This window comes from Dufourea novaeangliae, unplaced genomic scaffold (assembly GCF_001272555.1).
Source record: "Dufourea novaeangliae isolate 0120121106 unplaced genomic scaffold, ASM127255v1 scaffold108, whole genome shotgun sequence".
Taxonomy (NCBI): Eukaryota; Metazoa; Arthropoda; class Insecta; order Hymenoptera; family Halictidae; genus Dufourea; species Dufourea novaeangliae.
Window position 1 is genome coordinate 579,919 of NW_015374014.1, and position 72,089 is coordinate 652,007.

A 72,089-nucleotide genomic window follows, 5' to 3' on the forward strand; every position below is an offset into this window, starting at 1 on the left:
CCTTGACACTTTTGTAATAGTTTTATAACACCAATCGAATTTGCCGCGTGCCTACTCATGTACATGCCGACGTGATCGCTACAGGTCGCGGATATGTGCGGAAGGAAACGATTCGACAGTTGGCAATAGATGGTAATTGAGAGAGAACGTGTAGATAGCCATTGTACATTATTAACATATTAATAGTTTATTAAATGCATATTATTACATTTACGTGTCGAATCTTCCATTTCAACCACCTAAGATTGTAACACTTTGATACAGCTTTCAATCTCATTGAAATAGTCTGGAGCCTTAGCGATACCATCAGTCGACTGTAATAGTAGAACGCCCGGTTCTTTTACCTGAACCGGGGCGCATTGCTGTCTTCAATAGGTTACTACTACGTTAATATGAACCGCATCACCTTACCGATAGGCTTATTTTACGGAAAAGAGTTTAACGAATACGGTTTTTATATTTCTAATAATTTCCGAGATATTTGCGGAATACTAAAAAAAATACGTATGAAATGTTTTCATGAGAACTACAATTTCACAGAGTTGTAATAAAATTGCCGATTGTCAATTTTGTTGTGAGTTCACGGTTGCTACGAGGCCGAAGATTTTGAGCCATAAATAACCGAAAATTCCGCTCCGGCCTCTACAAGGGTGGTCGGCCAAGGCCAAGCAGCGTCAACTTACACGTGTCGGTAAAATTTTTTCCCTGCTCCTCGAGGAAAACAATGTACATTGTACTTTCCAACTCGAATCAACGGGCACGTTGGTGGTCCTCTTTATTTCGGACATTCTCAAGCCGATGCACGTGATGTCTGTTTCCTATCTCGAAGCAGTAGATACCCTGGCAATAAATTAACTAGCTACGCGCCTTGGTGAGACTGTGCGACAGTACTTTCCTTGCACTTCTGCAAAGCACGTCTTATCCTAGAACAGTTGGTTTCTTTTTACCTAAATCTTGTCGTGGTGGGAGTGAACTCACAATCTAACGATGGGAAACTACTTGGGGGTAGAGGAAGCCCTTTCGGAAAAATTCTGTCAGCCAGTTAGCAATCGGGCGACAGAGATGTTCAGTTCACAGGTATATTACACAATGTTATGGTGGTACGTGCAGAATAACGGTAATGCGGATGTTGCTGTGCAAGTGTTTGGTTACGTAAAACATCTGAAAAATTGAAAACAATCGGTCCTTTCCGGAGCCACGAATTTTCCTAACGTAAGAACAACACGTTGGATTAAAAATACATTAAGTGATTGTGTCGGGTGATCAGTGTTAGTGGTCGTGCAGTGAAGTGAGTACGTATTCGGTGGAATAACCATCAACCGTTTCGGCCGTCGATGACCAGGATCGGTTCAGTGACCTAGTGACACAGGTTTGCAAATTGCAGGTGAATTTCCGAAAGGGTGAGTTCTAATCAATTTATTGCTGATTATTATTTTCTTAATTTAACGCAAGATATGGCTTATTTTCAGCGATAATTCTGCAAGTTTCTGTACCTAACTTTTTCTTCGGGCTTTTTGAAGAAACTTATTCATTATCAGTAACATTGTTGACCGTTATTAAACTACGAACTTTTGTACCAATTCCGAATTACAATCACTTCTCGTTCATTCTCTGTTACATTACCTTTTCGTTCACACGTTATTTGAAAAGGAAATTTACAAATTCGTAAAAAGGAATTTACAAAAAAGTAAATGCGCATTCGTCGTTTTACGTTACACATAATTTGCCTACATTTACGTTTCATTCATTAATCTCTTTAAATAACAAACAGCAGATGATAAAAAGTATGATTTTATTTGTTACGTCTTTTTTATTTGCTATTATACGCAGTTTCCTGCGATGCATGCTGACCTACTTGCTTGGAGCTTCGTAGTACAAGCGTAGCGCGTAGCCACCGCTAGCGCGGGAACTCGGCTGGCAAACTCGCGCTCTGACTGGTCGCGGTTTTTCGTTTGGTATCGCAGTAACGAAGCCTCTGATTACATTATTGCTAAGGAAAAAGTTGTTCCATTTAACCCTCCGAGTGCTCCATTTCTGGGTCGGAGGATATTTTTGTTACACCCTGTATATGCGCAATTTACGGTTTCATTAATTATCCCGGTTATTTTTAGAGATATCAGAAAAGTTTATTCACTGAAGTTGTTCAGTATGAGGAGGGCTATTACTTAGCAGTTACAAGTTTTTCGTAGGTTGAGTATCTTCTAAGTTTTCGAAGTTTTCGAAGTTAATTATGTTATTTTTATTAATGATATTGAAATATTATGGAATAAAATACTTTTATTACATAAATCAGTTCTTCCAAACATTCTGCGTAATAAAGTATTAAGGTATTATGTGAAAAAGGTAATAATTCGTGACATATTTTAGTGGTACATGTCTAGCTTGGTTAGCATCTGTTACCCATTACGTGTGATCCGCGAGACAAGAAACAATCAAATTGCCACCAATATTCATTGCACCAATAAAAACATTATTAAAACAGTATTGTATACACTGTGCTTTCCGTGATGAGATATGCGAGTTAAACGGGACACCGTATGTGTTCCGGCCTACGTGTGTTGGGCCACAGAGTAGGGTACGCGCGCGTGCGTGAGAAATACGTATGAGCAAGAGGCGTGGCTTTCGTGCAGATAACGGTGGCGCGAGAAACGAATGTCTACTGTAAAGCTAAACTTCTACAGTTGTTTTTTACCCGAAGCCGGAAACAGAAGCTTTCTCTTTTTGTTTTCCACTCGCTTGTCCTTTTCTACGTTCGGAATACTACAAAGGTAAGCAGCCGCGGCTCGAGCTTCGAGCAAAAAACAAATTAATAAGCTGCTGACAACTTTTCGCCTACAGCGTGCATGTGACGCCGCGGAACCGAGGCTTTCAAACTCAACCAGGATTCTCTGTATATACCTATGTGATTTCTTGCATTAAATAAAGTATTCACTTCCACATATACTTATAATTAACCAAGATTTATTATCTTACATTTAAATTTTTAATTTTCTACGTTTTATGAAAGATAGAACATCTATCAAAAATGTTCGATCTGACATTGGTTCTTAGAATTAGAGAAATTATTTCTAAGTTCGCAGCCATTGGCTCGGTATTATTTTCGGTTTACAATACTTTACCAAGGATGATACCGATTGCCCGGGTCACGCCACGAGGAGATTGCTGCCAGTGAAGATCCAAAGAAAGCTAGATGATAACTGAAGTTACATCGATGAAATCGTTGGTTTCATCTACCTCTCTTTTTAGGATGATTATACTCAAAAAGTTGGTAAAAATCTTATATTCGCTTTATTAAAAAACCAGACAATAAAGGAGTTAAACCTATAGTAGTAATCTCATGTTTCTGCAAACTTTTTGAAGCTCTCATCAAAAATAGATTACAATGGTGGGTTGATCCCAACACACTTCTACTCAAGAGTCAATCGGGATTCAGAAAAGGCAGATCGTGCATAGACAATCTTTGTAATCTTACTCTACAAGCAAGCCAAGCATTATCAGTACGTAATATTTTACTTGTGGCCTTTCTTGGTGTTAGCGGCGCTTTTGACGTTATCTGCGATATTCTTCTGCATCAGCTCACGTCTATGGAATGCTCAGAAAATATCGTTAACGTTATCAAATTTCTCATACACCATAGAGAAATTCACACTGACTTAGTAGGAGATGAGTTTCGAACAGTAGGCAAGGAAGTCTCACAGGGCGAAGTTTTAAGCCCCCTCCTATACCTAATTTATGCAAGAGATATCGCGGCTGACCTTCCCAAAAACGTCATGGTGTCGCAGTACGCAGATGCTTGCTTTGCTGTATACGCGAAAATCTCCCCATTAAAAAGATACATAAACATCATTGCAAAAGCGACAAAAGTATTAAAAGATAATTTATCAACACTAGGTTTAAATTTAGCCCCACATAAGACGGTTTTCATACATGTCAATAAAGAAACCGTCAAACAGTATATAGAGAAATTATGGCAAATAATCCCAAGTCTCTTATAAAATTTATTTGAATTCCTGCTCACATTGGAATAATTGGTAATGAAGCTATAGACAATCTTGCCAATGGTGCGACTAAAGGATCAGAGCCAGAAACACGCTATTGTATACCGTTTACAGATTTGTTCTACCAGTACGAAATATTTTCTACAGCTAGAAATAACCGCATACTCACCGAACAAAGTCTAACTAAAGGCAAAAAATATTTTGAACTGTATTACGACGAATCTACCGTACCATGGTTCGACAAATGTAATTTGTCTTGAGAATTCATACCTACATAGTAACTTTTAATAAGTGTAGAGCCGATCACTACAATCTAGCAGCTTCTGTTGCTAGAATAGATGTAAAAGTTAACCCTATATGTGAATGCACTCAAGGTCAAGAGAGGCCTGAACCACTTAATATGGCAGTGCTCTCTCTACAACAGACAAAGAAAAGAGTTAATTAACAATCTCAGGAAACTTAAACTCCAACTACCCCTCCAAATAGAATACTTCATCAATAGCCCAAACACACAAGCTTGTAAGAACATATTCAAATTTTTTAAACAATGTAATAAAATTGTATAAAGTCACACACTAACGATACATAAATCGCAACGTACAAAATGTAATATAATATGTAGAAATAATCAATGTAATATAGTAATTCTTAATGCAGAGCAGATGTAAGCCTCCATTTAGGCTTGAAATGCTTAAAATAAACAAAAAAGAAGATGTAGGTATTCGTTTTTAAACATTTGTAATAGAATAAAATTTATTTAGAGTAAAATTTTATTATAAAATCCATATCTTACAAATTATTCTGTAACTTGATATTTATTAGTTATAATTAATAATAATTTTCATTAAAAAATACCTGAAGAAATCTTTAACAATATCTTCCGGAGACCTTACCGTTATTAACTATTAAATTGTTGGAAGTAATTTATTATTTTTATAAAGAGTTCAATTGAATTTCTTCATTTATCCAGTAACAGATATTTATAAAATCAATGCGACGAGTTTCGTCAAAATGAGTAAAGGATACTTAAACCGATTACAGTAATGCGATAACCTCAAGTTTAACTACGTTTCCGGAGTTAATTTCTACTTTAACTCCTTTTTCATTTCCCCTTCACTATCGTAAAACCTCCGGCAAAAATGAAGCAGAAGTGAAAGTAGAAAGAAGTAAAAGTTCGGAAATTTGTCGGACTGAAGTAATTTGAACTCGTGTGAAGTAAATTGAAGTAAAGTAGTAAAGTGAAGTGAAGTGTAGTAGAAAAAGTGATAAAAGAGTGGCGAAGAAATGAAGAGGACGAAATAGTTTTCAATATGATGCTTATGATTTATTTTCAAACCGATTTATAATTTAAGTACGAACTTTTACATTTCAATATTGAAGTATCAGTTTTTGTTTATGTTTGATAACATGGTTAGCAGAAGAATTAGAGAAGTCTAATAATTGTATATGTAACAGAACTACCTATGTATGTTATATCGATGATCGTAAATGATTTTATATCAATTAACCAAAATTTCTAAAAGTAGCTAATAGTATCAATTTGTGATACATATTTCTGATTTTAAAATAATGTTAGTAAGGTAAATTGAAGTTTGAAAGGTTGTAACGAATATGCTCCCAATCGTAATGAGAAATGTATACTGCGTAAATGTTATAGAAATATTAGTTTATGGAAGCGTAAATCATAACAAAATAGTATAAAGTAGCAGAAATGCATTTGAATCTCTTTTATCCAAACTATTATTTCGGAAGACTCTATTATCCGAGCACTTTGTTATCGAACGTCTCATCCTGGAGACGGACCACTTACCACTGCCTCTTAGCTATTATAATTCTTCAATGGTTACTCAGCAATTTTGTTTCAAACTAACATCGATTTCCACTAATAATTATAATCTTCCTATTTCATTTGGTAAACTCATCCAACATAACTTATGGAATGACTTACCACGTCGATACACCTTTGAAAATAGTTAGACTTACGAAGAGAATAAACAGTGAGTTTTTTAGGCCGACTGTCCACTAAGGCAGGCCTGTACAACTTGTGGCCCGCGGGCCAATATCGATAATCGCCCCTACCGGCTTGCTCTTTCAGACGAGGGGAATGACCCCCCTCCATATCCACAAGAAGCCCGACGATATAGAGGCAAGAAAGCGCGTGTACATGCTCCGACTGTCCCCACTTCGGACGCTCGAGAAATTCCTACTCGCACGTACCTCTTGCCACACGATCGCATCGCAGCGCAAGCGAATAGTGGGGAATGGACTGAGTGATGGTGGGGACGCGTCGTCTGGCGAAATGACTCGCGGGCCATATGTTGGACAGGCCTGACTAAGGCATTTCGTCATAGACACCTTAGAGTAGCGCACAACATAACGCTTACGCTACGTTTGAATTTCTGTCCACTTGAGCGTATTGGAAGCGTACAGAAAGCGTATAGAATGCTTGGGCGACGAAGACGACCTTATTGCCTTATGTTGCAATTATATTCGACGGCGTAAAAGTCGGAAAAGATCCTTACATAGAAAAGAACATAAATGATCATGTACAATCATTCTTTCTATAGAATGAATCAAAATACGTGAAAGAATTTAGTGCCTTTGGTAGCTCTGCTAATAAAAAAACAAGACACTAAAATGCGATGTTGTGTTAGCCATGTACAAACATCGGTATTTTTTCTATATTTTCTATTTTTTTTCTATTTTTACATTTTTATATTTTACACTCAAACACGAATGAAAATTTGCGTCCTTTTATGCGCCCAGCGGTAGACATCGTTGACGACGCGCTTCCTGCCGAACGCATGCACCGACGAAAACGCGACACTGAAGCATATGGGGACACACACCTATTGTTTTACATTGGTCGCTACATGGAAGCGTCCTGCAAGCGTCAACTGTCTATGAAGCGTCTATGACGAGACGCCTTAATGGACAGTAGGCTTTACTCATAACCAAAGAAGATATACCTAGTATTGCATTAATGGAAAAGTCTTCTTATAAAATACCGTTAAACAATTCAATATGCATCATAACTATTTGAATTTACGATACGATTCCATTTTGCCAAGTGGCAAAAACTGGACGAACTTCCGCAACAATCCAGTATTTATATATTTTATCATCAAAAAATAAACATCATTCTTCTTTCGCATCATCTTATAATTAGATACGGTGAACGCAAGCGAACAAAAATAACGAACAACAATAACTAATCGAGTATGTTTTTATTTCTCGTTAAATTTATGCAGAATACAGTACTAATTATACACGAGGGTGTATTTATACTTTGTATTTGTATTTATATTAATATATTCTCCCGTTTTGTTTTACGTCTTTGCTTAATTACATCACATTGAAACGGACACGGTGCTGAAAAGTTACTGATTATGTACACATAATTTCGCGGGTAAGTTGTGCCGACGAGAACAGAATTACTCAATGGAAAGTTCGGAGGAACGAATCGAATAGAACCAAAATCGTAACGTATCGGTCGCTGTCGATTTTTCATGTTTGGTCTTGTGGTACATATTTATTCGAACGGACACGTTGACAACTACCGTGAACCAGACCCAGTGTTTAATATCCATGTACGCAACGAATGAAAAGCGTGTACTTTTTTGGGAGAGGAGGGAGAGGGGGGGGGCGAGGTAAGAAGTGTTTTGTTGCCTTTTTGTTTTTTTGCGTGCGTGTATGTATAATATGTGTATGGTCTGTACGTGCCATTCTGAGTTACCTATCCTTATGAATTACGATTATTGGTCGAGTGTTCCTGTTCAAAGCCTCTTTGTCGTGTTACACTGTAATTCGATCGAGTCGTCGTGTAACCTTTTGTTCTATTTTGAATCCCTCATTCGGTACGCTTGAAACGGAAATGTTATCAGGATCGTATCTCAGGATTCTTTGATTCAGGTTCGGCCACGGACTCGATTCACATCCCCTTTGTTCTACAAGGAAAAGCCAGTATTTGTCCAAAGAGAGTTCTAGACGATTAAAGTGACAATGCGTGACCCGAGCGAAGACAACCAGACGTCCCTACGGTGAATTATTGACTGAAGACCGATGGAGTTCGATGCAGAAAGATTTACATAATTTTTGCTACCGAAGATTATTTAACACATTAACTGCCAAACCAATCTACATGGAAATTTTACGAAGTCAACGGAATTGTTTTATTAAAACTGTGACTTTAAACTTAGGTTAATCACAGTACAGAAATGTCTCGATAAGTGTGAAGTCGTCACCCCTACCACTGGGGAAGGGGGCCGTGGAACCAGTCAAGCGTATAATTTCGTGCCCGGCGCGTCGCGGCGGCTTCCCTTTCACGAGCCGCCAGCTGAACGAGGGGAGATCCTTGATCTAGATTACACGCCCGGGTATCGAGTGACACAATACTAATGCAACGATGAAACTTTTTTGTTTTTAGTTCTTTGTTGACGAAACTTTTACGAGCATATTCGTGAAATTTTTCTGATTAAAATGATACCAAACACGATATAATTTGGACCATATTTACTTATGATTTATCAGAAACGATAATGAACAAATATGAATTGTTAACACTTTCTACATGAGTAAATATGATCCAAATTATGTTATGTTTGGTATCATTTTAATCAGAAAAATCTCACCAACATACTAGTAAAAGTTTTATTAACAACGAATCAAAAACAAAAATGTTTCATCGTTGCATTAGCGTTATCTCGCCAATACCCGGGAATGTAATCTTTTTTGGCTCGTGAATGGGAAGCCGTCTCGGCGCGCCGTGCAACAATGTATGCGCTCGATAGACGATTAGTCGAAGCGTTCAGTCGTCAGCGACTGCCCAGAGAGCTGTCGACGAATAAAATGTAACTGGATCACCTCCATTCACACGTCTTATTATTATTGGCCGAAACGGTTCACACACAATCGGACTGTGTGGTCGGTTATAATGTAACCATTGGTCGACGAGAGCACGACGGGCCACGCAGTCGAATCGAGTGGAAAAAGATGCTTTCTCTTGTCTGTTTTCTACGTCGCTTGTACTTTTCTATGTCGGAAGACTTCAAAGGCAAGCGGCCGAGGCTCGAGCTTCGAGCGAAAAACTGACGAGGCGCTGACAACTGTCCCCACGTGTTTTCATGAGTGTGACTCCGCGGAACCGAGGCATTCACACTTATCAAGACATTTCTGTAATTAGACCTTTAGATTGTTGGACTTTAGTAAATCTTCACTAACTAAATGTTTCATTCGGTACTTCACTCTAACGGTGAACTTTTAGTTGTGCACCAGAATTTTGTCGCCACATGTGGGTGACGTGGCAGTCAAAGTGCTAGTAAGCATTTTTGGTATCAATGATTGATAAACTTATTAATAAAATTTTCATTCTTTACGGCAAAATACAATCATGAACCAATAAAGTCAATCGAGTGGCGTAATGGAACAACAATATCTTGTTTAATTTTTATCTATGGAAAGGTTAATGGACACTTTGTCAGTGAGGACTTACATCAAGCAGCTTGAATCTTGAATAGATCGGTTACTTGGCGATATATCTATTGAAAATTAATACAATTTTCGAATGATTTCTACAGCTTATTACTAGACTGCAGAAGTGTATGCAAATTCATAATTTTATATATTGATTCATGACAATTGAAGTTGGACGGGACTTTCAATTTGATGCTAGAGGCTTTACTATGTTTGTAATGATACATAGATAGACCGATGCTTTATAAAGAGATTTATCTTACTGCGTTTCGCAAGTAAAGAGATACTATAAATGCTTACGGTTATAATGCCATGCGTGGAGGTAAGAAATCAAAATTAAACGAAGATAGAGACTGAAAGCAATTGAATCAGGGAGATGAATTGGGAAGAAACAAAAAGAATGTAAGAGATTTAAGATGAATAATAACTAAGTGGAATGGAACAGGTGTAAAACAATGTAATGTATCGGTTTGATGTGGAAATAATTTGAATATAAAAGGTAGATGGAACATTGGAGAAATAGTTAACGAAATACACTTAGCCTACACACATGCGCGACACACCGTTTACAAATATTAGCACTAATAACTGAACACAATAACTATGAAAGCACGTCGGGAATGGAATTGTTTTTAATGGAAATTCGGATTGCATACTAGCAGAACATTTTCTATAGCCAAAAGGACACTACAAACCACGCATCCCTGTACAACAGGCGTGGGAATATATTATTATTTGAAATTTAAAATACAGAATTTCAAATACTTCGTTAGTTGTATCTTAAAAATAATTTCTGGACAAGTAACTATATTTCATATCGAAATAAAATAAGTTATTCGAAAATACATTTTTGTTTTCTATTTCATGAAGGTATAGTGCATATCTTCTTCATAGAAGAAGTTAGAGAAGTCTCATATATACAGTTTATATGAAACTATTTGGGAAATCGTCTTAAAACATAGTTATTCAAATAACGCGTCAAAAATGAAAAATTATTTAATAATGTTTTATAATGTTTTATTAATATAATATGCTATATTAAGACCAAAGTCAGAAAAAGATGATTTACTGAAATTTACTCTATCAAATTATCGGCGCATCACCGTCACGTTAACGACGCGTATTCGCGACCGAAAAGCCTCGGGCATCTTCGGCGTCACGTGACCGAATCGGGTACGATCGGGCTTCCTGCGCGCTCAATGCCTCACGCGCAACATGATCGTGATCGTCATTCTGCACTAATGTCCGCCACTGCGTTACCGTTTATAACCACGTTTCTATACAAAGTTTATGTTCAGTTACTTGAAAATTATTTTTCCTTGTAAAGTTCATTTATCACTTGAATAATCGTTTTAAGAGAATATTAGCTAAATATTGTCCAGGTCTGGTGAATGTACTACATAATTTTTCAGTCGAAACGTTCATAAGTATTTGCAAAAATACGTTATCCATAATCCGTGATTGGTGAATACTCAGTTTAAGATTATTCGTCGTTATTACGTTATATCTGTCCATGACATGGTGTATCAAGTGTACTGCGAGATACCGATGATAGAAGGAGGCAAATAAAAACAATGCATCTAATCCTTACATGAATATAAAGACTTATTCATTCATCCAATATATATGTATGTTGAAATGTTTAAATTATCGAAAGTCTGTTCTTACTCAAACCATGCGTTTTTCTACAAAATCATCTAAAAAGTGGTGTACTATATATAATAGAACTTGCTTCTCAATTAGTTAAGGTATGTAATTCAAAATAAATTCTGTTCCATAAAGGAATAATATTCTGATGAATTTTACAGTTCAAATATAATATTTGGAAATGATGCATTCTAATATTCGCTTTTCAAAAGCGAACTTTTCTCACATTCTTACAGATCATCTGATTTATCTGTAGGTAAGGAAGATTTAATGAGTAAGTTGAAAGAAACATTCTGTATATTACTATGTTTCATCCAAATTCGGTTTACCGTATTAAAATTTGCATCGAACATCCTTGAATTCGAAACATCAAACTTTATAATTATTCAACGATTTGAAGAGCCCATTGACAACAATTAGACATCCGTATGATCGCCAATGCGTCTTCGCTCGTGCATAGTCTATCGAAAAAATGTTCTCCTAGTACGACCATGGTTTAAATGTAAAATCTATCACGCGTTTGGCCCCTCGTCCGCTACAGAAAGGAAAACGAATTTCGTGCTCGAGCACGTGAACGAAAAATATAGCCGCAAAAAGCGTGGTCGCCGCCGAAGCGACCAGCTTTCTGGTGTAAATTCGTGGAGACGGTGTCGCGACCGATCTGAACCCCGCGCACGGTTTTATCGGAATATGATCCTAACGAAATAACGTGAACGTTTTTTCCGTCTGACGGTGAACTGATCCCGCTCACCGACATTTTTTTATCTACAATTAACTTACTCGTACAGAAGCAAGGACCGTTGATTTTCGAACGCTGGACAGGTGGCCCGGGTACCATAAGTGCTTCCATTTTTATTCGTTAACAGACAAGGATAAATATTTAGATAGGGTGATTTGAAAGCATGTTGAGTGTTGAAATATTTGAAGTGGTACATCAGCATTGGTTAAGATACATCATTTAAAAATATTACCCAGTGTCAGATTTGTTTGCTGTTTAATGAAATGTATTGATTTGTTACTGTAATTTTTAGAACGTGGTATAAATAACATCCAAACCTGTAAGATATTACTTTGAAGTTGCCTTGACTTTGAGGAAGTAAAAGAATCGAGTATAAACTTGATCGAAATATTTGATATCGAGGTATTCATTAAGGTAATTTTATTACATTAATAAATAAATGATCGCTGTATTAGTACAGATGTTGATATATATCCTATTTGTTCTACTTGAATTTCAAGTAATGGTCATTAATAAACTAATATTTATAGAACATTTTAACTTTCATCGTGTGAATAAATTTGAATACTATATTCTTCAAATTTTTATACCTTTCTTCTCTTTCTTTTGTGTTCTGTTGCACCTAGCAAGCGAAAGAAACAAACCAAGTGCTATAGGTTTGCCAAATTGATATCTTTTTCCTTGCAATATTATTCACGCCTATATAGTCATATTTGTATAAAAAATTGTTCAGGGAAATGTATATCGTATTGCCAAGCAGGGTGACTATAATACATGATCTTCTAATTATTTCGAGCAGTTGTAGATTTCATTAATCCTTTCAGTACCATGAAATGTTCTGTATCTTAGATGAATAATTTAATTAATATTCGCACATTAGGTGTTTGCTTGAAGTTATCTCAGCAGAGTTGACTGCACGCTTCCTGTCACAAATTTAGAAATCGACAATAAGCTACCATATCATAATCATCAACAATAGATTCCACATTCACTTCCTCACAGTAATGTAATCTATTTTAAAGCTATGCAAGTGATTGATATGTTTGCCTATTAATATTTTTCAATTAACAAAGATACCACGAGGCACCGGTCGAGCGTTTGCAAACCAACACGTACGAATAGAATCCGAAGAAGAGAAACGAAAAAAATATAGGACGGATATGTTTAACCTCAGAGCTAGAGACATTATATCCTATACATCCTCCATGACCATAAAATATCTTTCTCTTGATTACGCGCGTGCCAAATACTCCAGAGCGTCTAATCCTTTGCCGTGTGTACATGAATAGATTACTCGTAATGAAGACAGTTTGAGGATCCTTCGACTTCAAAGGATTTACAAGATCCCGTTCGAAGTCGGGAAAGAAAGTCGTACAGATTCCATGCTTCCTTTTACTTTCGATCGATGAATACGTCCATCTAAGAACGGCCGCGATTTTCGAATATGTGAATCTCGCATATATTAGATACACACGTGATTCCCAATTCGAATTTTCGTTAATGCACCGTCGCGACCGTTTTTCGTGGAAAGGCATCCACCTTAATATGATGATCCTCCTTTCGTTCACGTTTCGTATACGTGCATACAGGGTGTCTCAGGTTGGCTGGCGCAAGCGTACAGGAGGTGATTCTATAAGAAAATATGAGTGGAAAGAAAAGAATTAATTTTTTTCTCTCGGGGTTTTATTTTCGAAAATATTGGGTTTGGAGATTCATCCAAAAGGCGTGTATTCGCGATGTAAAAAAAGTAGAAACGCCCTGCAATGAACAGAAACGTTCGCTAAATCCTACATATTCTATTATCCGTGCATCCATTAGATTTCCAAGTTCGATTATTTCAACAATGAGGCATCAATCTAAAAAATGTTATTCTTTTTTCAGACTTATTTTTTCTTATAGAATCACTTCCTGCACGGTTGTACTATCTGACCTGAGACGCCCTATATACACGAAATGTGGTATACGCCGAGTAAACGTTAATGATATTCTCTATTACATTACATTTACATACATTAAAGCTGCACTTTTACGTGTATACGAATACACATCTAACATAAGTATGTACAGTGACGTTACGACCCCGGGCATTTAACCCGCTCGAAGCTACTTAGGCCCGATTTTTCCTGATTCGACGTTCATTTTATCTGGTCGTTGACTTCGATTCAATCGTTTATACACACCGTTCTTTTATTCTTCGAGCGACTTTTTCTCTGTTGAAAAATCATTTCATCCGGTTCGAAATAGTGTCAGGTTCGAATGTCTCGTTTTAAATAGATTTGTCTGTGTGGATCAATGCGATCTTCATTTATTTCATCGTCTCTAGTTTTTTTTAAGCAAACAAAAATTCTGTGGTTACACGTTGCGGAGTAAGTAACGGTATGTTAGAAGGTTTAAATTAATTATTTTTTCAGAAAATTATAAAAGTACATTGAAAATTGTGTAAATGCACTTCCTTATAAAGATTAACTACCACATTAGTTATTGTGTTCAAGATTATAAATACAATTCTTAGTATCTCAATTAAGCTTACATTTTTTCTTATAATGAAAATTGCAAATAATACTGAAAGAAAATGATTAATGTTTATTAAAAGGTAATTAAGAAATCTATATAATCAAATTTAACTCATGCTTCTAATGCTCCATGATGGTTTAATGCATCGTGTATTGTTTGCCACATATAATTATTTACAGCAACATATTTTGTCAATGATATAATTCATTAAGAGTTTTTGAAGTTGTTAAATTCAGAAAAATTGCACCGGAAAAACTTTCTTTCTGCTAGTATTTATAGAGTTATCAAAGTAATTATTACTTAGAAAAAGGCATTTTATCCAGGAATTAGACATATAATAAATTAAATTGAAAACACAAACCATACTTTTTTTTATAAAATTCTACAATTTAACGCCTTAAATATTTTGTTGCACTTAAGATCGTGATTGAGAATCGTAACTTACTGTCAGTTAAAGGTTACTGTCATTTAAGAGAGCTACAAACACAGAAATATTACAGTATATTCATTTCCTGATTATCACGCTATTCTTGTCGATTAAATTGAAGACTTTTGCAGGATCGTCAACATGAAATTGTTTTGCAAATTGAATCGAAGCAGCGATAAATTGCATTTTACGATTCCCTGCAGCATACGAGGGTGAAACTCACAATCAATAGATGAATCATTTCGTAGAAATCGGGCCTTAGAAAAGATGTAACTTTTGGTCGTTTACCTAAGTGTCTAGCTGGTCGGAGTATCAAGGAAGCGAGTGGAAGCTTTCTTCTGCGCGAAAAATCCGCTTCATTCGCGCGTGTGCTTTGAGAATAGGGGGCTTGGTATTACGCGAAGACTTTCAACTTCATCTCTACGAACTATATTTCGAGAAGATAATCGAAGTACGATCTAATTTAAGATTTTCATATAATTTTAATTCGGATGCTATAGTTAAGAGCATTTAATGAATTGTAAAGTACCCAGTCAGCCAAACCTGCAAAGCCATATTTTATCCGATGTCTTATAAAGTTGTGGTTACAAGTTTTATGCAAGATTTGCTATAAACACATTGTGCCCACATTGGCAGCAACATCGGCACCAAATTGGCAGCAACATATGCAGCAAATTAGTTCACGCAAACCTTGTTCTGGTTTTGCCCTCAATTTGACATAGGTCATGTTGCAAGCATTTCTGCCAATTTGCTTTCACATTTTGTCAGCTGACGTTGTCTGCAAAACCCAAGTCAAATGCGGAAACAGATGGCTATGGTTTTTTAGACAACTTCTGTCATTTATTGCTGGCAATTTGCTCGAAACTTGTACACAACTATGTAGTTATCAGGGTATATACATACAGTAAAAGATTAAGAAAATTATTGTATACAAATAATTACTTTGCGTAAGCATACAATGGCGATAAAGAGAAGTTGCAAAATATATCAACTGTTCTGGTATTAAGAACAATTATTCGGTATACTTTAATTGTAATATTACAGTAATTATACTTCAATTAAATAAACATTTTTGATCACTGAAATTATTTAATATTATACGTATTTTGAAACAAGACAAATATTTTTAACATTTTCAATACAAAGAATGTTTCACATCTTCTAGAAAACAAATTGATTTGCCTATGTAGAGCGTAAAATAAGCAACAGATTTGAGTAACTGAATTATTGAAATAAAATACATATTTTTTCATTATAATATGTATGTACTTTTATTAATTCACACGATGTTATTATATCTTTACAACGAATTATCTATCGTTACAAGACATACTACGCTGTCCGATTTAAAATTGAAAGTTTTCTTTTTGGCATTCATCGAGTTCAATGGACATTCCGTTATAAGATGAAAGTCTTCGTTGCTATAGAAAGATGTATGCTCGTAATTACAGACTAATTGTAAGAAAAGACAGGTACGGATAAAGACAGTGTTCCAGTGGTGGAACACTATGGAAATCCTTGTCGACATTAATATAGTGTCCTTTCACTCGCTAGCACTTCATCAAGAACGGACAATTGTGCACTAAGTACGTTTACATTTCCTCGTGCTGGTGCGTGCTCGATTTTTCTTCTGTTCTGCCTAGTGCAGATGGTAACTTTAGGCTACGTTTATGTTCGGGAGCTCGACAAACTATTCCTACATTTTAATAATATTTACGCGAATGGATGAACTAAAGCTACTCGAAGTGGCAAAACAAGCTGAGAAATTAACGCCTTAGCGACGAACATTCTTGTTTTGAACGCGTTTCAACTGATCCAGATATAGTATAGATTCATCTGTACATTCTGTAGTCAGTATTTTTTAGAATATACAGTCTCTATTATAATTTTACATAATAAGGTATTAAAACATTTAGTTTAATTATTAAAATTGAAGACGTGTGTGTAAATCAATCTCTAAGTTCAGTATGCTGCATGACGTACCCATACATGACATATTTCGATTAAGATTTTTGTAATCTTGTGCTCTTCTAGAATCGTTCTTTTAGACTATCTATTCTTTAACAAAATCGTACTGCTTCAGAAACTAACAAATTGTATAACCTTTAAGAAGCTGTTTTATTTAAATTCAGACAAATTAACTACACATATTGTTACTTATCATTGGACCAGATATGAACTTAAACTGTATTATTAAAAAAAAATACCATATATTGTAAACTCAGGTCTATTTTTAGACATGTAGTGCACGAATTGAAAGATGCTTTATTGATCTAGGTACGAGACGAAGGAAAGTGAATCACATTTATGTACTCTACATTCATTTGAAAAACGGTTGACTGTAAGCATGTTATCCCATTTGATTGCCCAATAAAAATCAATTATTTGTCTTCATATGAAAATATCGAAAAATCTGTACTATAATTATTTAAAACTCCTTAAGGATATGCTGGCGGTATAAACGTAAGTAAATCCGGATATCTACTGGTACATTGACGACTTCGCGACGTCGCGTCTTTGCCGTCAATTATGAATGAAATGTCCACGTCGTAGTCAAGGCGTTCATTTCGGAGCTGATTACGAATAATTGGAAAACGTTTCTTTACGCCTGTTAAGACATTACCATAGCGGTTTTAAAAACTTTTAAAACGTTCCCAAAAAGTACAGAGGATGTTACTTTTACATATCCGGAAAACGTTCTGAGAATGTTGACACAGGATGTCCTCAGGACGTTCCATTTTGTAAATAGGGCCTTCCTAGGACATTTAAAGGTCTTAAGGAGGGCGTAGGAGGGACATCTGGACCTTTTCGGGACATTCTCTGCATGTACCGAACGTCCGGAACGTACGTTCTCCGGGCGTACATATGACGTTTTTGTGCTATTTAGGTTTTGTACACGATGTCTGGGATTTTGTTCAAATTGTAATATGTTATACTTCATGTGAAAGGAGGGCGATTTGAGTCATTATTTTGCTGGTTTCGGACTTATTTAAAAAATACTGACCCTCAAAGTTGGCAATTTTCACCGATTTTTACGAAAAAGACTTTTAAACTCAAGTTTGACATAGATTTCCAAGGTCAAATTTCTTTGTGATACCTCTTCTTGATTTTTTCCCGATTCTGCAACATCTTAGCTTTAACCTCGAAAAACATTCATCCCTCTGTCTTATTTCTATCAGCAATTCTACGGTTTTAACACAAAAATGATCAAATCGTTCCATTGCGCGCCACGGCACCTGCGTCGACCTGATGCGACTTTAATTGTAGAGTGTCCGCGAATAAAAAAACTGGATTTTAAAGAAAAAGATCAGAGAATACGGGCATATTTTTGTTCAAATTTTTAAACTTGTGACCTCGAGGTCGAATTTATAAAATAAAAATGTTTTTAATATTCTTGCATTACAAAAATAACTTTCCGTACGAAACAAAAAATTCATTGCAGAGAACGTTCATTTACGATCAAAACGAAAGAAGAATCAGGTTCTTATTTTTAGTAGTTACTGAGATAAAAATTTTTTTGTGATGGTAGTTTTCGTAAAACAGTAAAAATTGCTAACTGCAAGAATTTGTATTTTATAAACAATTCCGAAACCTGCACAGTGTTGACTTACCTCCGTCCCCCTCCCTACTTTCATATGAAATATAACATATTTCAATTTGAACAAAGTCCCGAACATTGTATACAAAAGTGATCCGCTTGGCGTGGAATGATCCGTACACACATCGATTCAAATGGTCGAGCGATGAAAAGTCGGGCGAAATTGTAATAACGAGATCAATGGAACGTCACACGATGTAATAGGATAGTGGTAAACAAACGGTATAAATAAGTCGTGGTTGTAGTTTCTTAATCGTATGCCTGACCTTCGACGTTCGCCCGAGCGTCGAGAGGAAACGGTATATTATTATTTCGAGACGCGCGATACGTTTTTTTGTATCACTGTACTGACCACCAACGTGATCACGAGCCTCCTCGTAGCCTAAAATTACGTAATATGTTCCTGAAAAACAGTACGGCTCGCGAAATTTTTCATTCTTCGGGCACTGCTTCTTGCGTCGTGTCACCGTCATTGCGATTCTCGTTCTCTTTTTGTTCTTGTTCCTTTTGTGCTCTCGCTTCGGCGTCTGTGGGCAAACGAGGATGATGTTTTTATTAGTATTATAAAATAGCTATTTGTTCAGAATAATTCTGCTCAGTTTTAACCCGTTAACAGCTGTTGTTGCGTAAACGCAACATTAAATTTTAATTGTTGTTAATTGGGAAAAGGCAATATTTTACTTTGTAGCTGTCATGATTGTGTTCCTAATTTTGTCTGCCAATAAAGAATTAATTTCTTTATGTTTATAAATTGTTCAATTGATCGTAATTATTGTCATCTAACTCGGTTACTTTATTTTGCGTTCTTTTGTTTTTATTATTCCTTCACGAAAAAATAATTGAAATTGGTGTATATAGTTTTGAAAAAAAGAAAACTATTTTGGAAAGTTTTAAGACGTTGATATATTTAACGTAACGGTCAAGAAGAGTTTAAAGTCGATATAATTTTGGCAGTGAGTTCGTCTAAACTGTACCACATTAAGGTTTGTCAAACATCTAAAGAAGTATGGGACAAGTTAGAAGGTATTTACGAGTCTAAAGGTCCAGCTCGAAAAGCTATCTGGCTGATGTAATTAATATTTAACAAAATGAGTGAAAATGAAAGTATGGCTAAACTTATGTATGTAAATAGGATAAAATACAGTACATTAGATATCTTTAAATAACGAAAATTGGACTTCCACGGCTTTAAAAAACAATGACTTGTATCAAGATAAAAATATGACAAAAAGGTGTAGTTTCAGATGAACAGGAATAGAATCTTACAATGGATCAAATGTGATCCACCTCCGTTTTTCGCCCATCAGACATTTCGCTGTTAGACGGTCACAATTTTCTTTCAGTCTGACATTTATTTCGTTTTCGACAAATTATTTTGGAAAATGACGATATTTCATAAATACCCCGAACAGCTTGCTCCTTCCAGATCCTCTTGTTCTCCGCTAGGCAAGGGATCCAGGGCTTTCCAATCTTGAATCTTCTGGCCTCTGCGCCCGAACCTGCCACATTATTCGTCATTTGAATACAGCCCACGTTGTCCGCAATGAAACGTATTAAACCATTACGCAGATAAGCTCACCGTTGTTGGACTCATCCACGCTCTCCTTGACATTCAGCGGAGTGAGAACCGTCTCCAACATGTCGCTGCACACCTGCATGCTGGGTTCGACGATAAATTCTATGAACCCTATTTGCGATTCCGCCACCAAGGTATTGTTACGATCGCACAACGGGGAGAACGGCAATCCGAGTGTCCTTTCCTTGTCTCCTTGCCGGAAGAACTCTTCCAGGAGCTGCATGGTCCATCTGCATATCAGTCAACGAGATCATGTTTTTCAACGGTGTACCTTGAACCGTACTTTAGTAAATTACTAAATTGACGTTTAGTAAAATGTAGACGTGTCGAAGAAAAAAAAACAATGTTCTGAAAGAAAATAATTGCACAGAAGCCGGGAAACTTTCATTTTAATATGAATAAATTATTTAGACCTAAAATCGAAGAGATATATTGTGATGTACTGTATCGTTTCATGAATAAATTGTCGGAATCAGCCGTATTAGGTGTTTTACATCAAATATAGTATTATTGAAAGATTATTCTAGGTCTTTTGTAGCATTTTTAACTCTTAACCCTCCAAGCACGGTCCCTGGGTCACACGGTCTCGAGAGCGACACGCACGCAGTGACGGAGCTGTCGTGTAAATCGCATAGCGACCGATGTTTGTTTACATGCGAACGACCGGGCCAAGACGCCGCAGAAGTATTGAAAAATAAATATAATTTGTTTTATAACTCACGAGTTTTGTATTCTAGGTAGTGTAATAAGAATCACGAAAATACAAATGTAATGTGGAACCAGCTAATCATTACAATATATCATTATATTTACGGTGGCTCGAGCTCGAGCAACCGCCACTGTGTAGTAATTTCGGTGAGGGTTCGAGCTCGAGCCATACTGGAATTGTGTTAGTACAGTGTCGGTGAGGGCCTCGAGCTCGAGCCTCGCCGTCGCTGTGCAGTAGTAGAGTATCGGTGTGGGGTCAGAAATGACATAGGGACCGGTGACCATGTTCCGTGCTCGGAGGGTTAACTGGTAAGGTGGTATTCTTATTACTTATTCCACAAATCTCATTATCTAATTACTATACAACTAGTTGTTTTGCATTCTCATGTAAGAAAACATCGGATATAAACAAATATCTCTTTAAGTAGCTATTGAGTAAAAAAATATATCCTGAAAATATTTAAGAGGTTCCTCAGACCCCACCCTCATCAGTTAAAGCTTACCCAGACTCAGGTATTAAAACTATTAATTTATACATTGGATATTTTAAATTGGCAAGGAATTAGACATTTGGAAATGTTTTTATTTGTTTCTGGTTGTGGGTGAATGGTAACTTTATGATTAATGGAGATAAGTAGAAAATACATGTGCATGTTTTGGTATACATTTATACAATACGTCGGTACAGGAATGAATCAAGTGGACATTAGAATTAAGCATAATTGAAATGTAATAGTAAGTGTACTATAATAGTAAAAAGATTGAATAAATGTGCAATGGAGGTATTAAATTTTAGACCTTTAGACTGATCAGTGTAGCATATTCCACGTCATAAAAATTAAAAGGATCATTTGACGCAGAATTAAAACAATCAAAACTGAACAATGGAGCAAAACTGTTATGATACTATCAGTTTGATAAATTATAATTTAAATAATTTGTATAAACAGCATGCATATATTACAAGTAGCAGAATTAAATTTACGATATTAAACTGTTCGTAACCTGAAGAACGGGTCGGCCTGACATAAACGAATTTTTTCCTCTTACAATTAGTAATGACGACGATAAAATGTCAATTACAGAGTCGAATGAGGGAAACCAGAAAGAAGTAAAAATGTTTTTGTGAATAACAATGAAAAAGCACAGCGGAGAATTGCTGAAGGGTACTGAATGGACTTTAAGTAGCCTTTAAATGAAAGGAGTGGCTTAATTACGGATCTTTTAAACTCGCTGGAAGGTATTTAGGGAAAGCTTTCATGTAAACGTTAAGCGACGATCTTTTATGGTATTCAAGCTTCTACGTTAGGACTTGAATATTTAATTATGAAACCAATTAACGATAGGCTAATTATTCTAATAGCTTTTTAGTTAGTCATCATGTTGTATAAGTAAATAAAATATAATTTTAGTTTTTTCTCTACCTGACAAAATTATTAACTATAAGAACGTAGAAACGGAAAGCTCCAATAATATCCAACATATGAAATAAATGACGCTGAAGCTTTCGATATCAAAACTGTAAATACCTATACATATAGCTAGCCACAATGATACTACATAGACATAATATATTTTTTAATGGATCTCATTTTTGTTGTAATTTATCAAAATATTATACTTCCAGTGTTTATTATAAGAGCCATTAAAGTTATAACCATTTCTTCCAAAAAAGAAGGGCAGAAACTTTTATAGAAAGAAATTATTAAACATTTTGTAAATCGTTAGTAGTACAATGATGAGAAAAGAGGATCTGTGTAACCATAGCATCAGAAATCATGTTTTTGAATGCTGTCACAGATAATTTATTTACTTATTACATTTGTTATTATATAATTTTTGTTTAGTTTCAATGATTGCAATGAATATTTTACCTGTGATGGAGGTCCCATCTTTTCGCTGGATGTGAGATGTCGCAACAATGGAGGACGAGACTGACTGCTTTGCTTTTGTCGACGCTAGGCTCCGCCAGGCTCAGGATGTTCTTCATGTTTTTCAATTGTTGGAAATGGAAGCTCATGTCAGTCGCAAGAACCATATCGATGACCAGCGAACGAAATTCTCTGAACTCCTCTCTTGACAGGTTTTGCAATATGTTGCACTCGTCCTCTTTCAATATTCTGAAAAAGTCTCGAGTGAATGACGTGCCTTACCATCGATACTCTTTAGCTGCAGGATGTTACATTATTCTTCTCTAGATAAGAAAAATAGAGGTATGTATAAAAACTATTCATTAATAATTTAATCGTTTATCAATGTTTCAACTTTCACCCATACTATCTAATTGTTTAAAATATTTACATTTACGTTTCCTACAGCTAAAGGATCAGAGAACAAAATATAAAATATAGTTCCAATTTTAATTTCCCCTGAAAGCTCGGTTTATTTGTTTAAGAATAATACGTTAACCTGTGGACTGGCCTTGTGTTCGCTTGATATCGGAGCTGATATTTATAAAAGCTTTTATAAAATATTTGCTTGAAATAAATGAAATTGTCTGCTGCACAATACAGCAGAATGTTTGAATTCAAATGAACTTTTTATAGAGCAGTGTTTCAGTTATATGTAAAAGTGAATTCAAAAGCTTGTGTTGTGTAGTATTCAACATGACTATGAACCTTGGGATAATATATGTGAATGTGCAAATGTCGTTACAACAAAAACTTCAATCATAATTAAGGAAATACTTTAGTTATTTGTAACCTATATGTATATTATAGTGATAGGACTGATCCTATACATATTACATATACAGAAAAGCATCGAAATCTTGGATACTCGGTATTAACTATCAATACTGGTGCCTTTTGGAACGATACCAAACAATACCAATTCTGCAGCAACAATATTTTCATCATGTGTGGCATCAAAATTTTCGTGAATTGTGAAATGTGCATTGATACTTTCATGAACTATCAAACCGGCACCGATATTTTCGTAGAAGTACCAAACAGATATCGAGATTTTCGTAAAAGTAACGAAAGGGTATGGATTCTATTTGATACCTACATCTTTGATATTACTTTGTACCAGAATTGAGCGGAATTTTATTCGAATAATTTACAGTGAAAAGCAGTATCTGAGGGTTTCGTTCTGAGCTTTAAACATGTCGATTCATTCATAAAGAAGTTTTATTTTATTATAAAAATTGAAGTTTCCACGTTTAAACAATTAAAAATGACGAAATACTTTTTTTACCTTTTATTCGTTCTTCGAAACTTTTTATCTAGATAATGAGTTTGCTCATCCCCGCTTTGTACCTAATCAAAATTTCCGGCCAGGAATCGATAGCGTCAATGCGGTATCAGTCCCGACATTAATAAATATATAATTTTACCCAACATAATAATATACATAACAATATTGTCTAATATATAATCTAATATTACCTATATGTATATATATGTGTGAAGCGGGTACATTGGGACACACTTTGATTTATACGTTAAAATGTGTTGCTGATGCTCAGGAACCTCGGTCAAAAAGTCAATTTAAAAAAAAATTTAGTTCATAAATTATGTTAATAATTTATGTACATTAACTTATGTACATAAAGCATAGATTGGGGACACACATATATTAGGTATTATTTGAGACCATGTACTCGAAAATATTTTAAACATATACGAAGAAAATTTTTCAACTGACCCCAAAATATGCGGTTAATTTTTAGGTGTTTTATATATTATTTGTTTTTTTTTTGAGGTCATGCCATATATATGAAATGCATACTTCGAGATCTATATAGATATAGGTAAGTATGTACATACATATATGTATATTATAACATACAACATACAACACGACCTTTCGATTCGTTTTCGAACGTACCGGAAGCTCGCCGAGATGTGGTGATTTTCCAGTACAGCCCGGTCATTGTAGAGAAGCGCTGTATCGCTGCCGGACATTACGTGGAAATTGTTTGTGGTCCCAGTGTGCTCGTAGTCGTGAATAATGGCCGCCACCAGGGTGGCGAAAATCTCTAGGTCGGTCAGCCAATTCTGCAAGTTAACTCATTAGTCCCAAACAGTGAAATAAGGAGATTTTTACACATAATTATTTATTACTTATAAAAAGTGTATTTCGTTAGAGGAAGAATATAAATGCTTTAAAAAAAGTTTTTTGGATCGGTACTTTTTGTATAAGAACATGTTCCGTTTATGCAACTTTGTACCATTTATTATTGAAAAAGGTAAACATAACTTATACACGTTGAACCACGAAACGTGATCAGCTTAGATTATTCTACTGCTAGCTGTTCGATCGAACTTTGCTTGGCTAGTGTAACATGATTCAAGAAGGGCTTTAAGATGATTGTACATATGACATATGAACCGTTTATTTTGAAAATGGTGTAAATCCATTTTTTCTTCTTTCGAGATATTAAAAGGTTAACATTTTAGTCGATTAAAAAATATAAATAAATTGTACTAAGTTTAACAACGTTTCAACGAATTTAGAAATACGTAATTTGATTACATAAATAACTTTTATTTGAATTTAACTAAAATAATATATTCCTTCTGGGTTGTAAATGGACTTACACCACTTTCATAATTATTGAATTGTAAAACTCATTTAATTTTAATAATCAATAATTTAATTTTACTTGAAATACAATGTGTTTTAGTCTGATTTTGTTTATAAAAAAATAATAACAAAAAATAAAATATTGTTTTTTATTCTCAACGTTAAAAATATTTACTTATTGTTAAACTATTTAATGATAAGTTTATCATTATTGCCAGCTTAACCTTAGATACTATTTTTCATTTAGGCTCAATATGTGGAAGTTTTTTTAAATATTCATGATGCACAGGAGGTATATAAGGCAATAACTGCATCGACTGGTTGGTGATAAATCTAAAGTCTTAAATTCCGTGTCCTCCATCGCTGTTTTATATAAAATAGTATATTTTCAGCCAGTCTACTTTTTCTCCATCAGTCCATCATCCATTCCTTTTCCTTTTTTGAACTGCATTTTCTAGATATTTTGTTGAAATGAAATTTTCACGTTTCATTTCATACAAATTAAACTTATTAGTTATTTAATCAATTAATTAATTTAATTTAATTAATTAGTTATTCTAAGGAAAATGGACTTACACTACTTTCAAAACAAACAGTTCATATAAAAATGCACTGTTGTACTAGACACCATACTATAGAATCCCACTACATGGAGAATGATACACCAAATAATTTTCATGACTGAAAAAATTGGTGCATCATAGTGTTGTAAGCACTTAAATTTCTTCAAATTTCAAAACGTTGTAGGATTTAAGTGAAAGAAGAAATAGTGACGAGAAAAATATTAAAAACAGAATTCAATAATGTAAACACACTGAAAATATATTGCGAGTGAAATGTTAACGCAACATTGGGCCCTAATGGGTTAAACGAAGACCTCTGAGTATTTTTCAGCCGTCGTATAATTCACGTGGAACGAGCAATATTCAAGGTGACGACGAACACGTGCGAGAAATCCTGGGATCAACTAAAATTTACTTTCAGCCTTTTTGGTCCCGTCGGGGATTCGTTGGATCACGCGCGCGCGCTGGTTACTTGAACAGTTTGCGCGAGCAGAAGTATAACTGCGGTCGAAACTTTTAAACGAGAAAGTTAAAAGGCCAACGGTATTCTCGTTTTTCGAAACTGGCATCGGTGGAAAGGCTATCGGACTAAACTGTTTTCTCCCCTTAAGTGGGGATCGTCCGGGTTTGAACGGTGTTTGTGGTTGTCGGAATAGTGGGAACTGAGGTAAACTGTGATAATAACTTAATTCGTGAATCGAGGAGATGATTGACATTTCTCTCCTTAGAGAGGTAGACACAAATGTAGCGTGTGATAGTAATACATTGTTATCTGAAGCGATGTTTTTCATTGCGATTAGAAACTTTCATTAAAGATAGTCTTCACTTAATTCATTTGCATGGCAACGTTTTATTTCAAATTCTTATTTCATGATATACATGGTGTCGTATAATTGGTGCTACAAGCGAGTAAAGGGTGATTCTACGTGAAAAAATAAGTCGAAAATATGGAATAAAATTTCTTCAGCCGGGGCTTAGTTTTCGAGAAAATCGAATTTGAATCTGTAACACGTGTATTTGTGCTAGCAATAAATACAAACGGAATCTAATGAGCAGGCGCTTCAGGCAGGTCTTATTCAATTGCATGTGTATCCAGCAGATTTTCAAAGTCGTTCTGTTTGGAAAAGGAAGTTTCAAATGAAAAAATTTTATTGGATACTTTTGACTTATTTTTTTACGTAGAATTACCCCATATCCGACTGTATCACCAGTTACATTGTACACTGTCTATACATTTATTTTTAACGAAACTATGCATACAGATAAAATACTCGAACATATTCGAATCTTAATTTTTTAATAATAAAGATTTACTTTTAGAAGTTGAAGCTACAGAATTCGAAAGACAGAAAAACATTAATTGATATATCTTGACGATAAATAAACGACAAAAAATATGTAATTCGCAAAGTGTCAGATTTTTTTTTAAATTATACATGTAACTACAACCGGCAAAAGCGTGTTTTCTAAATATTTGTTTGAAACGTTATTTTTGTTATTAATTGGAATAACAGAATACGTATACATATACTAGATGGTGAAAAGATGAACGTCAAATATGAAGGGCATACGCTATTTATAAAAACAAAGCAAAACTTCAGATGATCACAGGTAAAAAATTATTTTTCCCGGATTTATGTAATATTTTATTTAGAGTCTGTACTTAGAAACCAATTAATTAGTTTTTCATACGCATAATTATCGCATATTCTAGGGTGTTGTCATTTGTTCAATACATTTCAATAAAATACCTATTAAAATAAAAATTTCATTGTACATATATGAACACATACCCACTTTAAACCGATTATGACTTAATACTTATTTACACAGTCTTTAATGGTTCCTTAATTTCCTTAAGGGAATATAACGGATTCCACAAAAACAGTAAATAAACATTTTTGCGTACAACAAATAATGTACGAATAATTTGAAATATTCAAGATAGATGTCTCACCCTGTCTACATGCATGTCCTTCAACGTTTAAATCAGCTTCGTTCACCAACCAGCATAAACATATACGCTTGCCGAATTTGCACGAAGAATTTCTAGACACCAGGATACACGCTGAGGAAAGCTGGATAACTTGAGGAGGGCGATAGGAGGAGGAACGGTTAAATTTGAGGAGGACTTGAAAGTGAAGGGGAGCCGTTTAGTGAGGCAATCTTGGTGGTTGGTGTTGGGAAGGAAAAGATGGTTAGACGAAATGGGTAAAGAAAAAGAAGATTTCGGGAAGAAAAGAGATACAGGCAAGTCCATGGATGCCTTCCATGTCCGAACCCGAATTTTATCATCTCCAAAACGCGACTTACGTGTATCCTAAACTACTTTCGCCTCACCGGTGTTCGTTACCTGTAGGTTGGACTTTTTTACTGATGGTGAACAGTGATGAAATACTGATAGCTTAAAGAACTACACAGAAGCTATAGAAATGATAAAATTGGAGTTTTGTTTGGAAAGTTGTTCTTTATTGCAGAACTAAAGTTGTTTCTTCTGTACTGGAAGAGAATCATGGTTCAAGAGGTGCAGAGAAATGGTAATGATCGTGTATCATCTATATCCATATCATCCAATCTTAGTAATTTGATGCACGGTGTATTACTGGTCCATAAAATTTTACTTTCGCTGCCATTTGCCGAATTGAATGTTTCTTTGGCAACAGTGTCACCTGTTTCTATCGATAATCCTTCTGCCTGCGATTACTGGCACTATCAAATTCAAACTAACGTCAATCAAATGCCAGTATAAGCTTGATGACATCTTTTTCCGTTTAAAGTTACTGACATTCGTATAAATGTATGGAAACGCTGAACTCCAATAAAAAATAAACGTGTTTGGTGCATTATAACGTAACATATGAGGTTTATGTTAAATAATGTTATTTTAAATTGAAATCTGTGGAAAGTCGCATAACTTATGAGATGACCAACTATAATTGGATTGAAGACCATAGTAGGGATAAATACGATTGCGTAAGTATAACCACAGGCGAGATATAAGAATAGACCTAACATTTTATGGAACTTCGTGTCCCACGAAAATTACGCTGATTCGAGCGCACCTCTCCATAAAAGTTTCCGATTTCAGGAACTATGTTCGATACTGTGATAGCGCACAGCACACAGTCACCCATGACTGCATATAACAATACATACATACACTAGTGCGTCGGTATTGCTAGCAAGGAATGTAATACTGATATGGTACGGGGGCTTTTGACGCCCCCGAAGCATGGGACAGAAAATTACATTGCATGTTACATAGGTCTATTCTTATATCTCGTTTGTGGTATAACGTCAGTAATGTCTAAATATTTAATACAAGTAGGTTATATGTAGTGATGGGTAACCGAACATTTCGAGCTACTCGAAGGAGTATATATTTAATAACATAGAATTCGTATCGCGACATAAAAAAGTAACTTATACGTTATTAAATATAGTCCGATTTATGTCGGGTTTGGACTTATTTTCATCAAGAGAATCTCCTACATTTATTCATAACATTTTTAAGAAAGTACACTGAAAGGAGTAAAAATTTTAATTTTTTTTCATGGGTGATTCGTTCCGTGTGTTACATTGTAACCCGAGGGTTGATTGCCGGTGGCCAGATAACATCCTTCGCCTTCGCGTGCCAGAGCCTCGGGTCTCCGCTGAGATCATAAACCTGTCACCCGAGCTCGTACGAGTAGCTCGAATTGCTCGGTTACCCATCACTACTTATATGTACTCGCGGAACGAATAGAAAATAAAATGTATAGAGTTGTTATTAAAAGAACTTACCATGAGACCTGTTTGACACAAGATGTAGTGCATTGTTTGAGCGACGTCCGCGGCATGGAGATTATTGTGATAGGGATTCCGGTGCCTGCAATAACCCTCCTCGATCCTTCCCAAAAAACACTCCAGCACAGCAGGGGGCACTTTGAATTTGTGGATCATCCCGTATCGGTTGAGTAGATCGTAACCGAGATACTTCACCGGAGTTCCCATTGCGGCCTCGCTTAACGAAAACACGTCGAAGGACCAGTCGTCCAGGGTCTTAAGTAAACATGTAAATTTCATCCTCGTGAGAGTTAAATAGATTTTGGTGCTTCCGTTGAATTCGTTGCGAGATTAATTGTCTTTTGCGAATTGGCTGTCAAGTAGAGTTTCATTTGAAATAATCTGATACCGAAGATTTAAAAGATATTACATCAAAAATTTACAATTTATCTCATACTATTTCGCGTAACTTTCATTAGATTCATCATCAACTGCTTAATGATATACAGGATGTTAATAAATACATATATGGAACACTTTCAGGGGTGAATTCTACGTGCAAAACTAAGACGAAAATCAAGAATGACAAAATTGCGTTCAAGGTTTCATTTTCGAGATATTAATTGTTAATAATACCGGGGAAGTATGTGTAAAATATGTCTGTCACGACGAGTTATTCCACTTTAGAGGTGCGTTATTCTTGATTAAATTGAACTGGATCATCGATCGATCCTGTGTATCAGCTAGGAATGTACTGTTCTAGTATAAGTTGGCTGGTCAGACGTATTTCAAGCATATTTTATCCGTATTTGCAAAATTAATAACTCGGAGACGAACCCTCGAAAGCACGTTCGTCACATTTTATTTTCGTCTTAGTTTGCACGTAGAATTCATCCTGTGAAAGTGTTCTTCATTTTTATTAACACTCTCTGTAATTTACCTAGAACACAGTATACAATGGAACGCAGATTATTCAAGCTACTAGGGAGACAAATCTTTCCTGGCAAGCAGGATTTCGAATAATTGCTTCGGGAGAATCAGAGTGGAAAATATATCATAAAGAGATTATGAACGATTAATTTTGGAAGATTGATGCTTGTGGTGTGAAGGAACATATGGTAAGACTATGTAACAATAATCATACTAATATTAGGTGCACTAATAAGAAATCCACCGTTCCTTTTTTTATAAAACTGATAATATAATACAAATTTTTACAAATATTTCTCTAATATTGTTTTCAAAACGATAGTGATTATTAAAGAACGAAGTCAAATGTCATTGTAATGACATGGGGTTTTGATTCCTTTGAAAATAAACCTTGATCTTGATAAAATATAGCGGATTACTTATTAGTACATCCAGTATTATCCAATGTATTCACAACTTTGCAATTTAATGAAATAGTAATACCTACGCATGAGCTTGACATTGCTTTACCCACGTCTATTATTTGCTCAAACAAGAATCGAAGACTAAACAACATCATCGTTGTGAATAATTTATTATTTACTTCTAACTATTACTGAACGTTGTCGTAATTGCATTATCAATTAAAATGTTGTCAAATTTACTTCAATCCTGCTCAGGAGTAGTATTGTAGATTGCATGTTTTCCTGTACTTCGCCTAATACATAGATGCTATCTTTCAAACTAATTCTTTAGAAAATATTCGTGACTCATTCTGTGTTTCCATAAATCGGTAGTTGGGACAATCTGAATTAGGATAATTGACGTTCCGCTATGCGTGACCACTCAAATTTCGAACTTAACCCGCAAGATCTAATCTACAGTATACATGAAATCTTAATTATTCAGAAAACATGTGTTATATATTCCCAACAAGTATCTAAGGTATCAGAAATTTAAAGGACTAGATAAAGTTACAGGGCCTTCGGTAGGTCATCAATGAATCATGAGGATTATAAACCTCAAGATCGTGTCGGATCTCTTGGGACTTCCATAACCCTCAGTATTGTTGGAATAATATCGCTGGTAATGTGAGATTTCTGAGACGCTGAAATTCTTTTACCATTCTGATACCAATGTAACCCTCTAATGATAAAGTTCATCTAGGCTTTTGTGGGTTCCGGTAATTCTCATTTTCAATGTATGTAATACTTATTACTATAATCTATAAGAAGTTTCATAAATGGGGACTTCAAAATTTGTTGGATTTATTGGTAAATTAACAGTACGACTTTCATTTAGTTTTTCGTGGACTATTTACTATGCAAATTCTATTAGGTTGTTGATGAATGAGAGCATGTTCATTGACGTCAGGTTATCAGTATTGGATTTATAGTACCGTCAATAAGTAAGATTTTGTCAATTGGATTACTTAGGCTAACTGTATTAAATTCTTTAAACTTTAGGCGATGATTATTGTATATCACAATTATTTAGTTGTTAGTTTTGAATTCATTGACGAAGAAATCTGACGTTGCCGATACAGTGTTATGAACGTAACATACTACATATGGGGAGATGTACGCAAATCCTAATAATGAAGGCCTAGCTGTTAACATTATCTGTATGTTATAGCTTCAGTTTCTCAAGTGAAAATACGTTCTTTTTCTGTGTTACCTTTTATTATGTCGTGTCTTGTACTCAGCATCTAATGGCGAATTTAATATGAATTGGCAAAGTATTCATAATTTGCACAGTTTCAAACATTTCATAATTTCAAAAGTTATTAATTTAATTGTCAAGTAACACTTTTTCATCTTTTTACGTTCACAACTCCAGTTCTGACTGACAGGTGAGCATAAAAATTCAATCTGATTTCACATTTATTAAGGTTATAGTCTAAATAGTGTTTCCATATATTACGTTAAATTATTTTTATATCAATGTGTCTTTATCAAATAAATTAAGGCATTGGAAATAAGAAATGTTTAGACACATTACAGTACCACATTTACCTGAAACACATGATGTCGCATTGAAACATTGTAACAAACTCATAGATACAAAACTTTCTCAATGAGATACAATATTGTCATAAAAATCGTCGGTAGATTCTGTTTTGAAACATACAACACGTACATAGGTATAAGACACCTTACCCATAATATTAGATGTATGTATAGTATGGTGCGGCATACTCATGATAAACTTGGGATTTGTCACTGCTTGTGAATAAATTAATATCGCGAACCTCGTTGGAAGATGGTGTAATTGTATATCGTAATATTATGGGACTTGAGTAATTTAACACTTGGTAACACACTTTCATAAATGTAACAAAATATGGAGTATGTGTGAAATATGTAGATGTGTTCAATCGTACTGGTAGATGTGTTCTGGAGTTCTGGTCAATAGTTGAATGTGTTTTATCTGGTGTTGTATGCCTAGTCGCTTGTTACTACAGATCGATTTGTGATTGGTGGAAAATGCAGAATTTTTATTGGTCTGTTTTGTTTCTGGGATTCTTGACAGTCAGCAACCAAATACAATAAAGAACGTTTCTTAGGATAGTGAATGTTTTATTCGTGATATGTTTAGGAATCCCTGTTTGTGACGTTTTATTGGCCGTATATTGACGGCCCAAAACGCGACGATCGCTCTGACTATCGCCTACGTATCTACATTGAAATTTTTTAAGAAATAATAAGGGATTTGATTGATCTCCAGTTTGCAATAACAATGTTTGAAAGATTTAAAACATTGTAACGTACATTTTCTAATACGTGTAGCCTTTCTTAATTTTAAGGAGAGTAAAGTTCGATAATAAATGTTTTAATACATTGTACTACGTCTTTTAGAGTTTTGAGCGTTATATATTAATTTAACCCTTTGCACTCCGAGCAATTTTTAATGTGACCTACCAGCAACTCCGAGTCATTTTTACTATGAGCAACCAGCTACTCCAGAACTATTTAATTTTAACACACAATTATACATGCAATGTAACAGTAGAGGCCCTCATGGAAAAGTGAAAAATATTTAAATTTTTAAATGTATAAAAATGCAAAGTTGCTTCTAGATTTCGTCGCTGTCGCCGTAACCCAAAGAAATATGTCGTAGTCAACTGTTTTCCATAATAATTGTAAATGGCTCAGAGACCGTGAGACTGAGAATTTTTATTCAACACTACCTACATTTTACAAACTAATTCGTAACGATAAGAGCAACTGTAAGAATTACTTTCTTCTCTTAACTATTTTATTAGGTTCAAAATAAAATAGAAAACTCGTTGTGCAAGATAAAAGTTTTGTCTTTTATTGTACTTCACAGAGCCCTATAGGTAATAAATGAATAAAATCCGCATTCTATTTATAACAAAACCCCCTTGAGCCCTGACCTAGTTATAAACCCTGTAAAAATGAAATAGCGTCGGCCTATCTGCTTTCGTAAAATCCATATTTCGCATTTTAGGACAAGCCACATATCATCAGTTTATCGTCTACTAAAATTTTTAAATTCGATTGTTTCGAGAACAAAGCATCGTCCGAAAAAATTGTATTCTTGTTTTTCGACTTACTTTCTCTCCTAGAATCATCACCTGTATGTTTGTAGTACCCGACTTGAGACATTCTGTGTACATGTGGTTTAAAAAAGGGTCTAAGCAGGGGTGGAAAAAGTAGCATTTGTGTGAAAGAGCTCCTATACTGGGATGAGAAGCGCTACTACTTTACGACCTACGCACAGTGGGGTATTTGATCCGAAAAGCTGGCCAAAACCCCAAATTTTATTTTTGTTCAAAATGAATGAAATTTGGTTTTTCGAAAACACCAGTATTTAGCAACAAATTGAGGCTTGAAAGTCAACAATTTTTGTATTCGAAGAAAATTCCAACAAACCCTTATTACGAAAGTGATTTATTACAAGTGTATTGTTAACGAAGTGCAATAACAACATATGTAGGACATAGAGGAAGGTATGTAGAGTAATTTGACACCTGTTTCCTTCACTTTTTTGTGTGATTTGATAAAATAACAATTTGAAAACAGTGTTTTTTTTTCGTAAAATCAAGTATAAAATATTGAATTACTTTTTTGCACCCCAAAAGCACCCCTTTACTTTTGATATATTTTTATCCTTGGAAATTGCTCTATATATTTCTTGAAAAATTAGGTGCTAAGAGGTGCTAAAACTACAGTTCTGTTCAAAAGTAGCACCTCACTTGTGCACTAGTGAAAAATGATTGAGATTCAATGTTCTATAACTTTGTTAATATTCGTCATCATTTGTTTAAATGAAAGGCAAGTTAAAGCTTGAACTTTCTACTTTTTGATCCTTCCATTCGATTTTATTTAACTCGGTGCGCAAGAGGTAAAATCTTCCCTTATAAAGAGGACCTTCAAATGGTAACATTTTGTTCATATTTAAGAACGGATGTTCCTCATAGACAACAGTGTTCGGAATTTCGCATGTATTTCAGAAATAATGATTCTTTGCCTTCAAAACAAGCCAAACTGCATCCAAAACAGATGATTTTTAACGAAGTTATGGCCATTTATAGAAACGCCTGCCTTTTTATGGTTTCATGTCTTTCGTGCATGGCACCGTTCAATGGTGTGCGTTTCTGTAAAGGACTATAACTTCGTTGAAAAACATCCATTTTGGATGCAGTTTAACTTGTTATGAAGGCAAAGGATCATACGATTGGCGTATATCGTATGGTTGATCTGATGATGGGGTAGTTGAGGTGTGGATGATAGATCCATGAAGAATAGATATATCATAAGCAAGAAATACTGTCTGATGAAGAATCTTGCAAAGCATTTTCTGACGAAAATTACTTCTATTATATATTGCAAATAAAAATATTCTTAAAATATATATTATTTTATATATTATATACCATAAATCAGAATGTTTATGATCGTAGATACAATCGACCCGCGTACATCCATCGCTGTCAGTTGATTGTTAGTTGTCAGTTAATCTATTGTAAAGTTCGTCTGTCAATTCCTGACGATTGAAGTTTTTAGTATGTTATTAACTTTATTAGCACTTTCCGGCGGTATATATCAAAATTGCAAAAAAACATTGCACTCCGTAGCACTTGACGAACATCAAGGAAAAGCACAGTTTGGCACACTCCTAGTTAAGGGTGAATTTTACCCTCCAGATAACCATTTTACTAAAATTGATTTAAGGGGCCATGCTCAGTCAGAAATTTTCAAAAAATCGATTTTCTTTAAGTACAACATATCCAGAATATTCTGTGCAAGTTTCAAGGTAATCCAATTAAAAATGACAGAGTTACAGGAGTTAACAAATGATCATTTTATATGAGTGTAAACTTGACTTGAAACTTTAACTGCGTTTTTCTCGAAACTACATTTTTCAAATCGGTGATCAATATTTCTCGAAAACTACTCTGTCGATTTACATGAAACCTTTTGCGCCTTATTACAAATCAGAAAAACTTGTCCTTGAACGAAGGATTTTTTTTCGTTCCATACTTTTTTTTTAATTGACCAAAAACGAGTGATTTTAAAAAATTTTAACTTTTACTCTTTATTATTATTTGATAAAGATAATATTTCAGACTCTGATTAATGTATTGATTTGTTTCATCATGTTTAATTATAATTAATTTGCAAATGCATTAACGTGTATATGTATGGAATACATGCAAAAATGTATTATTCATTTATAATGTGTAAATTTATTATAACATCTTTACATCTTTTTTGCAATACCATTCATTTAAAAAATTGAATATGTACACCAAATTAATAAGAAATAACAACTAATAAAGAAAAATATAATAGAGTTAAATACCAAATTAATGCTGCACCAAGCAATAGTGGTGTTGGTAGTGGAGTAAATACTACTGTAAGCGGTTGTAGTACCGCTTCACAGATTGGCATTTACAGGGGGTAGCGGGTATCAGAAAATAACCGATGGTAGGTACTTTGAGCGCTTCTGTTATTGAAGCGATTTCATGATTCGAACCCTAAACTGATTGTGAGTGGCGCTACCGTTTAAAGACCGCTTACATACCGCTTCTCAACGAGCGCTTCGTTCCTTTTTCCATCCCTGGGTCTAAGACGTTAAGGGCTTATAGTACTCGCCGAGTAGAGTAAAAAATGTCTAATCAACGTAGATCATAAAATAAATCTTTTCGATATAAAATCAAATATATTAGTTCAAAGTTGTACAATGATATCCAGCAATATGAAATAAGGAAGGAATATTTGAAAATGTACATTGATCTATGATCCACAGATGTGAGTTTTGTGTTGAAATGAAAAGAAGGCATACGGAATATCTGTAATAAATGTGAAAACAAACATTCATATTTTTCCATGAACATGTTGAATTTAGGACATTAGTTTGTTAGAAATTTCTTGAACACCCTGTATATCACACCCATTTACATTTTTAATTGTTTTCTATTATAAATGTGACTATTCGTAACATAAGTAATATACAGGGTATTTCACCTAACTTGACCACCTTAAATATATCGTTTATTTTGTATGATAGAAAAAATATCAGGGGAGAAAAATATTCTGTTCGAAGGCGCCAATACGGTGATGGGCCGAATTTTTTTCTCAAGGTCGTTTTTTTCGAGATTTCAAGGTCATCGAATTTTTTTTAAATGGGACTACATATTTTCACTACAATACTCTTATAGCATATAAAAAAACAAATCCAACGTGGTGCAATATGTTAACCTTCACGTGACCTTTAGCGAAAAAATCATGAAATGTTTGTCAGTAAGCTCAGTACGCGTTCGGGGACGGTAAATGAAGGAATTTCAATTTCATTGCAACAGTTTTTAGTTAAATCTTTATTTTAGAAGGTGTTCAAAATGTGCACCATGAACCTGGATACATTTTTGGAGGCGGTAAATAAATACTTGCTGTACATTTTTAAGTTGCTCTGCAGTAATTGATCTACATTCATGTAGAACCCTTTGTCGCATGTTTTCTGCTGTTGTGGGAACATCATTGTAAACTTTACTTTTTAGGTGTCCCCACAGAAAGAAATCAAGTGGCTTACCTTAACCCTAAGATTTACTTTGATAATAATGCTTGTAAACATACTTCAGCCGATGAAAGGAGAATACGAATGTCTGTTTACAAGCACAAGGGACAATTACACGGTACACTGTTCCAATGAAATCGAAATTCCTTCATTTACCGTCCCCGAACGCGTACTGAGCTTACTGACAAACATTTCATGATTTTTTCGCTAAAGGTCACGTGAAGGTCAACATATTGCACCACGTTGGATTTGTTTTTCTATATGCTATAAGAGTGTTGTAGTGAAAATATGTAGTCCCATTTAAAAAAAATTCAAAGCAACAACAAAAAGATACCTTTTCTCACCAGTAAACTGAAAAAACTTGTGCATTAATGGTTAATACGTTATTACTGCAAAATAAGAACACATCGAACACGGTGTCATAAGACACATTTTGTTCTACATGCGATCTACTAGACACCCCTAAAAATATTCTAATCTGTATCCAGAATAACCTACAGTTTTCTCAAAACGCTCATCAATCATTACACCTGTCTGGCGAACACCCTTGCGCCAGAAAACACCGAATCATCCTACCGAATAAACCAGCGGATCTCGCCTACCTTGAGTACTTTAACCACTTCCTGCGGGAACTGCATCATCGCGGTGCTGGTGACCCGCCTGTAAATCCGATCGACGAAAATCCCCGCCCTAATAGCATGAGCAACCGAACGGAACTTTGGCTTCTCATCCGCCTTCCGTCTGGTGGTCGCGAGCTGCCTGGTGAAGGTCGACGCGAGCCATTCCCGCACTTCCGGCGGCACTGCGTCCGGTTGCACCTCGGACAGTTCATCGTCTTCGTCGGCCAGCCGCCTAAGAAAAATTGGATCGTTATACGTTCGTGGTTCAGTTAGACACGTGCGTGAAACGTTGGATCACTGGATGATAATCCCTACCTTCGCTACGCATTACAGAGAACAGAGTACGGTTACATTCCGCTAATTGTTTCTCACCCTTTCTGTTTCTTTGCTTTTTTACTTCGTAACGAGCACAACAGAAAAACACACATCATGGATCGCTAGAGACTACGTACTAATTTGTTTTTTTTCTTTTTGGTTTCTTAGTATGAATCAAACGGGTCATGAATGAAGAAGCAAATGGTCTTTTGGTTTGCTCGTCGTTGATTATTGCCTATCGATTTCTTAGTTTTGGGTCATCTCCATCGAAGGTGCTTCGAATGAAAAGTATTTGGAAACTTATTTCGGGAGTTCTGTGTGAAAACTATCGGTGATAAAATAGAATTCATTTTTTTTCTTCATTTTTTAGTGCTTCGTAGTCGAATTGTGGAGAAACAGATTTTTTCTTAATACGAATATCCCGTTTGGTTTTTTTTTAAATCATGATTGTAGAGCTATGCTACAAATTATATATGTTTAAATCACGATTGCAGGGTTTCTACTTGTTATGTTGTTTTTTTTCTACTGCTGTTTTTTTTCTGTGCGTGTAATTTATCGGTGATTTTGTCTGATGTAATAAAATATAATACGTTCTCGAATGTATTGAGGAGGAAAATGAAATAAAGAATCCTATATGTATTTTAGTTTCAATCAGTGACATGTCATCGTAGTTTTGCTAAGTAGTTAATTAAGTTAGTTTAAGTTCGTATGTTAGTATATTAGTTTCGTCTTATAACATATCTGATCTTATGAACATACACTCAATTTTAACGCGGATCAATATATTCTAAATAATATTTTTGAAGTTCCGTGTAAGATTAGAAGTATAGGATCCTTCAGTGTAAAAGAGGATTCTTCAATGATATAGTAAGGAAAAGATAATGGCTTTGAAGCGATGCAAGCAGACACACTATTTCTGCAACTGTAACAATAAATACTATCTCGCATAAGATGTACGCTAGAAATACTTTTGGTAAAGTAGCAGTAAAAATGTAATGTAAACAAAAAGATAAATAGATATCGAAAGGAATGTTTGTACAAATGGACGATCATTAGTTCAAACATCGATTGCATTAGGAATCAAACCTTCATATTAATATTTGATTTCACGGTAGACTAGTTTTCTTCAATGTCAAAAGTGATGAGTATTGTTACAGGTTTTATGAAGTCGAAAAAGATATCTAGGATGTCTAACAATAAGTGCGAATAATGTAGAGTTCACGGGGTTAGTGAGGGAACTTGCCAAGGAAATAGAACGCTGAACACAGAAGAGATGAGTTTTATCTTCAAGTGCATTTGTATCCGTTAGAAGCTAATGAGAATAATAAAATAGAAATTATGGAAAATAATTCTTTATTGCGTTCAACAAATCTGAACGTCAAGTGTTACTTTTAGATTCTAATGAATAAGTATTTCGTTTGCTCTGGAGAAAATTATGTCGTGAGAGCCGATTCACATTTTTATTCAAACTCAATAGAGTCGAACCTCTATTATTTGAATTGCAAGGAAACATCATTTTTACAAGAACTTTTGGAAAATAACACTCCCACTCTCTTGGGGTCGATTATTGCATACTTTAAACCACATAGCAATCAATACATACTAACAAACATATAGTATCGAGAACTGATTTTGATAAAATTATGTCTTCGAAACATGGTTTCTATTAAACATATGTGTTGGTGTTGAAGTTATTTGTACTTGAGCCACTAGCAAGTTTTGGAACCTTATATTATAGGTCCAAGATTCTTAATAAAGACATCTTTTATATTGTATTTCAAATTATTACAACATATCTCATTTTCACAATCAGTATTCTGTATTCATAAGTTAACATTACTTTTACGCGCGAATACGTGTATTTTTAGCATGATATTACCGTATAGTACTATGTTGTTATATTAAGAATAAAATAAAATAAAATTAACAATACATCCTGTCTAAATCATATAGCGTTTCAACAATACAGAATTTAAATAAGTTTCTTTTACAATATTTGTAAATAATGTATTTTGATATGAAATTTATGGATTGTAATTTTTGTAAGGGACATTTTCTATTTAATCTATAAATTTACTGTAAGCTGCAACAGCGAACTGTAATTAATGTTTGGAGAAGATTAAGCGAGCAAAAAAGCATCTTCTCTGTCCAGACATTCAAATAATCGATTATTTTGAAAAATCAATACACGATATCGGTTAGCTTCTTTTCAGACTGGAAGCTCGGCGAAGAGAAATCCGAAGAAAATCTTCCGTGAATCGACATTTCAAAAGTATAGAATGCCAACGCATTGAATGTCAGATAATATGTTATCGACGAGTAAAAAAAAAGTAATCTCTCTGAATCAAGCGTTTCATTTTTTAGAGTGCCGATTCCTATTACATTTACATCCAATTGACGGAAAAGTTTAAACACTGAATAAATACGAGCGTTCTTGTTGGTAAATGGAGACAATGGAACAATCTTTTTTTTTATAACAATCGTTACAATAATTACAAAAAGATTAATTGTTTTAACACGAATATGCCGACACACAGTAGGTGAAATCAATCATTCGGTTAAATATCGAATTATTAATTATATTATTTTTATTATAGAGGGAATTGAACATTAGGGGAAGTATTACTAAAACAGAGGTTACTGAACATATTTATTTCAATATGCAATAATTGCTATCAGCTGGAACATATGTACATGCGTGAATTGCTTAATCAAAAAGAAATAACTGTTTAGAAATATGATTGATAACTAGACTGCGGATTTTTATGCAAAATGACATTCTATAAAGTAATTTATTAAGACAGAAGCAAATGTTGGAACTTCTTTTCTCTCTTAAGTATCTTATTGGGTTCATAATAAACCAAAAAACCTGTTGTATCTGATGTAAGTTTTGTCCTTTAGTGGATTTCGCAGAGCCCTATAGGCTATACATATATGCATAAAACCCGCAGTCTATTGATAACTTTAACATAAACACATGTATTCGTGATTAATGTGTATGTGTATTTACAAGAAGTTTGGAATAGTGTAGAAAATTTGTGTTTAGTAGTGATTAATGTTCCATGCGGAATATGTGATAGGGATTTTAGGATTATTTTACTAAGCAACGCGAGACTGTTACATTACACTATTAAATAATAACACATTACTCTTAACATTCGTCACATAACAGTACAAAGTGTTATATAGTGCCTATAATAACAAATTTACAGTGTGTTATTCGAAGCACAGGTTGATTTAATGTATGTAGATACACATCGTGATGGAAAATATTACTTTCTTTTCATAATGGAGTTACAATCTCCAATACTACTTGCTCTTTCGGTATTCATTTAATATAGAAATATATTATCGTTAAAAAGAACTTTTATTAAAAAATAATCATAATCGAGGTTATTTAACGATTACGTCATAACAAATACTATTTCCATGAAAGAAATAATTCTTTTTCCACATATTTAGTATGCTTATACTACATAGAGCAACTGTATTGCTTTGTATTACTTTATTTTTATTCCAGTGCATTTCCTGTAATAAAGTGTTTAAGGCTGGATAATGTCATACCGTAAATCAACTTTAAAATGTAGAATGTACTTGAAATTGTAGCATACATGTAGGATATAGGAGACATGACATACAGGACTATTTTCAGAAAAATAATTTTTAAGGCCTGTCGAATGCACACGAATATTTCGACAAGTCTAATAATATTCTGAAGCAGTATAGGGTATACTTGTGCGTAACAGGTACAAGACAATTTGATAGGTATCACTTCCTGACAATTCATCTAAACATTTTCCGCACTGTACCTAACAACTACGATATTTAAACACTAAATTCAGTGAAAATTAGGTTTCTAAAATGAGCAATTTTTATAGCACCATTCATTAAAAAACATGAAGTCTCTGAAAGAAGAATTTTTTGATTGCTAGTATCACTTTATTTAAAATATTCACCTGCCTCTTCTACTAATAGATATTCGTTATACATTTTAGAACCAAAAGTCCAGTATGTATTTGCTTTTTTATTTACAATTCACTGATTCTCTTATGCATAATATTTACAAAAAAAAACCAATAAATGAAGTGGCCAATTCAAGTTCAAATACATACTTCCAATGAATTTGTTCATTATGTCGAGGTATAATAATTTTCCTAATTCCGGTGTCAAAAGAAAATCATTTGAATAAATGTTCCAAATAAATCTCAAGGATAATATCACTAACATTGCTCATTGTCGTAATTATTTCATAGCAAATAACAATTTTAGACTTTATTAGTTGACCAAATATTCGTTAAAGAAAACGACTTGAATACTTGAGAGACATTTGTCACGTCATGTGCATCCTAAATTTTGAAACGCCCTATGCTCATCGACCCGTTGCAAAACGTGTCACTGCGGTGAAGATTTTCCCAATACCTATGAACACCGCCGAAAAATTCAATTTTCCTATCGTTAAAAAACAAAGAGAAATAGAACAGTCTCGCGTTGTTGTTCAACGCTACACATCTGTGTCGCGAATCCCAGAAACACGATCATTCCATGGAGAGAAGCAGAGGGGAACGATAAAGGGGAAACAGCGTTTTGGGCCGGCTGGGGGCGATTGTAGGAACGTGACGAGATTTGTGGTGGTGTTATTCAAACATTTGAACGAACCTACGGCGTACACCTTGACGGCAAGTAGCGGCTGACTCCAGACGCTCGGCGCCTCTATAATCCCAAACATCAAGAAAAGAGTGTGTCACATTAACGATAGATCACATCGACAGTGCTGTATCTAAAGCGAGAAATGGCCTGCCTGCGTGTACAAAATGTTCGGCCGACTCGAAAACGAGAGGAGTGACAAGAAACGTTTTCGGGATCTGGTATTTTCTCGTGTTTCTTTCATTTTTTTTTTGTTTGGTCGAGTCACCGTTTCTCACTAGCAGTCTCTTTTACAGTTTCGCGACTCGATGACGTCAGTGGCGTTCAAGCATTCCTTGTATGTAACGCCTTGTTCCGCGGCAACGTGACTTTTTGTTCAGCGCACATCCTATAAGCATGCACTTGGTTGATAGACGGATGCGAGGAAACACAGAGAAATAGGGGGAAGTCGATTTTTAAGAGATGCATACAGCTGGTAAACAGGCAGTCATCCAAGAAGTGAGCAGGTTACACCTAGAAAGATCTAAAAAGAGGCTAGAATAGGGGGGAAGAGATAGGCCAGGCAGGTCAAGATAATCATCATGCTGTGTCTGAATGTGTATGGCGTACGACAGACCCAGATCGTTTGTTTTTATCGTACGATATTTCTTATTCTTTTAGGGTCTGTCGAGTTTTCATAGACTCTCGAGGCATTGCTTTGTATCGTAAATATTTTCATTGAAATCGTTGACAGTCAAGCAACAAAGTGGATTTGTAGATTGATTTGTTATTGAATTTGTGAAATTGATCGTTTCTTTGTATTAGAATGTCAGAGTGCTTTATATGAGGGTAGGTAGTCCTGTTGGTATTCATTTATAAATGTATAAAAATGAATCTTCGTTTATGTTTGTTTTGGCTACGGAATTTGGTAATGATTTTGATCGCTACTGTCACTATGCACAGTTTCGTCCGTAATCGTGGAATCATTAGTAACAATCGTGCACTATAACCATGTGCAAATTGTTAGAACAGAACGAAAGTCTCGGGAGATACTATAGAGTATACTAACGATCGATATACACAGCGTGTTCTACAAGATGTATTAATTCCTGTGCATTTAAGTCTACGGCTACGTTTGGTTAAGGCTAAAGAGCTACAGTATTGACAAGAAGAAAACGTATTATAACTTTGCGACAAATTGTGACTTAAGCTGGTATTATAGTCGAGAGAGCGAAAATGTCAGTTGCAATTATCATTAGATTTTTCATATGTAAATAATACTAAATGCTGGATTATACACAATTATTTGTCACCTTATTCTGGATTAACTCTTCGCAATTATGTTTCTTAAATTAAACAATCAAAGTAATTATTCATGAATTGTTTAATATATCTTTCTTATTCAGTTACATTTGCAATGTATTCGGTAAAATTCAAAATATAAATACTTCTTACAATAAATCATTTAATCAGAATATATTTAAAACTTTTTGACGATCCGATGTAACATAAACGTGAACAAAATTTTTCCTGATGAAACTTCATTCTCACTTATGTAAAATTTATTATTAACAGCAAGTGTGTATAGATTATTTTCCAGTATGTATTAAAACGTTACTTAGTATTTATTATACTTTAGCATGTAGAAAGTGTCTATTAAAATATGACATTTTTTACTTCGTGGCAGTCATTCATTCCTCAGTTTCGTTATTTAATTTATTATCTAAAAATTTTAAACTTACTGTTTTTGTATATTTCCTGTATAAAAAAACATCTCTTTATATTTTCTAACTTTTCAATTTGTAAATTTATTTCCCTGCACAATTTACAATTTCTGAAACACTAGCGTATAAAAGAAATTTCATATAAAGATAATTACTTTAACGTGATGATTTATTTACAACAAAATACTTCATGAACTCTGTCATTTCCAAAGCAGGTAATGTACTTCTCGTTTGTTTTGTCTCATGTATTGTAAATTTAGGAATTTTGCGATTTTCTGTGAGAATTCCCGTACAGAAAACACATACGTTTAACGCACCAATGAATGAACACTTACGAGATTTTATAACTACTAAAGCCAAATTTTAAATGATAATAGTATAAATAAATATTTGGTACAAGAAAATTACATTTCTTGGTACTGATACCTTTTTATGACATATAGACTTTAATTTGAAAAATTGTAAAAATCTAATTAATTAAATTAAAAAGAAGAAATACAGATTTCAGGAGTAAACGAAAATTTCTAACCAGTGGCGTGAAAATAGTTTGAATATGAAACAAGGAATTGAAAAATATCAATATTTAATCATTTGCTTATTTTAATATCTTAATTTAGTCGGTTTTATATGTAATGTTCATTTACTGATACATACACCATGTAATTCTCAAAAAACGCATTCCCGTTTTCTTTATTACAATTGTACAAATAAGAATATATATTTCTATAATTTCTATAACGAACAAAATTTTTTCTTCATATTTTATGCAATCAGCGAAAACGGACATAAGTATACAAGACACGTCAAACAATTCATGAATACGTATCCCCCAACATCCAAAAGAGAATTCATCCGAAAAACATCAGTGAAAAAGCTGCCCAACGTAGCAAGCTACTAAACAGAACATCCATATTCGTCCGAGGGTATCACTTCCGCGTCAGCTTTTCGCTCTCTGCCGCGAACGTATCCATTTTTCACTCTCAATTCCGTCGAATCGTGTCGAAACCCTCGGCTCGATGTTTAGCGAATGGGAGAAAAATAAGGTTCGATTCCCTGATACACAATGATCGAGCAAACGACGCATGACCATGTGTGTGCCTAGGCGGGCGATGATAGAGACGGAAGACGTGTTGAACGGTCGGGGTCGGGTGGGGAACGAAGAGTATTGGAACGGAGAATGTGTCGAGGGGGCTTGGGTATTTCTGGTCTGGGTGGAAGTAACAGTCGCGTTAAGGTCGGAAATGTGAATATTTCGCAACCTTGCCCATACGGGGGTGCGAAGCTTCCGTTTCTGGGTTACCACCGCCTGGCCCTGTGGTCCGTCCGGGTCCAAGACGCTTCCCTGGGATGTAGATGACAGGCTCACACCCCTACCGGACGACCGAGAGCACTCAATCCCGCCTGAATTCACCCTGCGATACTGCTTGTTAGTGCACGTGTCAAGTAGAAAACAGAACAGTAGAACATTACATTTCCATTATCATTAATCACTAACATTATCGCATCAACACACAGATTTCCGTGATCTCGGCTGACTGGGCTGGGGTCTCGCGGTTTGGTGTCTGCGCATCGCTCGGGCTAATTTGAGGTTAAACAGTCCTGTCACGTTTTAACACTGAAAAGTATGGCTTACACCTAGATAGATCGAGCGAACTGGGTTTGGGTGTTTTAATTGAATTCGCGCGAGCCACGCTTCTGGAACATTTCTGAAAAGCAATTTAAATTGTGTAAGAAGACGCGATGCATTTTGATTCGTTTGTCTGTATGATAGCGGTTGCTGTGGTTGACAGTTGTAGTCGATCGCTGCTCCGTTTTCAGGAGTTACGTGAATGAAAATAATTGGTTAATTTATAGATGATTACTTTTAGTATTATCTCGCCGCCGTTATGATAGCATACAGAAGGGAAGATTCTACTGCATGAGAAGGAACATCAGAATTTCAGTTTTTTTTTTCAGATCTGGTGACGGTTGGTGTCGTTAGTTGTACTCGGTAAACAGTATTCCTGATTCATGGTAAATTTTCAACCAACACTGCCACCCTCGTTTTATCAATTTTGACATTAAAAAAAAACTGTGAAAAAAGTTATGAAACGGAAATAGCGGACGTGTAATGTATAATAGATACATTAATCCTACATTCTGTCGTTTCAATAAATTAATTCTGCAACGCAAATAAGTGATATTACTTAATTGTACCATTACTTTATATTTTTTGCAGTATATAAAAATCAATAAATTTATTTTACTGCATAATGACACAATTGATAATCTTTAAAAACGTCGCGCTTCAAGCTGTCCATGTATGTACATGTACTCTATAAGTCATTGGAATGACCATTAAATCTACATTAAATGACAATATAAATAATCCTGAAATTTGTAATTGTTCAATATTAAATATTGTTTGCAAAATAGAAGCATATATTGAAGCAAAAAAAAAGTAAAAATTCACGTTGCCTCCTGTGAGGATTGAACTCACGACCCCTGGTTTACGAGACCAGTGCTCTACCACTGAGCTAAAGAGGCGTTCTTGATGATTGTAAGATTCAAATCAGAGGTCGTGATAAAATTCGAGATAAACTTTACAAAACTCTCTATATACATTAATCTTGCATACTTTGCATAACAATTATATTACAAAAGGTTAATAATTTCCGCGAAATACTAAAAACAAAATCTTACGGTGTCTTTTCGTGCTTCCAAGAGCCGTGAGCCCTATACAAGTTTATTATTAGCATATGGTCATTAATTAAGTAACAATAATAACGGCAACAATATTTAATAATAATAGTAACTGTATTATTCTAATAAATAAATGTGTCACTTATATGTTAAAAGTATTTCAGTTTTAGTCTATCTACGTTCCGAAATAGGTGCTACAAAATATTAAGCAAATATTTTTACAATGTAACGGATAATGGATAGTGAATGCGGTTTATTTTCTAAATAGGATTGTGTATCAGGTAAAAAATTAGTATTCAGCTCTCCGTGCGTGGCTATAATAGAAATATCTGACAGAACGTTATTTAAGACGCTAAACATTCATGTTAATCTGTGTTTTGAACAGAACTTACTTGGTTTCATCTAGGAAAACGGCTTCAAGCACACGTGCCGCATAGTGCAAGTTTCGTTGGAGCAATTCTGCGGATATTTCGCCATGCTGAAGCTGCCTCAGTAAACATCTCAATCTGTAACAAAAAGTATCATTTTATTTTTCGTTTTTGTGCAGTACAATGAAAATTCTTCCTATTAAATTAATATTACCATTATGCTGAAAAATAGTATTATCCTACGCTACAATTTACGGAAAACCACGTTATGTTAGACCAAAACATAATAATTTATTTCAAAATAATTTTTTTTTTCAATGATTATTTTATATAACATAGCTACTAGTTTAGAACTCTTAACTCAGCGTTTCATATTGTACTGTAAAAATAAAAAGAAAAGGGAACGGTATTTGTTTAACTTATTTGGATAAAAGATCTTTTCCTTCGAAGCTGAATAATAATATAATTCTGGAACAAATTACTTCCTTTTCAAGGAAAGCAACAATGTATAATACAATAGTGTATTCCTTGTTCCACCAAAGCAAAATAATAATTTAATGCATTTCTTCGCATATTAAGTTTTGTAATTTCAGAATTACAAACAACTACGTAACTGCGTAATTGAAATTGCTAATGTATTGATTTTTACAATTAAATAATAATGTAGAAGTTTCACAAAAAATTATCATTAATAACTCTCTTATTACAGTGTCTGATAGTGAATTTAAAACTTATCGCAAGTGAATAATACATCTATAATTGAAGTTTGTCTTTTTAAGTCTTTTTATAACTTTATGAACTGCAGTTTTGAAGGCATTGTCTTATGTTTAGTTTATAGTTTACAACAAAACAAACAGTTAAATCATTTTTATAATATTTTTTTCTCAAATAATGTTACTTCATTTTTGCTTTTTGTACATTAATCCTGTTATGAATTCGAATACAATTTGAAATTGTACAACGAAACATGTGAACGTAATTTGGAACGTAATTAATTTTCACAGTACCTACATGTGAAATGCACGTAAATGCATGGAAACACAGTATTCTATAATTATTATTCTCTATATTTATACGAATTAAATTGTAAGGTATTGGGTGTGAACAATTCTCGCTGTCGCAATATTCACTCATTTATTCGAAAAGTATTCTGTGCTCCAATAAATCCCACCGAGTGAAGCATCGCACATTACACTTCGCATAGTACAAAACTACTTGTGTTCTAGATTACGATGTTCTTGCTCCACACGATATATTAATAAATATCATTTATTAATGTTACCGCTTTAAGCGTTGACAAGCATAGTTTACGTAGCACTCTTAGCAGGTTCCCGCATGCATTTTAATAATATACATATATACAGGGTGAGGCACTTAAAACTGGCCACCTGAATAACTTGGCTGCTATTGGTGATAAGAAAAAATGCATCAGGCCAAAATTATTTAGTATCAAGGGGCTGATCATCCGATGTTACTAGTTTTTTGATAGGTGGAGGCGTCAAGGAGATATGAAGGTCATCTCTGTTTTTTTCAATGGAACGGTATGTTTTTTTACTTACATTCTGATCAAGTATTTCAAGACGAATACAATGACCTATTGGAGAGACCTGAGACGCTTTGAGATGCTCGCGATACGCCGTCTGTCGCGTGTTAAACGCGGAAAACAAAAAACGATGGCGATGCAATGCATTGTTTAGAATTGCTTTCACTATACAGCAGTGAAGAGCACAAACGTGAGTAAAAAATGTTTGATACCGAAAAAAATGACAAGAAAACGCGTGCGACACGCAGTGTGTGAAACGCCCGTAAACGCTTATCCAAAATCCTATTTCGGCGGAGAAAACGCCCGTGTAGTCCTGGTCTGGACCATTTAAAAAGTTTTTGCGTATTTCATAAGATGCACTTGTTGCGCAATTTTACGCGTTTCGCCTTTATTTACACCACTTCAGCGTTTGCCTTCTTTTGCGAGTGAATGGTCGATAGTTTTAGTTCCAACAATGAACACTGGTAAAATTGCACATAAAAGACTGTATGCTTTATGAATACAAGGCAGGATTAAATGTTGCATAGACTACTGCAAGCATTAACAAAGGGTACGACCCAAATGTAGTGAAAGTGAAAAAAATTGTCAATATCGGTTTTCGAGGTTAGAAAAAAAAAACGATCGGAAACTCTATGGACGCCAGTCGAATATCGACAGCAAATGTTCAAAGACTGCAATCGATAGCAGACCCATATCAATTTTGCAAAGAATTTACGAAGAAGAGGGAAATTACATTGATTAAGCTTATTTCTTTCGTAATAATGTTCGCACAAAAATACGTAAAGAATTCTGAAATAGCCTGATACATAAAATGGAAAGTGTTTAAAATATTACCTGAGGGCAGCTTTGTCGCAAGCATCAGGGGTGTCAACGGCAGGAAGCGTGTCTGTTGTCAAATCGACATTATCAAGGATCTCATCGAGATCGACGGATTGGCTTGACGAAAGAGTGTCGGGGCTGTGCGGTGGCGGGGATCCTTCGAAACTTCCGCCGATACTCTTATTCTTGCCGGAACTTCGGCGTACTATCGTCAGCGTGCCTTGTTCTGCAACACAAACAACACCGGAACATTAAGCCCGCCCCGTACTTAACGTGGAATCTAGGAAATTTCATGCCTCGATGGTCTCGTTAACGTGAGAAGTGTGGCTTTAAAAGCTCTTCCAGTGGACGAGACAGGAACACCTGCACCGTAAGGTTCTGAATTTTTCGCAACAGAAACAAAATATAAATATAAGTAGTTTTTGAAATGTTGGTTCACGAAAATCATTAGTACCAAGATTATTCATTTAAAGGGGAAGGACTTAACTGTCCGACTTTGGTTTTAACGGGATCTTGTAAAATTATAGTATACAGGTTCCTAATGGTATCACAGACCAGATATAAGAATAGACCTACCATGCAATGTAATTTTCTGTCCCATGCTTCGGGGGCGTCAGAAGCCCCCGTGCCATTTCAATATTCCATTTCTTGCTAGCGAAATTGGGGCAATAATGTACGTATGTATGTATCGCTATATACAGTCACAGGTGTGTGTGTGCTGTGCTTTACCACGGTGTCGAACGTAGTTCGTGAAATCGGAAACATTTATGTAGAGGTGCGCCCTAACCAGCATGATTTCGTGGGACACCAAGTCCCATAAGATGTTAGGTCTATTCTTATAACTCGTCTGTGATGGTATATGGGAAATATTCGGTGTAGACAGTCGATAATTTAGGTTTTGTTAACTCTCCGTGACCTCCGTCATTTTTGTTGCTCCCATCACCCCCTGTACTTTTTATGTCCGTCCAGGCCTATTTTTTATCGTATAGTCTTCCAAAATATCTGAAAAAAAGTCAAGAATACTGACCAGGGTCTTTGCTATGTACATGATTTAGTAGTTTTCAAAGATGAATGTTAAAAGTTGCTTTCTGAAAGCGCGAAAATTCATTTGTGCCATACCTAGAAGACACAGAGGGATCACGGAGGGTTAAGAAACGTATGTTGTTTAATTGTGTTACAGTAACAAAATTGTAAAGTGGAAGAAATATTTCGGTGAACGGGAGAATCGATCCCAGAACCTCCAATTGACCAGTCAAACAACCGTCTCACTTTGCCAACGCAACTTCAATAATTTCGATTTACAGTCCTAGTATACCTTATCGTTAATTTTTTATATCCTTATCGTTAATTTTTTATATCCTTAGATATCGAGCATCTACGCCTATCATAAAAATTCATTGATTTTGTCTTAAAGGCATCGACTTGACGGATCATGGCTCGTTATTACAAGTTATTATTTGCAAAATCCCGCGTCGAAAATGTTGAAGTAGAACTAAAAGTATCCCATTGAAATTTTTATACATAGGATTTAATGGTATTTTAAGTTTCCAAAACAAGAAAACCTATTAAACTTTCTTTGTTCGCTTAAGGGGGGAGACTCCTTCGGGGCCAACTCCGAATCGATCGAAGCGCTGATGTAAACAATCGGACTCTAGCAGAAACACATAATCGATATTTGGGACGGCTTGATAATACGACATCTAACGGCAGTATCTACAAATAAATTTTGTTCCCCGTTACCATCAAGTTGGGTTTGTGTATTTGCTACGCGAAGACAGTGTTGCTTGACAGTATCGATTTTTGACAATTCTGCCCATCAGGAGAACAACGGAATACCTACAACTCGCGGCGAAATTTCGATTCTCGCCGAACGTAGGAAAAGAATGGCCAAAGTTACTGACTAATCCCATAAACGTCTGTACCGGAGAATCCTTGAACTATACCACTGTTTATTCCTGAGTGTGGACGCGTCGAATTGTAAATACAAATTTCTGTCTTCCAGGAGTGATGAATTGGCAAAAATCGAATTTCTATGATAGTGTGATGGTGGTGTGCCGGGTGGTCTGGTCTGCTTTTGACGAGAAAACCATTAAATCGTGAGATATTAGACAAAATGTGACTTGAGCAGCCATCTTGTGTGTTTTCATCGGCGTCTGTCACAATCGCACACTTCCTAAAATTCTAATTCTTTTAACGTATGGTGTTTATTGGTGTTTATACGGATCAGACCACCCTGTAGTGAAGTCTACCCATAAGTTCTATATCCGTGAAAAGTTCATTTGTGCAATTATTGAGACAGAAGTTGGAATTACGAAATCGATTGTCTCTCTCGTGCATCGCGTATACATACATGGTTCCCGTTGTTGTGTGAGCGTACGGATACAGCTCACGGACCACGGAGTCTGTCCCCTTAAGTTCCATTTAGAGAAACTCATAAACCGTGAATTTAATTAAATTTTATTATTCGTCATTTAATCACAATTATTGGTGGCTGTAATGTTTACATTAATTATAATGCTTACTTGGTAGCTGGCCATTTCGACCAGGCGAGGTGGGATTGTGCGATCGAGGAGATGCTGTACCAGTGCAGCTCGTAGTTGCATTAACGTTCGGAGATGCACCGGGTGAGGACACTGTGATATCATCTTTCGTAACCCTGCGATCCGGCGGAGATGCAACTGCAATCAAAACAGGAAATAAATTAGTAACTTAATTCAATAATTTACCATGTTTGTTCATTGGCATGTGAAAAGTATTATTCAAGTGATCTTAAAGATATTTAAATGTATAATACAGTTAATTATTAATTTGTAGTACTAAACACCAATTTGGTTTACACCAAGCAAAAGAATTAAAATACAGCGAACTACCCTCTGTTTGACTTAAATATTTAACTCTTTATGTACGGTACTTTATATTTCACTGAAAAGCATTTAACAATACATAATTGTTAATATTGTATTACTGTTCAAATAAATTGCATTATATTTAACTTAATCGATGAATTGCTTTACGACACTAAAATATGTACATTTATTTTTATATTATACCTGTACAAAACTTTCGCTTAAACGGTACTGAATTGTTTTAGGTATAAGTTTCCTATTAATTTTTCTAACATTTTTAAAACTATTTCTAGTAACGTGTTACCTAAATCGGTTTAGTTCATTAATGGCATTGTATTTTCTCTTTTCAAATTTTCGATCCAAAAAAGGAATATACATACATATGTTAATATATTGTATATTAACTTTTCTGAATGTTTCTTTTTCGATACCATTTCATATATGTAGGATGTAATAGAAATAGTTAGACAACCTTTAAAAGCGTGCTCCACTTATTTCAAGAAAAAAGAAGGTCCTAAATACAGGCTGAGAAATTTTTTCTGTTCGAAATACATATTATTCGCGATGAAATTTACTTCAGTGAATTTCTTGTTATTGAGACGTGTAAAAATTCTGATTTGGTATACTCCTCCATTTACGCTGAAAATTCGCTGAAACTGTGTTAAATGCTTGTGTCTCGAAATTCGAAATGTCTTGAAAAATTTTAAACACATTCGACCTTGCATGAGTAGTTACAAAATAATATTCAATAATTATATATAAAATTCTTCTATCCTTAAAGTGAGTAGAATACGTTCCCCAAATTCCTCCATTTTTTTTGTTACACCCCCTATAAGAGGTAAGTCTACGTAAACTTATATAAAATTAAATTACTGTCCTATTTCGATTTTTAGACATATTAGTAGAAATTTTAAATTTGCCTAAACTTGCGCGGGTTTGGTGACGGTGACGTCACAGAAATGGATCACGAAAAATATTGCGTTCTATATTTCCGTGTCTGTTGTTGAAAGCTGCACTTGCCATGAGCGACGTGTCTGGAAATTATTCAGGATTATAATTGATGAGAATATCGTCGAGATAATCAGCGTCGGTTAAGTATGTATAAGCGTAATTCAAAGTGTAGAGCATCTCTTCTTGAGGACACAAAGCCTCGAAATAATTACTCTAATTGACTGATCAAACGACAAAGGCGTAAAACATCTGGTCTGTGCAGTGGAAAGTAAACGGAAGAGCTATCGATTCGCGCTATATGTATGTATGTCTGCGGATTACAAATTAGGCCCACAATTCCATTAATTGAGCTCGAAATATGATATTATCGGACTGAATTAATACCTCACACTTGGAATTGTGTTTATATCACGTAGTGAGACAATATTATCATACACCCAAAAACAATTTCAACGTTTATTAACATTCGTTTTATCTTGATTAGAAAATTTACATTTTTTGATCAAGGAGAACCTATTAGACCGTAAATAACGTCTAGCGTCACTGTCACGTCAGATTGTAGCTATTTAATGTACTCTACAGAAAAAAGAAACATATACATCTACACCGCAAAGTGATATCACTTTACTGTTTAAGCTGCTGCATCATGCCATCAAGGAAATGAGATTCTAGAACTGTTTGCAGTCAACGTGGAGTGCATTAGAAGTTTTATTTGGTCACGTTTGCACTCGGTTGTGTTTAGGACACTAGAGAACTAATCAATCTAAGTGTTGTTGTTTTAAATCTTCTACAATGCTCTGGATGAACCGCAGTTCTTGTGTATTACATTTATTTATTATAAATTCTGAAAAAGAAAAGAAAATTTCAAAGTCAGTTTACTGAAGCTATCACGAAAAGAAAAGTTACTAAAGAGTATTACCTACTCAAGAAATTAATTTTTATTGCATACAGAGATCGGAGGGTGTTAAAGACGTAATGTATGGAGTAAAGTTTGGAACCTCGACTTGATTTATTAAGGAAGAAAAAGATTTTATTTAGATATTTCGTAATGTAATTTTTTTATATTTTAATATATTATGCAAATAATAAACAATAATGTTATAATTATTATTAATTGGAAAAAGTTTGTGTGGTTTTGTAGTTAAAATTTCAAGTAATTATAGCGTTCTGAAAACATAATTTAATCACGTCACACTATTTAATTTTTTAATTCTTCTATTAAGTTTTGTAGGCTTTTACATTCTATTATGTTCTTAAATCTTGAATATTAGTATAAATAAATGTTCATTGCAATATGCACTTGATTGCTATTTTCTTAATATTTGTTTATCAAAAAGTTTTATCCAAATTAATGTAAGTGGTAATTGCATGGGAACAGTTATAGATTATACATATGTTAGAAACTCGGATATTAATTGGTATCGATTTCGGTCATACACCCAGTGTGTACCTTTCACAGTCGTTATTTGATTACTAATCCTCGTACACGGGCGACGAGGAGCAAGCATCAAAGCCTTGTTGTTCTTCCCTGATTTTTAACGGTACAGACACTAGAGACTGATTCCTGTACGAGTTACCATTCATGCAGGCAGGATAGCCTGTACGAAGAAAGGAGAAGGCGCCATGTTTCGTTGACGGGAGCGCCGATTGGTTTGAAAACTGCCGTTGCGAATATAACTGATCGACACTTCAATTATGTAGAACCGTTCAATTAAAAACACGTAAGAGATCGTACTCATATTTGTTCGGAGGAAAAGTTAATTTACATTCTGCCGTAATCTGGCTATGTAGTTTTTAGAGATCTCGGTTTCACGTGTATCTAAATACACGTGTAGACGTGTAATCACTGTACCCGTGTTTCAGTCCGTGTAGTTTTTAATACATGGATACACGGTTACTGAAATACATGGGTACACGGGTATACGGGTAGTGAAATACACGGGTACATGGGTATTGAAATACACGGATACGAGCCATTCTACGTCAAAATGTACGGGGAATCGCGGTCATAGTCACCTACTTTTTTTCAAATTTACAGCATTTGTATCGACTATCTCTGCAATTGGTAGTTTTATCACGTATCGTAACAGGTAGAAAGGTATATGTACATTTTACATTACCTAAATTTGATTAATTCGGTAATTCATGGGAATCGAAGAACGTCAATTTGTACAGACATTTTAAGAAAGATACCGTGTTCTACAAATTTTAACTTTTCTTAAAGCCACTCATGTTCAATAGGCGTTTCTGGTAGGTCCCTGGTTCCAGTTTTTGAGAAATTTGATTTTGAAATAAATGAAAATTTTCGACTTTGAAGATGTTTTGTGCTTAAACAGTAATAGTTATTCGATTTCTATCGACCCCAAATTATTCTATGAACTCCCCTGAACGAAACGATGTAAGTTACTATTTCATTAAACAATCTTAAATATGTTTAGACAACGATCAAAATGAAAATAACACCCGAAACGCATCAATTTTCACGGATATTTTTTAATTAAATCGGAAAGCTCAAGCTGTAGGACAAAGTCTTTTGCATCACGCGAAAGAGCAGACATTTTTCCTAAGGAAATGGATTAAAACTAGGCTTAATTGATTAAACTGTATTCACCAAAATTATGTTATTTTTGATTGTTATTTGTAACCTACAAAATTATATATTTGTTTCTCAAATAACGTGCATACCCACATGTACTTAAATATTCAGTAATGTTGTTATGCATTAATAACACGAAATAAAATATGATATTTCAGACGTCGTCACATTTATTCCTTACGTTTGTGATCCTTTCCAGCAAAGAGCAATTTTCCTGTCATTTGTTCCCATCACGTTTTACTTTATCATACTAATAGGATGTTAATAGTTTTATTAAAATGTCTGTATATATTGACGTTCTTCGATTTCCATGAATTACCGAATTAATAAAATTTCGGTAGTGTAAAATGTACATATACCTTTCTACCTGTTACGATAGGTGATAAAACTACAAATCGCCGAGATAGTAAAATAAAATGCTTACAGTTTTCCGTGGGAAAACAATACAAATGTTATAAATTTGAAAAAAAGTGGGTTACTACATATCCTTACTTATATCCACGGGCGCGTATTATAACATTTTGTGCAAAAGCAAGTTTTTTAGTCGGTAGTTTGCTTAATCAAACGTTCTGTTGTATTTCTTACTTTTGTTATTAAACTCTCACTGTGCACAACAATCAAGATTATTCCCTTACTCTCGTTTGACATCCTAAATCCACCCAAGTCCGGAAAACGGTTAGAGTTGGGCTTTATTAATATTTGCACCGCGACGGTTACATCGCCGAGAATCTTCCACCTTTTCGAAGAATCGCGTGCGCTACTCCAGGTATTATTGGATAAAATTACATTTGATAAAATTTCCGTCATTATCTCTGTCTATATTACTTTATAGACTGTAAACATAAAGATTTCAATGTCATCAATAAGTATAATCAATTGTGGACTAACAATGCAACATCGAAACAAATAAAAAATGAAATTACTGTATGTATAGAAACTAGATAGAATAAACTTTGTATGAGTATTATTTATCGATTAAGAAGGAACAATTGAACTGAATTTACCATTAATAAGAAACTGTATAAAATTATTTCCTCTAGGTACGTACTAATAAAAATTAAAATGGTTCTTATACTTCTTCCATAAATCAGAATTTAATCAGGAATATTTGTACCTACATAACAACGCATCTGCAAAAATAATTGTACTTTTTTTTACCATTCCTTACAAATTAAGGTTGCACAAGGATAATATATTCTCTCTTCGATATAGAGGTCGAAAGAATAATTTCTTTTATGTTATAGATAATGGAATATGTAGTATAACAATGAAAAGTTAGTAACCATATTGCTTTACAAAACTTACAATTGAATAATAAAAATTCTATTTCGAATTCTTACGTATCCCCATACGATTAAAGATTAGATAAGGTACTTTTAAGAAAATAACTATAATAAATTTCATATGAAATATATAAATTCAAGAATGATGACATTGCATTAAACTTCTATCCGTGGATTCATGTTTACACTGCAAAAAACATTTCCAATTCGAGACGATTTACAAACTTGCTTCTCATGCAAATTAAAATCGACGGATCGTGATGTAAGCTATGAAAAGGATACGTCGATAAAGATTTCGTTAACCCACAAGTTTTGAATTTCATGCAATTACTTGATCGTCTTTCGTAGGGCTGAGTGTATTCTTTATGATATTTATTCGCTCAAAGAAAATCAATTATGAATATCGTCATATGAAATAAAATAAAGTATATTTGAAAACTGCACAATGCATCGTAACTTTAATGATTGATAACTACTCTTCAAAAGCTACAAACAGTGAAACATTCAATCAATTAAAATCACATTACATTTAATTAAATTATTAAATTTTAAATTCGAAGCTATTAACTTAATGAAAAAGTGTGTCGATTCAAATGAATTTTACTTCAGTTACAAATTTCTTTCTCAAGATAAGCAATAGCAGTTTAAACTATGCAGTTCAAAAACTACATATACTATAAAACAACCTAATATTATATAATCTGTAGTGATTAAAAAATTAGCCAACTTAATTATTTTCATGACAATTATCAAGACTACTTGGGTTTCTATTACGGTTGAAATATATTGCATGGATCGGCCAATAATTCGCCCCGAAATTAGGATGTATAATAAATCGAATTATCGTGTAGTCGACAAAGAAGAAAGAGGTTTCGTACTTTAAACTCATGTGATTTACAATTACCGACAGAGAATTGAACTGGTGCAATTAAATCGCGTCATCGTTTTCTATTTACACAGGTAATCGACGTATTTTCGATTTCGTCCTCGATCTTAACTCCAAAATCTGCGACAGAAAATCTCTTTTTTTTGTATAAACAAGATGTGCGAGTGGATAATACTGTGATCCAAGTGTTGCCCTTTAAACGGAGTGATCAGGTCCGTAAATGCACCAATTGTATCCCAGTGGATTTCCTGCATAGTATTAGTTTTGATGTCGGAAACATAAGGAACATAATCTGGTCCCTAGCCTTGCCAGGGGTCCTATGGTCTGTTTTTCGAAAGATGATGCCTGGGAGGTTGGCCTGCCTCGGCGCATGGCCTGACGGGGATCCAACGCGAGCTACGTATTTCGTGCGACGTTGTGACGGTCTCATTGCCACTGTGTGTGTCTCTCTCCAACCTCCAGCACTTCGGCACGAGAGCCTCTCGCTCAGACGCTCGGTAAACCAACTTCCTTCTTTACCCTGCAATTTCCACGTGTAGCGTTTAATAACCTACGTATTAATTTAATCCCCTTTTAATATGTTGCTCAATATTTGGGTACAATACATTCTTTCAAAAGAAATAAACTTTTTCTTATTCATGTATTTTAACTTTTGACGTGTGAAAATGTTTTGCGTCTCGTCAACATTCTCCGCCATTTCCAGACAATGGATGATTGACGGCCACGTGCCGAACGCAGTCCCCACTCCTTGAGATTGTAGGTAGGTCCTTCTCGAGAGGTTTGTAATACGTGTGATGGAGACAGACGACCGTAGGCGAGTACTTACGTCGACGGTCGCACGTCATTGGCTAAAACGCGAAGAGTGAGAGAGACAGAAGTACCGTAGGTGTCTCGCGATCGCGGCAACACCGTGAAAACACGGGCCTACCTCCCAGGCATCATCTTTCGAAAAACAGACCATAGCTAACTGAGAGCGAGACCAGTGACCACTCAGTCCAAGACTATCCTGATTCCGACTGCCTTTGGTCCTAGCCTCCGCCCAGGAGCTCAGTGTCCATATGATCCCGACCAAGAATCATATCCGAGTCTCCTATACTTGGCCCCGTTGGTCATACTAGACATTGTCACGTATGACCCAACTTACAAGTCTATTCCATGGCGTCAAAGGTGACCCATTTTCGTAGACTATCCCATTTCGTATTAAATCCTGGACTTCGTAACGATCATTCGGCAATACTGCCGTCACCTTAAACGGCCCCTTCGCCTTTGCCGCTAATTTCCTGCTCTCTCCAATTGCTGCCGGATTAGTTGCTATCATTACCATATCTCCTACCTGGTGCTGCGGTGGTTTAAATCGGCGAGCATCAATCTTCTCTTTTGCTCCACTTGCTCCAGGTCTGTGGCTCGTTTAGCTTCTTTCCTTAGTTCCTGGAGATCCAGTTGATCGAGAGTTGCCTGCACTTCCCCAGACAGACTGCATCCAACACTCCTTTAGGTTTATACCCCAAAAGAAGTTGGGATGGACTTCGTTTAGTTGTTCTATTGATAGTGCAGTTTATTGCACTCTGCACCCTTTTTACGTGTTTGTCCCAGAGGTCCTCCGGCCCTCCAGCGCAAGTTGTCGCCAGTGAATTTAAATACAGTGCGGTTTAACCTCTCGCATTGTCCGTTAGCTCTTGGTGTTGCCACGGCATTCAGGATGTGCTTAATTCCATATTCGCGACAGAAGGCTTGAAATGTATGGGAAGTGAATGCACTTCCTCGGTCTGTTATTATTCTCGTAGGGACTCCAAAAAGTGCGAATAATTGATCGGGGATCTTTATGACGTATTTTGCCTTAGTACTATGCACCGGCTCAAGAACACAAAACTTGGTGAACCCATCAATGATGGTCAGTATTTGTGTTTTTTTTTCTCTAATGCGTATAAACGGACCAATGTGATCAAGGTGCACTGTATGAAAAGGGATTGTGACTTTATCGATTGGATGAAGGAAACCTGGTTTCCGACCAGACGCTGATTTGTAATAAAGGCAATTTAAGCAGGCTCTGACGTATTTCGACACAAATCGTCTCATTCCCTTAAACCAATAATTTCCACGAATTTTCTCCGAGGGCCTTTTCCAAAGCAAAATGTTCCTGATCGTCATGGCACATCTTGACGATGTTCCAGCGATACGCGCGAGGTACTACCCACCTGTTGAAATACTGCTTTACTTCCGGCCGATTATCGGCGGTCGCTAATATTTCCAGTATCACTTTAATATCGTGATCTTGCATTTGCGCCACCTTCATCCACTCTGCAGCCGTTATGCCAACGGATAGACATTCTACCGGGTTCCTACTTAAATAGTCAACGTGAGCCACTTAGGCTCCCGGACGATACACAATATCAATTGTAATCCTGGAAATAAATCCACGAACGAGCGACCCGAGGCTGAATATCTTTCTTATTTGCAGTCGCACGAATAGCGCTACAGTCCGTTACAACGGTAAATTTACTTCCTAATAAATACACCCAGAATACCTTAAGGGCAACAAATACTGCCAAGGTCTCTAGATCATATGAATGATATTTTTGTTCTTCCGGCCTAGTTTCACGACTATAATATGCAACTACCCTCTTTTTGTTTTCATATTTTTGCATCAATATTCCACCTATTCCGATAGCGCTGGCGTCCGTATGCACCTCCGTTTCCAAGGAGGGGTCGAAGATGGCCAAGACTGGTCGAGTAGACAGTGTTTCTTTTATCTCCCGAACAGCGTTAGCCTCTTCCGACCTCCAATGTCACGGAACGTTAGTCCACAATAGGTTTGTTAACGGCGCTACCTTTCGTGCACAATTATAAATAAATTTCCGGAAGTATCCCGCGAGTCCCAAGAATTGACGCACCTGTTTGACACTTCTCGGGCCGGGAATCTCCATGAGGGCACGGATCTTGTGCATCCCCGGGCAAACTCCCTCCCTAGAGATCTCTCTGCCTAAATAATCTATTTTTCTTTGGAAAAATCGACATTTTTTTAGGTTTAACGTCAAGTTGTATCGTTCAAAGGCTTGTAGAATTAACTCTAATTCTTTAAATCCTTCCTTCACATCCCTAACACCTAACAGTACATCATCAATATACACCTTTGCATTTGTACCCCTTAGTGCTTCCTTCATAGCCTTTTGAAAAGCAGCCGGTGTTAAGTTAGCTAATCCCATTGCCATTCTCAAAAATTCCTATTGACCATCGGGGGTAACAAAGGCTGTCTTCTTTATTGAATCGGTATGCATTGGAATTTGGTAAAACCCTGATTTTAGGTCTAATGAAATGAAAAACTCGTTGCCTCCTAATTTGTCAATTTGGTGATCTATTAACGGGAGGGGATATTTCATAAGTTTCGTCATCTTATTTAATTTTCGGAAATCGACAACCATACGTTCCTCCCCGTCTTTTTTTTTTAACTAAGAAGGCTGGGTTTGCGTATGGTGAGGTACTTTCGCGAATAATCCCGCTAGCCTGAAGTGTCGTTATTAATTCGCTTAATTTTTCGCGTTCTTTCCTCGACATGCGATAAGGTCTATGATATACTGGATCATTGCTGAGTAATTCGATTTTCATTTCCCCAACTTTTGATTGCCCTAGTTCTTCGAGTTTAAATGCTACATTTCGTCGGAAACGATTTAATAGGTTTACTAATTGTCTCCTGACTCCCTCACTTAAATCCTCACAATGTACATTCTTCTCTTCAATGGGTTTACAGAGGTTTATTTTCTCTACGCTAATAATTTTATTAGACTCTGCCGGTAGGTGTCCATCGTCTACTTTGATAAACCTTATTTCCGATATGTCTACTATAGCCCGGACTCTCGGTTTGAATACGTCACTTCCTATTAATACCGATCTCGACAATTGATCATCTGGCACAATGAAGATCTTTATTTTGAACTCGATATCATCGAGGATTATAGAAATAAGCGAACACGCAATTGGGTTGGTCAGTGCATTATTAAATCCGGGCAATATCTCGTCAGTTCCTGTGAACCCTTAAATTCAATGCCAGAGCTTCACTTTCTCTGATGATAGAATAGCCACTGCCTAAATCTACCGTGCAATATTTCTCTTCACCGTTGATTAGACATATTTTGAGTGACTTATTTATTTTCATCCCTTCTACCTCCAGAACTGAAAAAGACGGCCCCTCCCTGGCGGTTAGTCATTCGGCCCTTCCCTTTCTGTCTCTACTCAGCTTCTTATAGCACGACTCTTCTGACTGCTCTAAGATACCGCAATTTGCGCATTTCCTTTTATTTTTATCTTTCATCTGATTTCGCGGCAGGTCGGTCTCTTGACACTCGAGACAGAACGCCTTATGCATCCCCTTTTCCCACACTTATTGGGTGAGTGTTGTCGACAATATTCAGCGAAATGTCACTCGCACTTCAATTGTAAGATGAAGTTGCCCAAAGGAAACAAGAATGAATTCACACCGCGCAACTGGTAAATAAACTTTATTATAAAGTGAGTGTGTTAACTATAAAATGTTCGAGAGAATCTTATCGATCTTATACGTCTGGTGGTTGACGTGAATCTCCCGTTCACGACGCAGGAAAATTCGCACCACCCGATGAAAACTAAGAAGTGGGGCATTGGGCCCTACCAACGCAAATGCTAGGGCGCTTTCCCAGCCCACGCAACGTCTACAAACCCAAACGAGGGGATGCGCCAGACAACGTGGAGTCAGAGGAATAATAAGGGTAGCGCCAGGATGGCTACACAGAAGACCCTTGTTCCCAAATATCGAACTCCGGGCCTTACGCAATGCGTGGCTAGGTTTACGCTACTCAACTTTCCCAGGAAGTCTCCTGCCGTACTTGAGTCCTAAACAATAAATTTAAGAAAAAGGCACCAGTCGACTCTCAAAATAACATTTCTTAATTTACCGTAACATAAATTAAATTACGATGGCCTTAACATAAGCTCGTCTCAACACTTATAACACCCCTTACTCGTTCCGGCTTTTGCTTTGTCAGGCTCAGTATACTCCGACAATGGACATTTGGTAGCCGTCATTTTGTTTAAATCTGTTACATCTCTCGTTTTGTTTGAACTCGGGAAGATGTGTCGGTTAGAAAGTTCTAAGTTTAATTTATTAATCTTCCCCAACTTAACAAAACGGTATGTCCGATGATCTTGCCCGGGCGAGCTCTTGTAATTTACCGCTTCTTCCATCGATTTCCTGATACTTTCTTCGGCTAGGAATTGTCTAATTATCGTTACAGAAAAGACCGCCCAAGTTAACAACGAATTTTGCAATCCGTCATGCCAAAGTTTAGCATTTCCTTTCAATTTTAATATCGCGAGATATAATTTGGTTTTGTCATCCCAATCATACATTTCTCCGCACGTATTTACCTTTCGTATCCACTCACTAGCAGATACATTCTTGAACTCCGGGTCAAATTCCGGTAATATTTGTTCATTAACGTAATGCGACCGCCTCTACCCTGTTTTTACAATACCTGACAATACTTCGGCCAATTTGGCAAAATCTGACTCACGGCACTTTAGACTGCTGTGCTCAGAATTTCTGCGACTGATGCCTGGAGGGCTCGATGTTCGTCTCTCTTGCTGCCTTTTGTTCAAGTTTTCGTGAACGTGCTTCCTCGATTCGTGCCTGGATCGAGTCCTTTTCCTTTTGTGATCCCGCTGGCGACGACTTCGACTTCGCGAACGTCGTTCTTTTCTGTTTCGATAAGATGATTTGTAAGGAGACATGATTATATCCCACTTCTGACAGTCTGTAGCATGTCAAATTATAATGAACAAATCTTTGTTCTTCAGGACGGTTTACTTCGATTGCTCTGGGCAACGGTTCCAGGCAGAGTGTCCTTCGGTGGTCGTTTTCCACCTTTTCTCTGTCGGCAGTATTTCCCTTTGTCTACCCCCGCCAGGTCAACGCCAGCCTTAGCCCGGGGTATCAGTCGTGTTGACGTCCATTCCGTGAGGCCCGGCGTAAACGGCCATTGTTCTCTTCTTAGAACACATTTCTATCTTCAATACCATGCGTATTTTACATACCTATCACTGCTGGACACAGCTAACTCTAGTACTAGCCGCGTTAGTACCTACTGGAGTCGGTTGTGGGTTTGGTCAACTCAAATGAAGATCTGTTAAACGTGATGTCGGTTTGCCAGCGATCAAGATCGCAGCGCTCTTCACAGGATTTGACTTGATCGTCTACTGAAAAACAGTTGCCACGGGAAAGGAAACATGCATGATGAACATTTAATAGAATTTGTGAGAAATTATAGTGAATTCATTTTATTTTGTGGAATTAGTCACAGTACTTTTTCTGACGGTTCATTGTGAGTTTTCACAAATTCTATTAAATTAATTTTATTAATCGATGAATGTCTTATAAATTCTTCGTATTACGTAGTGAAATAATACATAATACTATTTCCTGCTATTGTGTCATAACAAATCTATTTAATACAATGAAAAAAATAATTCTTAATAAATAAGAAAATAATAAAAACAAAAATAATTAAGTAATTTCTTCCCTATTCCGATCCACAATATCATTTTGTGGGATGAGACACAATACTTTTTCTGACTGAAATCATACAGTTCACTGTAATTTTGCACAAATTCTATTAAATGTCCGTCATCAATGCTTCGTTTCCAGTGACAACCGTTCTTAGCAGAATGTCAAGACAAATCGATTTTGATTTGACTTGTTGACGGAATCGCGTACTGTGAATTGTGAATGCTCACATTGGATTACGTGTGAGCGATACTGACAGCTGCCTAATTCACGTGATTTGACCGTACCGCGACTGCTAATGAGAATCACACATCAAATTCCAGATTGTAACTGATCGTTATTTGACCGTACCGTTGAGCGTTAGTGTGAATCTGGCTTTGGAAACGATACACGTCGTGTAATGTGTCACATTATAAAGTGATTGTTAGTTATTTTTAATGTGCCGGATACCAGATGGCAAAAGATTTTATCTTGATTTAGGAGTAACTTATTTATCATAAAGAAAAGCATTAATTCAAGTGTTTTGCAACTTTTGATCGACAGTTACCAACCTTAGAAATTCACTGAACACGTCCATAGTTGTAGTCAGTGAAAATATATTAGATCATTTCATAAGTATGCGTTTTTGTTAGATTTCTCTATGGACAACTGTCGATATGGTTGTTAATTTCAACTTCTTTCCAAGCTCATGTCATGCAATATGATTAATGACACCTTCAAAGAGCTGGAATTCAATATTTCAGTTTTCAAATGCCTGCGGATTCGTTATGCCGCTGAACAAAGGTAATCGAATACCCCGAAAAGCTAATATTCGTGTTGCAGCCACAATAAATATTCAACAATAATTGAGGCTTATAGAATTTTCGAATGGGAGACACTGATTTTCAGAAATATAAAAAAATTATATTTTATATTTTAAATTTTCTATACGCACTGATCTTAAATTAAATATACCAGCAGTACAGCGCACAGTGACCAAGCAGTTTATATTAACGATAAAATAAGTATATTGCCTCAGCAAGTAATTTTTTTCGATCGAAATTGTGTCTTACAAAGCTTCGAAGATCAAAGCTCGTTATAACTAGGTTCAACAATTATTTTCTCTGAAGTCCGTTTCTGATTGTTTGCTGAAAGCTTTATTGTACAAAATATTAGGTCAAAATGTCTGAACTAATAACACTTTGACTGCTATGCCACTCAAATATGGGTGATACGTAAATTGCAAAGAGCCTGGATTCTTTAGGTATCGTTACAAAATTTTGCATAAAATTAATATCGCAGTATAATTTAAAACAAGATTAACAACCTCTATTAACTAAACAACTATATTTTTGACGAATTATCACTTAAAAAATTAAACGATGTGTGTCTGGCTACGAACCACTTTTTTCACTGTGGCAGTCAACGTGTTAGTAAACTGGAAAATATACATATAGTAGTTCAGAGACATTATGGAAACTAGATTTCATACGTTACATTAAAATTAATTCAAAATATAATCGGAACACAAAATCGAAGTTTGTAAAATTTTAATATCGAGCAGGATTGATATCATTCACATCTACATATACTTCGAAGATTACGAAGTAAAGAAGGATGGCAAAAAGTGGCCTTTATGGTTCTTCCGACACCTAAAACATTAATGAGACATTATTGCATACCTAAGTTCTAAGAAATTAGGAAGACATAATTATTCACCGTCAATGTATTGGGATAGATGTAAAACAGAGCAGATGAAGAAGAAAGTGCATAGAGCAACAGATTGGGAGTTGTTGACTTTAGAAAGTCGTAATTTCTGAACAAAAGTATGAAATGCAAAGATTGTAACGCTATTATGTAAATATATGTAGGATCAGAGATAGTAGAATTATACAGAAACAGGATAATTCATTTATTAAACACTCTAACTTTATAATTCACAAATACAATATGAAACACTATAATTAAATATATTATTATAGTTCGTCAAAGTTATACCGTCCGTGTTTTCTATACCGTCCGTCTCTATTGCTAGAAAAACACTACTCGAAATATGATCGGCATTTACATAATCCATTCTATTCTCTCTCACACTCATAACTAAATTATTCTCTCTCAGTCTCTCTCACAGATGCAACAAACTACCTCTTGTTATAAACAACTCAACTCTTCACGGCGGCAATGAACACAAAACGACACGACGTTCACAGTGAATACAAAATAATCAATATCACATATACATATAGAAAATTACCCTACATATAAGTCCATTTCATTTTCCTTCTCCGTAAACGCGTCGGAGTGACTTTGAGGGATTTTTCTTTTTTTTTCTATTTCTACGCGCAACGAACGCGTGAAAGACATGCCATTGCAGGACTGGGCGCACAGTTATATGAGAATGCATTCATTATTAAATTTCTTCGCTAGGGAAAATTGAGTTTTTCGAGATGCCGCGTCGTTGGAATCTCGTTAAAGGGGTTTAAAAGTGGCTGGGTCCGCAAGTATGCGAGTATTGTCGAGCTAGACCGAATAGGTAAATCATACGTAAAGGGTGAGTCACCTAAGAATTTTACCTGAAATGTCTCCGTTGTTTTTAATGATACGAGAAACTGTGCGTGGGAAAAATGTTTTCTTCAGTGGAGCATTTATTGTTATACAGAATATTTTTTTCTCAAGGTCATATTTTCCGATATTTCAAGGTCATTGTTCTTTTCATTAAATTGCAGGTCAAGTTCGCTGCATAGAGCGTTTTCGTTGAAAGTAGTTGGTCGTCCAGGGTGGGGTTGCTTTTCACACCTTATATCACCTTCTTCGAGGCATTTATACCAAAAACGTACCGTCCGATCGCTACTAGTACATAGCCCGAATGCAGCGTTGATCTTCTTAGCTGTCTCCGTTGAAGAGCTGTTAAGCCGGTGCTCATATAACAGAATAGCACGCAGTTGACGTTGCTCCATTTTCGTTCTCGGTTAATCTCCCTGTTACGTCCGCACCAATTTATACCCATTACGCAGAAGGTTCGCGCACACACTCGCACATTCTGGAAACTTCTTGCGTGTGCTTTGATTTAAGGGGTCAGTCAGAAATTTTCGAAACATTAGTTACAGGCGTTAAAAAATGAACATTTTATATAATTCTAAAGTTGACTTGAAACTTTAAACGCGTTTTTCTCGAAACTACAGTTTTCAAATCGATGATCAATATTTCTCAAAAACTACTGTGTCGATTTACATGAAAACTTTTACGCCTTATTTCAAATCAGAAAAACTTGTCCTTGAACGAAGGATTTTTTTTCGTTCCATACTTTTCTTTTAATTGATCAAAAACGTAGTGATTTTTAGGTGAAAATTGCACTTTTTCAGGAAAATGTTCGCCATTTTGTTCCTAATCAATATTTCGAAAAACCCCACGTTCAAGGATTGGTTCTTTCATTAGATAAATCTTACTGAATTTTTAATTTCAAATGAACCGTTACGAAGTTACAGTGATCACGGCAGACCACTTTTTGTGAAGATACATCAGGGAGATCGCTCACCATTTATTTACTCATAAATATTTTTAAGCAAAACAATTACCTTATAATCTAGAAACTGCAATCTTTGAAACACGAACACATTTTTTGAACAAGGTCTTATAGTTTTTGAGAAAAAAATTCTCAAAGAACACTTTTTTCGGTCTCCTGACTGAGCATGACCCCTTAAAGACGAAAACGTTCACAAAACAACCAATCCGGGAAGGGCTTACGGGACACCCTAATATATGGTTAGTCGAGTTGGTATCATTAATTAAAATAAATCAATATTTCTCTGTTTCTAGTTTCTATGAATTACACCGTAAAACATTTATTTTCATCTAATTGGTACAGAATATCAAACAGGTAAAATAAAATAAAAATATCCCTAACATCTATTAATTGTTTCAGTATACTGAGTTTTCGACACTCGTATGTGCTATAAATACATAAAATTTCAGTGTATAAGAAGTCTGCTGTAAATAGCAATGTATATCTACAATCATTTAAATGCACTAAGGATATAGAAAAATAGAAATTACAATCTGCAATGTACTGAGAAGACGGTGTCTACCTTACTGTTGTCGGCATGCGCCAAGAATACTGAAACTTGCGACTTGAAGTGAAAAGAGAGAACTATGACACACTTAAATTCGGCTAACAGAGGGACAAAGACTCACCAGACGTTACTGATCTATGTACGTAAACACATCGATCCTTTGTAATGGCGACAAAAGGAGTGGCGAACAGTGCGACCGTAGTTTATTTACCTTGGCTGTGGGTTGTGTGCTAATTTAATCGAACTCTACAAACGAAAAGCTAATTTAGCAGGATATTGTTCTACGGAACGCTACGTGAAACCCGTGCATCTCAATAATAATTACCTTATGCTGTTAATTTCATTCGAGTAGTTCTGGAAATTTCGATGAATATATGCTCAGAATTTACTAGACAACATATCTACTCACTAATTTCAATACATTTCGAATTTTCACTCATGAATTGACAAGAATGAACATTCTGTGAGTATTACAACCATGTAAAGTCTTGGCCCCTCTTTCTTTAAACACCCCCTATTTTAATAATGAAAAGTGGAACAAAGTATTCAACGAGTAATGCTTAATACATAGTGAATTTATGTTAATGTTTCCGATTGCGGAGTTCATGGCTTTATAGTATACAATTTAAATATTTTAATGAAAATTTTTAATGAGATTGTCAAAAGTTTAATAAAATAATTACTAGACTGCGGATGTTTATACAAATGTAAAATATTATGGTTTAATTTCTCCAAACTGGATGCAGCGAAAAATGTATTTATCCTGTTAAGGGTTCTAACAGTTTCGAAATAGGAAAGAAACCTAAATAAACCTTTCTGAAATTTGTACTGCATTGAACTTTAGACGATTGGATATTTTATAAGTTCATAAAATCTATATAAAACAGACACTACAGAACCGATTGTTTTAAAGACTATCGGTAAAACACAGAACAGAAGACTGAATAAGATAACGTATAAAGTGTACATAAAAAGAAGATACATTACTAAAAAACTGAGATCAGCGTCTAAGTCTAATTGCAAGTGGACAAATATATAGGGTATTAATAAAAATGTGGGTCACTTTCACAGGGGGGAGTCTATATGACAAACAAAGACAAAAATCATGGATGATGAAATTGCATTCGAGGTTTCGTTCTCGAGGTATTAATTGTTGAAAACACAGGCGACATACGTCTGACACGATAGGTTATTCTACTTCAGAGGCGCCCTCTTCAACTGTTTCATGAGTTAGTTTCATTTGTTTCACTATATTTCGTTTATTAAAATTTAATTAGCTCATCGATCGACCCCGTGTATTAGCTGAGAATCGACTGTTCAAGTAGTATAACCCACCGCACCAGGCGCGTATTTACACGTATATTCAATAATTAATAACTCGGAAACGTAGCCTCCAACGCAACTTCGTCATTCGTGATTTTCGTTCCAGTTTGACACGCAGAATCCACCATGCAAAAGTATCCCACCTTTTTGTTCGCATCCTGTATATCGACGTCAGTGTCGAAAAAACATTTTCAATCTTGTGTGCCACGTTGCACGAATCATAGTTCGAGTTTATATCCTGCAATATATACGATCTTCGTCGAAGGATTCGCAGCGATATCCCGTCCCGGAAGATTGTTTGATAGCAAGTTGTGGGACTCGAACGATAGGAGGAAGGAATTCGATAAGGTGGATTACAAGTGGCCATCACGGACGAACCACACACGATCCTTCCAGGCTAGAAGCATTCTGATCGGAACAGTATGGTACAACGGGTATAGCATCAGTGCCGCAATCCCTATAATTCGATTGCAACCGAAACAACGTTAAATCGGAATGATTAGAATTCACGTAGTTGGTTCGATATTTTGCATGGATACTATTCGTACAATAAAATCTCTGCAGGGCAATCTGCTTTGCGAATTAATGGAAAGTTTCTCAGCCTCAGATAATGGTATTGTTTAAAATGATCATTGTCGATTTTACAGCTCTTTCGCAGGTATTTTTACGTGAAATACCTTTTTACATAATATTCAACTTAAATTACCAACTTGTGAAGCTGTAAACTCGAAAATGATCATTTACCGACTTTGGACAAAGTTAGACTGATTGAATCAAGGTTACCCCGATTTACGGTAATCATAATTCATTTATTTGACATTAACGACAATAATTGAATAAATTAATAATAATCAACATAATGCATAACTAGTTAGGGAAACGGCGTCACGACGGGGTAGCGAGGTAAGATGGGGTATCGTACCTAAACGCTAACTGAAAGATGCTAGACATGCGACTAATATACCAATACGAAGTTATTATGTTATAATAATTGGGTCGCCGACATGAATGACGGGGGTAGCACGGGTCTTTTGTTTGTAGCTGTGAATGTTGTGAAACTGTTTGCGTGGCTAGGCTGATCTTATTTTGTGTGAAAAAGAAATTTATAATACATATACAGGGTGTAACATAAGTGTTGTAGGTCCCTGACATGGGTCACTCGTGAAGAGATTTGGAACAAGCTTTTCCTAAGCAAAAATATTATCCAAGGTTTTCTTAAGGAGATATTAACGAAAAACCGCGACCAATCAGAGGTACAATTAAGAGGTACAATTCTCACTTTATTTGAATTTTTCCTTAGCTTCTCCATCATGCCCCCTCCCTTCTCCTAATTTGATTGTTCTGGACTCAAACTTCCGAGGACGTCTGTCTTCGACCAGAGCTTCCGGAAAACAGTCGATTTTATTAAATCAATATTATTCATGGTCGGTGAAGTTTGACAA

At 35.4% G+C, this 72,089-nt stretch overlaps 1 protein-coding gene and 1 non-coding gene across 2 annotated transcripts; both read right to left on the reverse strand.

The window, feature by feature from the left end:
* Nucleotides 1–18,827: 18,827 nt before the first annotated feature.
* On the reverse strand, nucleotides 18,828–52,920 carry LOC107188699 (calcium/calmodulin-dependent 3',5'-cyclic nucleotide phosphodiesterase 1A-like). Its single transcript, XM_015577041.1, has 11 exons — nucleotides 52,908–52,920; nucleotides 52,704–52,859; nucleotides 50,197–50,407; nucleotides 47,844–47,957; nucleotides 38,090–38,339; nucleotides 29,556–29,813; nucleotides 24,511–24,680; nucleotides 22,554–22,799; nucleotides 19,975–20,201; nucleotides 19,799–19,894; nucleotides 18,828–18,922 (listed from the first exon to the last, which is right to left on the reverse strand). Exons 1-11 carry the CDS (start codon nucleotides 52,918–52,920, stop codon nucleotides 18,828–18,830), a joined length of 1,836 nt encoding a protein of 611 aa, XP_015432527.1.
* Trnat-cgu lies at nucleotides 47,224–47,295 on the reverse strand. Its single transcript has one exon. It is a non-coding gene; the product is annotated as a tRNA-Thr (tRNA).
* Nucleotides 52,921–72,089: the final 19,169 nt, after the last annotated feature.

Excerpts from the sequence above, each read along its gene's own strand:
- LOC107188699 (XM_015577041.1), bottom strand. Across the intron at positions 50,408-52,703 it reads TCGAAATGGCCAGCTACCAA|AACAAGGCACGCTGACGATA; the intron begins GTAAGCATTATA and ends TTTGTGTTGCAG. Across the intron at positions 29,814-38,089 it reads AAGTGGTTAAAGTACTCAAG|ACCCTGGACGACTGGTCCTT; the intron begins GTAGGCGAGATC and ends TGTTTACTTAAG.